The 72,089-nt window shown below is 38.1% G+C and overlaps 6 protein-coding genes and 1 non-coding gene across 7 annotated transcripts; 3 read left to right on the forward strand and 4 right to left on the reverse strand.

Moving 5' to 3' along the window:
• Positions 1-322: 322 nt before the first annotated feature.
• Positions 323-8,287, reverse strand: LOC108989735 (protein MAK16 homolog). Its single transcript, XM_018963454.2, has 10 exons — positions 8,095-8,287; positions 7,612-7,962; positions 7,369-7,478; positions 6,755-6,873; positions 6,567-6,664; positions 2,965-3,052; positions 2,753-2,881; positions 2,511-2,619; positions 1,615-1,754; positions 323-639 (listed from the first exon to the last, which is right to left on the reverse strand). Exons 2-10 carry the CDS (start codon positions 7,671-7,673, stop codon positions 595-597), a joined length of 900 nt encoding a protein of 299 aa, XP_018818999.1. The 5' UTR covers positions 7,674-7,962; positions 8,095-8,287; the 3' UTR covers positions 323-594.
• Positions 8,288-26,347: 18,060 nt separating this feature from the next.
• On the forward strand, positions 26,348-28,038 carry LOC108989719. Its single transcript, XM_018963440.2, has 5 exons — positions 26,348-26,657; positions 26,762-26,860; positions 27,211-27,281; positions 27,438-27,500; positions 27,595-28,038. The coding sequence occupies exons 1-5, from the start codon at positions 26,594-26,596 to the stop codon at positions 27,874-27,876; spliced, it is 579 nt and encodes a 192-aa protein (XP_018818985.1). The 5' UTR covers positions 26,348-26,593; the 3' UTR covers positions 27,877-28,038.
• Positions 28,039-28,979: 941 nt separating this feature from the next.
• LOC108989727 (basic form of pathogenesis-related protein 1-like) lies at positions 28,980-29,396 on the reverse strand. Its single transcript, XM_018963447.1, has one exon. The coding sequence runs from the start codon at positions 29,394-29,396 to the stop codon at positions 28,980-28,982; it is 417 nt and encodes a 138-aa protein (XP_018818992.1).
• Positions 29,397-42,724: 13,328 nt separating this feature from the next.
• LOC108989726 lies at positions 42,725-43,455 on the forward strand. Its single transcript, XM_018963446.1, has 2 exons — positions 42,725-43,111; positions 43,198-43,455. Exons 1-2 carry the CDS (start codon positions 42,725-42,727, stop codon positions 43,453-43,455), a joined length of 645 nt encoding a protein of 214 aa, XP_018818991.1.
• Positions 43,456-43,726: 271 nt separating this feature from the next.
• Positions 43,727-45,560, reverse strand: LOC108989745 (pentatricopeptide repeat-containing protein At2g15690, mitochondrial-like). The gene has a single exon (XM_018963467.2). The coding sequence runs from the start codon at positions 45,442-45,444 to the stop codon at positions 43,933-43,935; it is 1,512 nt and encodes a 503-aa protein (XP_018819012.1). The 5' UTR covers positions 45,445-45,560; the 3' UTR covers positions 43,727-43,932.
• A 960-nt stretch (positions 45,561-46,520) lies between these two features.
• LOC118344352 lies at positions 46,521-46,654 on the forward strand. Its single transcript, XR_004798125.1, has one exon. It is a non-coding gene; the product is annotated as a small nucleolar RNA snoR111 (small nucleolar RNA).
• Positions 46,655-69,610: 22,956 nt separating this feature from the next.
• On the reverse strand, positions 69,611-70,468 carry LOC108989725. The gene has a single exon (XM_018963445.1). It carries the CDS (start codon positions 70,466-70,468, stop codon positions 69,611-69,613), a length of 858 nt encoding a protein of 285 aa, XP_018818990.1.
• Positions 70,469-72,089: the final 1,621 nt, after the last annotated feature.

Below are 72,089 nucleotides of genomic sequence, written 5' to 3' on the forward strand. Positions count from 1 at the left end.
GCAGATTACTTAGAGCGTCAGTGCTTTGTAGACCATTCTGGGCTGTCCTCGAATCTTACAAATTAGACTACATTTGATTTATTTATTCTATTTGTTTGAACAAATTACACCCCGTTTATCACACGATACTCGTAACCTGCACTCCGCAGACGTGCCACTCGCTCATTTTAAGGCTCATCTGCAAGTTTGCATTTGTTATCACCCAATCTTCCATTCAGACATTATTAGAAATACTGGAGCCAGCTTTCACATAACCTCATGTGCGAGAAGTGAACTCATTTCATTTCTGAGCAGCACTAAGACAGAAAATAGAGTCTTGAGGTCGTAGAGACCAGAAAAGGCCATGAAATTCACTCTAGTACCAGCCCCTTCTCCCAAAAAAGAGGGAGAAGAAATCAAGAGAAACTATTATCTATCTACTAAATAAAATATTTCAATCGTGATCAAGAGATAGCTACCAAAATTTCATCTGCTTTAGTAACTTTCCCTCTTTTCCCAGTGAGGTTTTAAACAAACTCTACAACCGAACAAAGGTATCTCTGACATTTGCCGGTTTATTAGCATAACAAGTGAAGCGATATATGCTTTAAGCACTCAGTGGGCAGCCTTTTGTCTTTCATCAACATCTTCGTGCTCAACCTAACAAACAGAAACACAGTTGAAATATTTAGGATCCTGATAGTATATAGCTACAAACAGAAATACGAAACAAGTAGCATATATTTGAGAGAGAGAGAGAGAGAGTATTCTCATCTGTGCATTGTCTAAAAAAGGTGTTAGAAAATTCGATAGTTCAGATAATTATGAAGAGAAAATGCAGTAGGATACTATAATCTTACCCCACTGCATCCAATCTTGATCTATTCTCCCACCCCACCCAACTTTTCCCCCTTTTTTTTTTCCTTTTGATCAGAAAGTTTAGTAATATGCCAGGGGACAATAACAAGATACAAAAGAGGACCACATCCACTTTTGATCAGGTAGAGTATCAACTAAAGCAAGAAATAGAGAAGGAACCTAAGTGCCTCTTTGAGGATTGCGCATGTATGAGGGATGGTGGACTGCTGGGTGGGGACCCAAGTTCCAACTATGTACTCTTTGATGTTCAGAGCAACAAAATACTTAAGACATACCAAATCAGATGGGATTAGTAACAGACATTAAACTCCAATGTTGTAGTGTTTTACAAAATTAATTCTAAAATTCACACAGAGACATGCTCCTTTTTATGATGAAAGACCTGTTTGCCCATTGTTTGGAAGATAAAAATCCTCCATAAAATTACAGCAAAGAAACATGATGTAGCTAACCCCAACTATAGGAGAATCTGTTTACCAGAGCAACATCATGTATGCTAACATTCTTATAAAAATCAGTTGCATATGACTATTAAGTGCCAGCACAATCACCATAGTATTAAGTGATGGTGCATGCTATCAGTTTACAGTGAAATTTAGCCATCCACACCAACCAAATTATGTACACTATACTAGCATTAGCTAAACAACAACAGGCTGTAAGTCTATACTGATAGAGAATTATTCGTACCATACAAACAGTTTGAAATTTGAATGTAGCACAATGTAAAAACACCAAAATTTCATTGGACTTTACCTCAACAAGCACCCTCGCTCTCTTCTTCAATTTTGTACCAGGTTCATCTTTCTCAAACTTTCTTAAGCTTGAGGTTGCTTCCTTCCTCACTCTCTTGCCAGCAGTTGGTTCAACCTCTTCATCATCTCCATCCGTTTCACCTGCATCATTAAACTTCTTTTTCTTACTCCATTTGAAATAGATAGACAAACAGACACCAAATAATTCTCTCAAGCACTCCCATTACTATATGCACCAGCACATCTGAGAATTATCTGACACGTGCTTTTTTCCAATGTTACACAATCACACTAAGAATTCTCTCGAGCACTTTTCTCCCATTATTTAATTTTGTTTATGACAACAAACCTTGGAGACCGTACACAACATGTTTTTTACCTGGTTAAATCCCGAACCCGTACAACAAGCCCGGCATCACCCCGAATCCAAGGGTTCAAACCTTAGATCTAAGCGGAGCTCAAGACCAAGACCCTTACCCTTGAGCCAATCCCTAGGAGTTTCTCTCATTATTATATACACCAATAAACACAAAGCCCTGGAACTTATGCTTTACTCGTAATGCTAAAAAAGGACAGCCTACTTAGCACAAGTAATTACTCCATCTAGTCTAATTTAAATGCTTGATTTGAAATGACATGATTATTAATATCAACAACAATAATATAGCGATCTTCCTAATACGTCTTTTCCCACTCAAATGCATTGCTTTCCTTTTTAGGACAACCAATAACATATGTTTACCTTATAAAAGTGGATAGTAGGGAGCATATGAACTACATGTGCATGCAAAGACAAGAACAATGTAAACTTAATAAGTGATATTTAAGGAGATCTAGCCCATACAAAGTATCTAGTGACAGCTTCTTTTTTTGGTTAGTATCTAGTGACAGCTTTACCATTATCATAATCCACATGAGACTGGGAAATTGCAAGACCATCAAAATCTTCTACATCCTCTCCCTCTTCAAGTTCATCATAACCCTCAACATATTCTATCTCTGGTTCCTGCCATTCCAAGAAAAAATAAAAGGGCACTTAATTATCTAGGAGTAATATCTTCAGTGACCACAATAGTAATCATTAATATTCAAAATTACAGTTATAAGAAGCTCAACAAAAAAGGATTTTACAAATATACCATCTCATCTTCGCTAGCAGCCTGCCCCTCTTCTATATCAAGAACTTTGTTGTATTCCTTAACAGGATAATTGTATATGTCACCATAAACTCCTTGCTGAAGGCGTTCTAATAGTTCTTTTTCAATGCTCTGCGGAAACACTATAGTCTAAATGAGAGCTGTAAAGACAATAAATAGTCAATGTACACCAGTAGCAAGAGCTCATATATAACCTTATCCAATGCTGCTGCCCTTTCGGCCTTTTCCTCTCTTCTAGCCTCTCTTTTCTTTTCCTTCCTTGGTGTTGTCATAATTTTCTCCCTGTTTAGAAACAGAAACAATTTTCAATATTACAAAGCCAGTAAAGGAATGACTATTTGACCAACAAATATTACAACTGGACCCCTTTCAGTATCAGAACACCTAGTCCAAGGGTTGCCAATTCTTAGCACAAGACTTTTAATGTAACACCCGAGTCTAGCGCCAAGCCGCATTCTAAAATTTTTTGGGTTTATACGTATGAAAAACCTACTTGAGATTAACGAGTAATTTTAGAATAGACTACAGGCGCAATTTTTATTTTGGCGGATATCAAATTTTTATTGGGCTTGCTAAATAAGTTAAAATCATTAAATATTTTTGGATTAGGTGGAATCTTTTTATAAGCCGAGAAATTTATGGGACCAATTTTATTATTTTTAGAGGTCGAGGCCCATAACTCACGGAAAGAGCCCAAACCTTGTACACCCAAAACCCAACCCCATGAGAACCAACGATCAGACTCCACAACATGCACATGCTCCACACCTGTCTTTGCGCCATGCCTATCTCCTTCCCTAGGGTTTTCCAATTATCTATATATATACACACACTTAAATACACAAACCCACTCACGACAGACCCTTGCACGTAAATCATCTTCAACCTAGGACTAGGCTTGCTGCATTCTAGACCTCTTCTCTTTTACGCTCAAGAGCTTCACTGCCTAGCCGTAGCTTCCTCCCCTCCGCCAGCCACCTATCCAGCAATCCACTGCGCACCCCACACCTAGGTTGTTTCTCTATCACCAATGGAAGCCATCTCAGCCATAGTCACATCATGACGTCCAAACCAAGAGCCATGACAGAGCACAGCCGCGTATGACCACCACCCAACGTTGCTAAGTTTTCTCTTGCACAACGGAAGCCGCCAAGCCCATTGCTTCAAACCTCCAACCCACGCCATCGTAGTCCGCCCTGAACCATGTGTAGGATTCTAGGAACCACAACGCAAGCCTCCACCATCCTCTGTTTCAGGCACCCAAAACAGAGCAAGAAAACCCCTCCCCACGTCCCTTAGTTTTCAACCCCGTAACACGACGGAAGCCACCGCACGTCGCACGCCTCCTCGTTGTCTCACGGTGAGCTCTCTCTCTTCCTCACGCCGTACTCTCTCTCTCTCTCCGTTTCTCCCTCTCACATCTTGCTCTCCCATCATTTCTCTCTCTCTCTCTCATTTCGTGTTCTGCTTCCTTGGAAAGAAGCTGACACTTCTAGCCGGAAACAGCAGCAACAAACCACGTCACATGGCCAACACGACCAACATCGCATAGCTACTCCCTAGTAAGTCTCGGCCGCCCCTCTGCTACCCACCATCAAGGTTTGCCTTGTTTTAAAAGAAAATAAATAAATAAATAAAGTGATTTACATAAAGTTTGTTAAGCATAGAAAGTGATTACATAGAAAGTGATTTACGTTTATGTAGAAAGTCATTTACGTTTACGTTGGTTTCAATTAGGAAGTGATTTACGTTGGTTGATCCCTCGCAAAGCTTGTTAAGCATAAAGTAGAGTAACAGGGTGAGACTTGAGAGGATATTATATTTATGCCCTTTGAGTTATAAGCCTGAGCAAATGTGTTATAAACTTAAATTTTTGTTGGGCCTATTTTTACGATGGGCTATTTTAAGTGGGCTTAGTCTCACTTTATGTTAGCCCAAAAAGATTTTCTTTTAACAACAATAATTTAGAGTTTAATGTATTAGTCAAAGTTATTAATTAGATATAGTTTAATGTGGGAAGTGATGATATTTTAGAGTTACAAGAATTTTAGATTTTTAGGAAAAAATAGGTTATTTTAGTATTTCAGGTTTAAGTATCGAAATATGTGTTTGATTGAAAATTTTCGAAAATTACATAACTATTTTATAGTGATGATTAATATTCGTTCGACACTATTGTGTACAAATTTAGAGAAAATAAAAAGTCCAGGTAAGCAGGATTCCTATACTAGACTTTGCATAAAAAAAAAATGAACTGGAGTTGAATTTATGAAAAGTGTGAATGATATGTGTCAAAAAGAAATGTGAAAACAACTTCAATTATGTGTTTTGCATTACTCATGAAATCTGTATAAAAGAGAAAGTGTTTTCTGACATGACTGGTGTAGACATGAGCAATATTTTGACATGCTGTTTTTTAACTGTGCAAAAAGAGCGAATATGAAACCTAAAAATTTGTGCATAATTATATGATGATGATTTGATTCTGTTGTGTTTCTGAATATGTTCTGTACTCTGATATAATATGATGTGTTCTCTGAAAACCTCTGGCATGACATTCTGTTTTTGTTCTATTCCGACCTTACCACAGGTGTAAAATTGTGACCTCTGTTCAGGTTGGTACCAACTTTTATGTTTCCGGTGTACCCACTTTGAAAGCAAAGTGATTTTCTGAGTAATATTTCTTGTGTGCATACTCGGGGCTCCGAAAATAATAAGGGGAAGATTTCACATTCTGTTTCAATCCGGTTGGCCGCCGAGGTTTGCACAACCCTACCACGAGAGTTAAACATAGAATTCTATTTTGATGTGATGTTTTAGTTATGCCATACCAAAGGACTTTGAATAAGAATATTTTCGAATTTTCGTTCTGATATTTTTGATAACATGTTCTGATTCTCTATTCTGAAAATAAAAATGTTTTGTACTGCATTTTGAACTCTGTAAATGCCTATGTTTACATAGTAGTATATGTTCTCTACTTACTAAATTGCTGATAACTCACCCTTTATCTCTACAATATTTTTTAGATAATTTGATAGTTCAGCTGGAAATCAAGAGTAAAAAGTATTAGCAAGATTTGATTATTGTAGAGAAATAAGTGCCAACGGGTACAAATTATTTTTGGAGAGTCATTTTTAGTAGATTTATTATTTTCTGTTATTTTGGGTATCATAAGACATGGATATTTCTAAATCTTTATGGAGAGTTTAATTTGTTATGTTGAGATATTTCTTTGATGTCTCTGTAGAGGAACATATATATTTATGTTGAACGGATAAATTTATATTTTATGGAGTCTTTGGAGTGTATATAATTGTGTTATGGAAGATGATTTATGTAACAAGAGCTAACTCTCCAGACCTCCGAGACTAAGGCATTCACCTGAAGCGTTCACTTTTTATTCTATTCCCTGTTTTTCTTATTGTAAATAATATATATCAGTGATAAACTTTCTCACTCATAAAATCCAACCCATGCACCAATGTCACTCGTCTTAAAACCATTCTTGCATTTCCTCCTAACTTCAGGCACATACTTATATATATTCCAATCCTGATTTGTCTATGAAACTAGCTTATTAGAAGAAAGAAGTTGGCTTTGATTAGATTAGCAAATATTTAGATATTAGGTCAGTAAGTCATTGTCATCATAACAGTATAACTTCAAAAATGTCTTAGAACTGAACAAGCAGGCTATAAAAGACAACTTTATACCTTACAAAATGTTATTGTAACATGAGTAAGCATTTCTTGCAGCAAAATGAAAAAAATTGCAATCACGAGAAGAAATAAACCTTGTTTTCAAAGCAAGCTTCCTCATGCGTATCCGCATTTGAGTCATCTTGGTCAACCGCTGTTTTGTTTTGTGTACAAGGAACTTAGGCCAATACATCTGTCGAGTTGAAAAGGTAGGGGAAATTAACCTACATCAAAATCACATTAAATAACAGAAAATTTTCAAAAACAATCTAATTTCCAATACCATATGTTTGTCTATTATCTCAAGTGCCTTCTCATAATTTCTGGGCAATTTCACTCTCTCCCACAATTTGTTTGGCATATGAGCTCTTTCTATAGTTTTCATATAAAGATAGAACACTCCTGCAGCAGACCAAGCCAGCCATATATATATATAAACAATACTCGTTGTCATTCGTTAATATACAAACACGTTAATTGACATACAACATCAAGTTAATCACAGCCACGTATGAACAACAAAGGTAAACTGCCTAATATCCACTAAAATTAACTAAAATACCATATTGTAGCATATTTTTCCAACGTCCTCAGCTTACACAAAGAAGCTACATGGCTGAACCTTACCAAAACAAACAAACGTATTCTGCCCAACTGGGTCGATATTTCTGCTTTTCCGAGTCCCATGACAAATATACGACTCAATATGTCAGTTGCTTTCTCTACCTGCTTATTCTCATAGACCATATTTTTTCTGATAAGTATTCTCGTAGAGTCATAGACCATACAGAGCAACATTGCAATGATTAAAATACATATCTGTGCACAAAAAAAAAAAATGGCAGGTCCAATCCACAGAAAAAGGTAGAAGGGTGAGAAGAAAAGAGTAAAAATTACCATCATGGTCGCGAATGGTGGCATAGCGACTATTGGCGAGCGGGCAGGAGCTCCGGTTACAAATCCCAGTCACGTTATAGGGGTTTCTACAGAAATTCCCAGTGGCAATTCTACAAAATCACAAGCCGAACAAGATTGAAAACTCACGGCGATATTAACAGCCACAAGAAACAAAAGTGAAGGAAAAACATTGGCATATCATTATAGAAGATGATAGATTATTTGAGCATAAGAAAGACTTACTTGGCCATAAAACTGCAGTGGTTGTGCCTGATTACCTGCCATATCACCTCGTCGTGCTGCATCTTTAACCAGACTATTCAATTTTACTTTACAGCCAATTGGTGTTCTTCGGATGGAAAGGTCAGAGTTTTCGGGTTTTAGGACACAAGAGGAGAAGTGGCTGATAGGGTTTATGTTTCAGGGATCAAAGACTTGGGACTTGGGGCTTCAAAGAACCACAAAATAGGGTTAAATCACTGTTCCTCAGTTAGAGTGGGTCCCGCCGCCCAAGAGCAGCTTGTATTTCTTGGATTTCAAATTGGTCGTTTATTTACACGCGGCGCGGCTGTGCGTGTGGTGCAGCGGCCTCCACTGGTCACGACGGCAGTACCGGCAGAGGGAACAAACAGAGGGTTAGAGAGAGAGACACACACGAGTTTGGGAGAGAAATACGGACGGAGAGAGTAAACAGAGAGATGAAAGGAGAAGTGGACGGAGACTTACAGGCGCTGGGGTACGACGTGCTAACAGAGACGACGTGTTCTGGCTGGACGGAGTGGGAGGCGGGAAAGGAGGTCGTGGAGCGGAGGACAGCGGTGGCTTGTTGCCGCTACGGGGTTGCGGCTTCGTGCACCGAGAAGAGAGAAAAACAGAGAGGCGTACTGTGGTGCCAAGGCGTCAATCGCTTGGTCCAAGATTCAAAATTTTCAAACGGCGCCGCTTCTCTTGAAATACCATTATACCCATGAAGTTTTTTTTTTTTTATCCTTCAATTTATATATTTAAGGCCCCGTTTGACAAAACTTCTTTAAATAATAAAAATGTTTCGTTTCATTTTATTATTATAATTTTTTTAAAATTTTTATATAAAATATAATAAATAATTTAATTTTTTAAATATTAAAATAATAATATTTAAAAATAATATTTTATTTAACTTTCAATTTTATCCTAAATTTCATCTCAATTCACTTTCCAAACGGTATCTTAATTTGTTTTTTTCCCTCCCGACCGTATCCTTTAAGTGTCTCACTCCTATTTCGAAAAGAGCTCGTAAGAATTAAGAGCTCTCAAAAAAATTATCTTGAGAATCATCAACAAACCCACAAACTCTGAAACGTTAAACCCTTTCTCCTTCGCTAATGAACTCAGACCCAGAGTGGAGAGGACATTCATCTCGCCCACACAGTACAGGCCTAGGCCTTCACCTTATTCATGATTTAAGTCTCAATACCAAAGGGGCCCGTTAAAGCCAAGAAGGACTCAACCCACTTCCCATTGCCGTCTAAGTAACCACCCAGCAACGATAAAGGAAGGACAATTATTATAACAATACATTAGAGCAAGAACTCTCATCCCCAAGTTTGAATTTGAATAATCGATATATCTATTATCACTTAAGCAATAGAATGGTTCAGAAGCTCTATATAAGAGAAAAACTCATGTACGTAAAAGGGATCGAATTCATTAATATTATAATTATTATATTCAATTACTGACTTAGGCATCAGAGGCGTTCCCTCGAATCTCCAAACCCTTTACTCTTTGATTGCAGGTAATCATGAGGTGGTTGTAGTGAAACATGTCCATAACAATTGACTCTGTCTATGGGATTTCCTAAGTCTTACACTTAACGTGCTTTTCACATGCTCATCACTACTCGGTCTTAGACAACTAGAGATCAGGGAGAAACTTCACGAAACATGGAAGAGAAATTTGCAGAAATGGAGGACATGATAAATAAGTTTTCCATAGAGGTGAACTCACTGTGTAAGGAAAATGAGACTCTCAAGTCACGAAAATGTCAAGAGAGGATGCAACGTCCAGTCAGGCCGACAGGATAGAGATGGAGGCAAACAGTGCGGGAAAAGACCATAAAAAAGAACGAGGAAGTGAAAAAGCTACACCACGACGTACGTAGTTTGATGGATAAATATGAGGAGATGACCAAGAAGATACGAACGTCCTCTTCGGTCGATCAGTTGCTGTCCAGCACAAATCTATCATTTTCTACGAAATCCTGACCATGCCTCTGCCTGCAAAATTTAAAGTCTCATCGATGGACTTGTACGATAGCTCGAAAGATCCTGTGGAGCACCTTGAGGCTTTCAAAGCCCATATGACGATTCACAGATTTTCGAAGGAAATTGCGAGTTGTACTTTTCCTTTGACTCTAAAGGGATTGATGAGAGGGTGGTTTGGTGCACTACAACCAAATTCCATAGAAAATTTTGAAAAATTGGGCCGACAGTTCTTGACCTAGTTCATGGCGAGTAGAAAGCGCAGGAGACCCGTCGCATACTTATTGACTGTCAAGCAGCAAGAGGATGAAAGTTTGAAAGCATATTTGACACACTTCAATAAAGAAAAGATGATGATCGATGATCAAGATGAGAAAATCATGCTAGTAGCGTTGCTAGGAGGTGTTTGGCCAAAGAGTCCTTTTATGGCCGAGCTGGCCAGAAAAACCCCTTCCACTTTACGAGAGTTCATGGACAGGGTTGATGATTTTGTTAATGTTGAAGACACCCTGATCGTTTTGACCACCCAACCAAAAATGAGTGAACGGGAACAAAAAGGAGGACGGAAAAAAGACCGAGATGGAGGTCAAAAGGCGAAAAGAGACTAACAAAAGTTAAAGAGGGATACTAATTTAAGAAGACACAATGGTGGTTATGTGCACTACTCAAACAAAACAAAGAAAGAAGAACCAATCAACAATAACAAGTGACAAACCTAAAAGTACTACTTTTATCACAAAACAAGGGGACACAGAACCGATGATTGCTACAACTTGAAACAAAAAGTAGAAGAGATGAGGGGCAGTGGCAAGTTGGAACGCTTGATCGCCCAGAACATCACCCCCCCACTGCGAACGAACGAACGAAAGAATAAGCACAAAAAATGAAGAAGTAAGAGCTCTAGGCGACGGAAATGACCAAGAAGGGAGAGGAGGTCAAATGAACCTTGTGATCGAAGAACAAGAGCAGATGAAAACCGTAAAAACCCACCTTTGAGTGAGATACACATGATTGCCGACGGATATGCAGGAGGTGGCCGAACTTCCTCAGGAAGAAAGGCATATACAAGATGGGTAAGATATGAAGAAGTTTATAACGTAGAGAGGCTCGTCAAACAGCCCCGAGTACAAATGTTCCCCACAATATCTTTTGGCAAGGAAGATTGTCGAAGGGTTATATATTCTCATGATGATGCTTTGGTGAAAACAATGCTAATGGTAAATTTTACCACCAGGAGGATATTATTGTCAATGGAAGTTTGATAGATATCTTATTCTGGGATGCTTTCAGCAAAATGGGAATCAACGAAGATTAGTTGAAACTAGTACCGACTACATTGAAAGGATTCACTGGAGATGCGGTACAACCAATTGGGTCCATTACATTGCCAATATCTGTAGGCACAGACCCTTATGTCGCCATAGCGATGACAGAGTTCTTAGTAGTGAGAACTCAGTCAGCATATAATGTGATCATTGGGTGAACCACGTTGAATGCTTTAAAGACTATCACCTTGACCTATAATCTAACAATGAAGTTCCCAACAGACGAGATACACGGCCCAAGAGGACTAGGTGAGGTGGGCGATGAGCAGACCTTTGTTAGAGAATGTTATGTGCAAGAACTCAGACAAGGGCAATGAGAGGTCAGTATTATGGATACTAAAGAGCACACGGTCCTCCCGCTAGGATCTCAGGTAATGACGACGAAGTTAGAGACTAGAGATGAAGATGCTCTGAAGCATGGGGAGGCAGATGAGCCCTTGGAGTTGGTCACTCTTGAGCAAAATCATCCTGAGAGCCATGTGAAGATCATAACCAAATTGGCACAGGAAGAGAGATAGCAACTAATAGATTTCCTTTTAGACCATAAAGAAGTATTCGCATGTAGTCATAAAGATATGCCCAGAATAGGCGAGGAAGTCATCGAACACAAGCTGAATATAGACCCAAAGGTACGTTCAGTAAAACAAAAGAAGAGAAGTTTCAGCATCGAGAAGTACGAAGCAATCACAGATAAGGTGGGTCGATTATTAGCAGCTAGATTCATAAAAGAAGTATTGTATCTAGAGTGGTTGTCCAATGTGGTATTGGTGAAAAAGTCCAACGGGAAGTGGCGAATGTGCGTGGATTTTATTGACCTCAACAAGTCTTACCCAAAAAGACAGTTTCCCATTACTGAGGATAAATCTGATAGTAGACGCAACAACAAGGCATAAAATGTTAAGTTTTATGAATGCCTATTCAGGATACAATCAAATCAGGATGAATGAGGCTGATTAGGAGAAAACGCTTTTATAACCGATCGATGATTATACTACTATAAGGTGATGTCTTTCAGTTTGAAGAACGCTGGGGTAACTTACTAGAGGTTGGTGAACAAAATGTTTAAAGGCCAGATCGGAAGAAACATGGAAGTGTATGTCGACGATCTCCTAGTGAATAGTATGGAGTTTGAAGCTAAGCCCAACGAAGTGTGCATTCGGACTATAATCGGGAAAATTCCTCAGTTTTATGGTGTCAGAGAAAGGAATCGAAACAAATTTTGAGAAGATCAAAGCAATAATAGAGATAAAGTCGCCCACAAACTTGAACAAGGTATAGAAGTATGCCCTTCTTTCAAGTGCTTAAGAAAGCACAAGACTGAGATGCCAAGCAAGAAAGCATTTACCCAGCTAAATGAATATTTGTTTAAGCCACCATTGCTCAGCCACACCAAAGCAGGGGAGCTATTATCGTTATACCTAGCAGTGACCCAGAATGCCGTGTTAGCTGCATTGGTATGAGAGGAGGGGAAGGAATAAAAACTAGTGTATTATGTAAACAGGGCCCTAAGAGGAGCCGATGCCAGATATTCAAAGGTGGAGTTAGTCGCCTTTGCCATGGTGGTAGCAGCAAGGCGATTACGGCCTTATTTCCAAACCCATATGATAAATGTGATCACCTCAACGCCTCTACAGAAGGTGTTGCAGAAACTAGACATCTCAAGACGGTTGGTCAAATGGTCAATTGAGCCGAGTGAATATGACATCAGTTACATACCAAAAAAAGTCGTGAAGGGACAAATCTTGGCCAATTTTGTAGTAGAATTTTCTAATTTCAACGAAGAGGTCCATAAACCACCTGAGAAGAATCTATGACATGTATATGTGGATGGATCAACCAGCTGAGCAGGGGAGGAGTTGGTGCGCATGTAGTAACGAGTGAGGGGGAAGAATCGAACCATTCAGTACGATTACAGTTCAAAGTAACAAACAACGAAGCTGAATATGAAGTAGTACTCGCTGATATAGCAATATCGAGGGTATTAGGAAGGAAAAAAGTCGAGATGAAAGCTTATTCATAGGTAGTAGTCGGGCAAATCATTGGGGAGTACTTGGTGAGGGGAACCAAGTTAATAAAATACCTTCATCAAGTCCGGTAGTAATGTAAAGGTCTCAAATACTTTCGAACCAATAAGATACCTCGAGGAGACAATTTCAAGGCTAACCAATTGGTGCGCGACCTCAACAAAGTAAGAAGAAACACTGCTATGGAAGGTTGATTTACGAATGATGGCTAGACCAGCGGTAGGAGAGGAAAGTTTGCAGATCGGGGAGAGTGCTCCAAGATGAGCTAATAATATAAAAAAGTATTTAGAGACATGTAATATTCCCCCATCTTGGGAAGAGGTGAGAAAGCTAAAAAGCAAAGTGACCAGGTTTACTATAATTGAAGGAGTGCTTTACATGAGGAGTTTTTCAAACCCATTATTGCGATGTGTAACAAAGGAGGAAGCAAAGTACGTGATGAAGGAAGTACCACAAGGGGATTTGCGGGAGTCTCTCAGGAGGACGATCACTCGCTGCAACGATTGTAAGGGCATAGTACTATTGGGCAAACGCACTCAAAGACATGAAAGAGTTCACGAAAAAGTGTGTCCAGTGCCCGATTCATGCACCAATCCCAGGTGCACCTCCTGAAGAGTTGCGGTCCATAACGTCCTGATGGAGAAGCAAAAAGGGCTATCTGCAATGCCACTAGGAGGGCTAAATGGGTTGAGGCAAGAAGCGAAGCTCTGGGCACGTAAGCAAGGGCGAGAAGGGAGGCTTTGGGCGTTCAAGGCAAAGCGACCAAGGACCAACTGCTTGCCACTGAGGGGACTAATCGGGACGAGAAGAGGAACGCACAAACAGAGGCGAGAAGAGAGGATCTGAGCACACAAGGCAAGGCGACTGAGGAGCTAAATGGTCCAAGATGAGGAGCTAAATGGTCCAAGATGAGGAGGGAGGCTCTCGGCGCACAAGGCAAGGCGACTGAGGAGCGACTGCTCGCCACCTAGAGGACGACCAAGTTGTTAGAAAATCCTGAGAATCCAGGGGATGAGGCAAATCCCGTGATTTCAGGGGATTGAGCGATTTGGAGGATATGACCGATTTAAATTAGGAAGTTTATCTATTTTTTATTTAGTTAGTTTGTTTCCTTTATTTTAGGAGTTGTTAGGATTGTTTCCTTAATTTTAGAAGTTTGAATTATTTTGGATTGTGATTTCAAAAGAAGTCATTGGAGGGAATAATTGGGGGAGAGCTAGCCGAACCCTAGTACTATTTATTTTGATTTTGCATTGTAATTGATTATTATGCAATTTCCAATAAAAGTGAAGCTTATGTTTTGGCACCCTAATCTTCGAGAATTGAGTGCTAGGCCATGTTAGTTTTGATTTCTTTCTTCCAATAATTCGGATCTTGGTGTTGCCTTGAGGTAGCCCTTGATTCATTCATCCAACACGACTGTAAACACTTAAGCGCGTGTGAGGCTTCCATCATTGGTGCTTTAGTTGAGAGGCATCCAACCTGTAGAGAGGAAGCCAAGGAGGAAGATCATGGCCAATCGACAACCAATGTATAGGGAGCGGATTGAGAACCTTAAAGCCACTTTTTAGGCACAACACATCGCCACCAATGAATGGCTTGGAAGGGTAGAGGAGGTGCTCCACCAATTGGTGGATCAAAGAAGGAATGGAGATGGAAGGCGCCATAGGAGAAGAGCCGAGAGGCATCATAGTCCCGAGGCCTCCGTGGGGTCTAGAAGAAGTCAACACCGTGAGGGGTGGACGATTCGATTTCATCTAATCAAGATTCCTCAAGCATCGAGGAGGAATCAACGGAGGAAAGTGAAAGGGAAGAAGGGAACTGAGGTGAGAGGTGAGGCGAACGTGGGGTGGAAGTTCTCAAACCAAAAATGAATTTTTCCAAGTTCAATGGTGATGACCCGAGCACTTGGGTTAGTAGAGCTGAGCAATACTTCGAGTACAAGCACATGGAGGGCCATGCTAAATGTCATATGCCTCCTACTTCCTTGAGGATGAGAATTTACTTATATACCTCATTTACTGCTTAGTTATGCTATGAAGTTCCTAATGAAAATGGAGTCTTAAAATTTGATTATTTAGATTAGAACCTAAAGTTAGAGGGTTAGACATTGCTGATGATGAATCTGAAAGCACAGTGAAGGAAGAGCTTTTTGCACAACAAAGGGTATACAAAATGAGAGAGCTTACTAATCTTTATGGAACAAAGAAGTCAATAAAGGAGGTAAGTGAAGCCCCAACCCCCTCTAATGACGCATTATTGGTTCCTTTTAATCTTACTTCAATTCTCCATAAGTATGTAATGATATGTGAGATTTGTCCATCCTTGAGTTATTGAAGAAATGGTCTGTAATATGTGTGCATCATTGAATACGATTCATTTCATTGACCTTGAGTGTGAGGTATTTCTCCATACGTCTTGACTTGTTCTTTTTATTTTAGTAACATGTAGTTTCCATTGGCAAACTACATATGAAAGTATTGGGTGTTCAACCCATGATCTCACCCTGCATGTTATATGAGGAGAGGTAGTGCTTCTTGAGATATAGATATTGGGAGATGAATTACATAGAGACCAATTGAATTCTAATGATAAAGTGTAAATTTTGTATTCATATTGCTATTTATGTTCTTTTAGGTTGAATAATTTTAACTTTATACTATCAACATAAGTTTTGCATTTAACTTTATAGAAGTCTCAATGTCTCGGAGTGGATGGGAATACTACTGCATGTGCACCTTACTACTAGATTGAAACTAGCAAAAACATAAAATTGCGAATAGAGGACATTATACTTGGATATAATTGGTATTTCTAAATTTGTTCGCCCATCTCTTTCTTTAGTAGTATGTATTGCAAATCTTTATATTTTTCTTTTTGAAGTTTTATGCCTGGTAATCATTTTGGAGGTTGGGATCATGTCTATTTGATCTTAATTTGTACAGGTGGGGCTGTAAAGTGCTTATTTACAAGACAATGATTGACAAACATAAATACATGACATTGTTGTTATATCTTTTCCTACTTATTGTTAGGTTGACAGAACACGAACTTAATAAAGCACTCAAAAGGATTTAGTATAGAAGTAATACATATTAAGGGTTTTAATTTGTGAACACATGGAATTTGATGGTTTTACCAGTCCCCTTCCTCTATAATTTGAAAGAGAAAAAGGGTAATAAGGGTGACCTCTCTCAGAGGGACTCCCGAGATCCTTGATTCCGCAGATGAATCCTTGTGACATCCTTAACAGAGAGATTAGGGCCTCTTCGGATCCTGTTTTGCCAGATGAATTCTCATGCTTTTCTGTCTTTTCTATAATTAAGTGGCTTCCCAGGTTCTTTTTAACTTTGGATGAATTATCCCTTTTAAGTTTTCTTAATAAAATGATTATTTTATATCCAAAAAAAATTTGGAATGAATTATCGTCCTCTTTGATTGACATCAAATCAATAGTATAGAGAGATTTTATGGGCATGAATGTGTAGTAATTTTAATAAACCTTGGTATCTTTACTTATAAAAAAGGATGTGTAGAAAGATTAGGCCTACTGGTACTTGGAATCTTCGTTGGTAGGGCCTGTTGAAGAAATAGGTCATTTAAACATGCTTTTTCATTCATCAATAAAAATCATCTTTACCGATTAAACATAAAAAAAACATGCTCTTTCATTCTTCATTCAAAGTACAAAGAATTTATAAATTACACGAGATTCAGGTATGGTATATAAGAAAGCTTTTTAGTGTTTTTCTCTTCTCTAATAACTCAATGGGTGAAGGTCCACTTCTTTGGCCTTGAAATTGTTATTGCGTGGACTTAATAATATTTTTATTTTGAGTGTTGAGTTTTCAAACCAAGGTCATTTTATTTTTTTATTCGGTTTCAGAGAATGCCAATCGTTTCCACTTGGTATTTGATATTCTATCAGAATTCACAACTTTCACGTTGAAAGATCCAAACAAATGAATTTAAGCCAAAAAATTGTGGTGTTGGACAGCAGGACATCCAAAGATAAGACCTTTTCCATCAAATGAGTCCAACATCTAGCCATCTAGGTGATTTGGTTTCTCTAACTCTGTTTTGCAGCTTAAAATATTTAAATACTAATCACATTTTCTTGTGAAAATCCAGGTGGGTGGAATATGTTAATATATTTTGTCTCTCTATCATTCATGATATTTGGAAAATTCTTTTTTGCAATCTGCTTTTACTTTGCATGTTTCCTAGCTTTAGATTCATTTGTCAAAATTTAGCAATTACATATGCCAGATGTCGTAGGCTCTAGTATACTTCAGGGCCAAATGTCGCAGGCTCTAATCTACTTCATGGTGGTGAACAAGGTGGATAATTACAAAGCATGGGTTTATTTATGCTTACAACTCGTTATTCTCTAAGCCGAACCGTGATATGGCACATCCTCCTGAGTGGAATGGAAGATGAAGCCTTGGGCTCAAGATATGTTGAATGAGCTTTCAACTTACCAATCAAAATAGAAAAAAAAGAAATACCACCCGTTGTTCTCTAATCTGATGCCTTTTCGATTTGAGTTGTGATGTACACCTGTTGTATAATTTTTGTCCTCTTTTCTTTTAAATTCTTTTTGGGTTCAAAAGCTACAATCCTTAATAATCTCGTGATGTCTTGATTGTGTTGTTTACAGGATGAGGTAGAGAAGAGAACTCTTTCTTGCATATTCTCATACCTTACTCATCTAATTAAGTTCAAAGATCAGCATTCCATGGATGGTGTTTCCTCAGCAAAGGGCCACAAAATTCCTAGTATTCTATTCTAGAAGTTCTCAACCATGTTCTTTCCAGCGCCAAAAAGGCTGTCAGCTGAGAAAAATGATATTCTCATCAGTTATGTCTTGGTACTCACTCTATATGCTGATGAATTTCGAATCGACCCATTTGATATAGCAAAGGATCTAAGAACAAGTTCAATAAAATTAAGGGTGCATTATGAGCATTTGGGTTGCAAGTTTCACTCTAGAACAACTTGATTTTGTTCACCCTTCCTTTACCTCTCCAATTTCCAATGGTTAGGCAAAAGCAGAGACGGTAACTAGATAATTTGTCATACTTTTTGTTCTTGTGATTGTCATACAGCAATTGGAAGAATGATTTTAGTGCAATTCTGAAATTAGAAACTGGCATGGGAAAGATATTGATTGTTTATTATAAAATTAGATTCAATTTTCAATCCTCTCTTGTTGTAGTTTTCTTGCATATTGAAGCATGGTATGCTACTCTGCTTACATGAATGGAAGCATAATGCAATCCTTTTGTTTTTTTGTTCTTTTCATCGTTACCTCATAAGAAGCTTGCAATGACTGGATGTGGTAGGGGGAGAGTCCCAACAAAACCATAAACACAACTAGAGAAACGTGTACAAGCTAATATTTGATGCACTGCTATGATCTGTGTACAATCTGTAGCACTCAACTGGGTATATACACATTTCCAACAGTTTCTCATCATGTATTACCTGCCCAAAACAGAGGACTCTTCATATAATTATGGTTGTTATGGAATAACTTCGGGGCTCAGAGCAATATGAGTCTAGTCCAAAATTTGTAGCTTTTTTCCCCTTGATAAATGATAAATGATGAGTAGTATATTGATAAAAACAAAATGAGTCAAGATACAAGATAAAAAACAAAAGACAAATTGATATTAGAAGTGTGTATCTATAATGACGGGAGACCAAAGGTTTAAATTGCAAGATGCGTGTTTTGCCGAACGATGAATCTTCTTTTGTGTGCCATTCTTGGAAGAAAATAGATATGGAGGATGACGATGACATCAATGATGATTCATCGGATTCTTCACTTCGATTGATTGGGGGTAGGATGAAAAAATATGTCTAGATTTGTAGTCAACCACTATTGAGTTTCGAGTTAGGACACTTTTGTTATGTCCAAATTTGTAATCTATCACTATTGAGTTTCGAGTCAGTACGCTTTTGTTATATCTAGATTTGTAAAATATGTAAGGCAGATTTGAAGCTATTATGCGTAGCAGATCACTATTTTAGGGGAAAGGGGTGGTCATAGGAGGCGACCACTATTTAGTTTCGTATTGCTTGTTAGGGGTGGGCAGCGGGCCCCGTCCCGTAGGGCAAGAAATGAGCATGGGCAGGGAGGGGGGGGACGGCCCCAGCAGCCTCATTTGCCTTAACAATACAAGCCTAACACATAAGAAATGTGAGACTCTTGTATTACACTACAACTTACGCAAAATATGCACTAACAAATTTAAAAACTATATAATTTTAAATTATAGTCATATTTACAAATTTAAAGTTACAATTTGAGTCAAAAAATGTCTTTTTGATCACTTTTGGACCCATACATAATTTTTGGGCTTAGTGGACTATAGTCCATCATTGAAGTGGGCAAAGGGTGGGGGTGATTGGGAGTTTGCCCCCACCCGTGGGATGTGAGGTCAAGGGTGGGGTTGAAAACCCTACACCCCGGCCCATGTAGGGGGCTTCGACTCCAAGGGAGTCAAAATGCCCAACTTCGACTTCTGACCAAAGTCAGAGACAAAGTTGAGCTCTGACTCTGACTCCGAATACGAGCAGATTCCAACTCCGATTGGAGGGTCTGGAGTCAAAGTCGGAGCCTCGGAGCCCAACTATGATCCAAAGATTCCAAACAACACACGGTATACGAAGAAAATAAACAAATTAAAAAACAACATCCAAATAACATCAAAGACGAAATCAAGATTCAAGGGTTGGATCGAAAAGGCTTTCCCAGCATCCAAGCGACATCAAGGGACGGATCTAAAGGAAGCTTTGTGGCAGAGATGAGATCTAGAGTGGGTGGAGACGAGATCCAAAAGCTTGTAAAAGAAAGAAAACAAAGGCTTCATTACGAATTTGTTGTCGAAATGAGAAAAAAAAAATTCCTTTGTCTTGATCAAGGCTTTTTCTTGATCTCGTGTCTTCATTTCTCTTGCTTTTCCTTGAGGTCAGACGATTTATAGAAGAAGAAGAAGAAAGAAGAGGAAGAGAGAAGACTCCAACTATTTTTCACCTCCGACTCCGACTCCGACTCCAAACTTTGAATTTTTCGAAGTCAGAGTCAGAGCGAATGCCAGCCGGAATCGGAGCGGCTGGAGGTTTTGCCCACCCCTATTGCTTGTTTGGGGCGATAACTGTTGTTCCTCATGTTGCTCGTCTGGGGGCAAGAGCTTATGTTTCTCGAGTTGCTCATCTGGGTGCAAGAATTGTTCCTTCCTTTTGGTGCTTGCTAGAGTGGCGACGAGTTTTGCTTGATGCTCACGTCAGTAGAGGTGACAAATCATATTAATAGGTCGTGTCCGTGTCGTGTCAAGGTTTAACATTTATGGGTCAATAAGAATACGACCTATTAACATTAATGTGTCAGAATTTCAAACCCTAACATGACCTATTAATATAACGAGTTGACACAACACCACTCGTTATTAATTAATCATAAAATGGGTCGACACAATCATTTCAACCCATTTTATGTAAATAGGTTTAACTGAACCGAATAATCCATTTGACCTAATTCACATAAAATTTAAAATCACAATATCTCCCAAAAATATAAAACTAACTACTAATATTACAATTCAAACAATAAAAACACTGAAATTAAAGTCTCAACAATCTAAAATTAGCATAAGTCTAAAATTACAATCTAAATAATACAAACATAAGCATATTGTAATAATATTATTAAAGTTCCAATAATAATAAACACAAATCTAAACATTTGATTGATTTATAGAAGGAAGTAAAGTGTCCTCCTCTTGTTGTTGATATCCAACTCCATAACATCTTCAATTAGCTACTTATAAAAAAAACATCTTCAATTAGCTTTTCCGATTTCATTTCTTGTGTTTCTATTTAAAAAATTTAATCAATAAAGTAAATAAAATTATTGTATGGAAAGCACTAGAATCAATTATTTAATAAAATTAAAAATAACGATACCTGACTCACCATATAACAAATCTCTTGTGCAAACCAATGCTTCAATAATATATGGTTTTAGTGCACTCCTAAAATGATCAATGATACGACAACCAATACTAAATGTTGATTCATATGCAACTGTAGAAACAAAAATACTTAAAATGTCACTAGTCATATGAGCAAGATCAGGATAACAAAATTTATTTCCTTTCCGAAAGGAAATAATATCAAGGGGAGCATTTCTATCTGCCATAGGTTATCCAAATAGAGTTTCAATTGACTTTTTCGTATGTGAGGAGTAAGATCATTAGCTTGAAATGAATCAAATTCCTATACAAAATAAAATAATAAAAAAAAAAAAACTCAAGCCAATATGATGTTAAACAACAATATAATATAAATGGTTAAACAAAAAATATTATTTGTATTTACCTTCATTAGTTGTCTAGTCCATTCACTAAAAGATTCGAATATTTGAGTTTCCACACTATAGACATTTCTTTTAGAAGTTGTGGTTAAAATTGTGGGAGCACCATAACTATATTCCACGAAAATGGCAAAATGCTTAATCTTCTCCACTTTATTTTACTGGATAGACAATGTTTAAAATTTGAATCAATCAACTCCAAATGGAAAAAAACACGATGATAGAAAAGAGCATTCTAAAGCATAAGAAAAGTAGAATTCTATCTAGTAGGGACATATTGTCTCAACCCTCTCTTACTATCCAAATAGATTTGATTGGTTGATTCTAAAAATATCTATTTTCTTGTTTGTGGTCTTTTGACATACTTGATAATTTCTCAAACTTTGGATAGCACGATCAATCTCTTTTAACCCATCTTGTACTACCAAATTTATGAGCGTAACAATGAAGATAGAAGAACTCACCATCACAAACAAGGGCTTTATTAATGTTCAATTGAGTTCTTAACATCTCCACTGAAACATCATTTGAAGAAGTATTGTCTAAAGTCAGAGTAAAAACATTGTTTTCAGTTCCCCACTTACATAGCAAATTATAAATTTTTTCAGACAATGATATGTCATTATGTGGTAATGGCATAAAAGAATAGTTCAACACCCTTTTCTATAAAACTCAATTCTTATTAAGAAAATATGATGTAATGCGCATATAATCATCAGTAGTTATAGAAATCCACAAGTTAGAGGTCAAACCAATTCTATCAGGAGCATCATTCAACATGCATTTAACATTTTTTTTCCTGCTGATATATCTTAATCAAATAAGCCTTAGCAATATTTCTATATATAAATTGAACATCTGGACACAAATATTGTAATAAAAATCTTACTCCAAAATATTCAACAAATCGAAATGAAAATTCATACTTCACAATACATCCTACCAATATGTCTCTATATTTTTCAGCATGAAATTTAGAAGCGCTTACCAACACAGATTCACTATTTTGTACTAACATCAATTGACCAATATTTCGTGAACTTCTAGGGCATGAGTTTATGTGACGCTTAAAATTTTTGGTTCCATATTTGCTCGTTGCCAAATATGTAGTTCCACACATCTTTCACTTGGCACATGACTTACTGAAGTTACCATCACCTTTGTGAATCAGGAACCATCTCAAAAAAAAAAAAAAAAAAAAAAGGAAAAGAACTACACACATTTGATATTTTCTTCGTTTCGCTTTCCTTTCCTCATCTTGACAACTTTATGAGACATCTTCCAGCAAACCCAAGTCAATCAAATCATCGATTTTGCCTATTGCCTCAGACATCTGACATTAAAAAAATCCATGAAAACTAGTCTAGTAGCAACTATAACACAATACATATAATGTCTACATAACAACTATAATGTTTACAAAGCAACTATAAGATAAACACAACATGTATAAGATAAACACATAAACTATAACACAACAACTAAATGATCGTTCTTAATTTTTGTCAGAGTTAATAATCGGGAACTATAATGTCCTCAATTCATTGAACTCATAATTATACAGTGAAAATTGTAAGTCAAACAAACAAAACAATGCCCGATTCTGTAAAATTGAACTTTAGGACCTAGATAGACAAGAAGTGGAATATATTCTCTGTCAATACAAGGAATTCAAAAGACAAATACCTTAGCCAAGATACCCACAAGATTATTCAATTTTACAAAATTTGAATATATCTATTGTTATAGGTCTCAACAACTTACTACAAAAAACAAATAGTAAGTAATAGCCCATGGGTCGAAGCATTCAAGATGAACACTACCATAGTCCATAACAAACAAGCATGATTTTACAAGTGTATAACAAAAAAATCAGCATCCAGAACTTAAAAGGCAAGCTTAAGGCTATCAATGGTGTATTAAAGAAGACCCATGTTAGAGATTTAGATAAAAACCAACGAGTATTCACTATTCAGCAATTATTCATACCTTAGAGGTGGGAGTGGGGGATGCATGAGGCACGATGTGAGATGGCACGACATGAGGCAGAAGATGCGATTTGAGAGAGAAAGACACCGAGAGAGGTGAGAGTGGGGGTAGCATGAGGCAGAGGATGCGATTTGAGATTTGAGAGAGAATGAGACCGAGAGAGGTCACAGGTGGGAATAGGGGTGGCGTGAGGTGGGAGTGGGGGCTGTCGGATGTGTGAGAGAGGACGGCATAAGGCAAAGGAAGTAAGGGTCCAAGAAGGCAGCCATGACTCGTGAGAGTTTGAGAGAGAGTTAGGAAATTAGGATTAGAGCATTTTGGTTTTTAGGTTAAAAAGGATGTAATTGTAGTTTTGAGTAAAAACTTAACGGGTCACTAACAGGTTAAGTGGGTGACCCATTAATAAATCGTGTCTTAACGAGTCAACCCATTTGACCTGAACTAGTTAACATCAAACTCAAATCCACTAATTTCATATCGTGTTCGTGTTGGGTTAACATGTCGTGTCACATATTGCCACCTCTACTCACGTGAAAGATGAGCATTCTTACTGTCCATGGGGTTCAGGGGTGACCGCTATTTCTTTTGCATTAAGTCATTTTGGGGCGAGAATTGTTGTCTATCATGTTTCTTGCCCCGGTGAAATCCATTGCCCTTTGGTACTCGCCCAGGCTAGCACTTTGCTCAGATTGGGGTGAGCACATTTGCTCACTTTCGTATGAGCATAAAATCTAATTTGGCATGTGAGCATGAGAGTTTGTCCAGCACACAAACAACTATACTCGCCCAAGTGCTTGGGTAAGCTAAGTATTCACATACTGGTTGCTCGAGGGTTATCTTAATGCTTCCAAGCATGCTTTATTGCTTGCTCGTGGGGGTGCCTTATTGCTTGAGGGAAGCTTTGTTGCTTCTGTGATGGGACAGGGACATAGCCTGCCATGCTAGTTACTCAATGATAAATGCACTGCTTGAGAGGTAATTGCTTGACATGCTTTTTGTTCGAGGCAAGCTTCGTTGCACACCTTTTGGGGTTGTTGCTTGGAGAGCTTTGTAGCTTCTCGTGATGTGCGGGCTCATAGCCTACCTTGCTAGTCACTCAGAAGCAAGCTTCATTTCTTGCCCACCATGCTTTTTCCTATGGGTGAGCTTCATTGATCGCTCATGGTATTCTTAGTGCAGTTAGGCTGAGGCTCGGTTTGATTACTGAGTTGAAACACAAACCATCTAAGTATTTGGTATGGACATACATGCTTTGGCATCCAAACGCACATGACAGTGTATCTCATATCATCCCACTCGATCTTTCATGACCTTAATACTATTCGTCAAAGTGACTAGCACTGACACAAACATAGAGCCCTATGCCCAACATTTTTGGCAACACACTAGTTACTTACTGACCTTTGCTCCAAAGATATGATGACCTTCTCTTTCCTGTAGCCCCCTATTTCCCCTTTTATTGGATATGTACATTTTCGGTCAAATTTTCCCCTTCACTCCTCCATTAATTATAAATATTAAATAAATAATTTTTAGATAGTTGTTGTCAATATTTTTATTTTATTCTCATACAATTACTATTCAAAAATGATAAATAAATAAATAATACTCAATTATTAAGAACACTTTCTAATAATTGGTAGGACCAACCATTTTATCAAATTTTCATAAAAAGTCAAAATCACCTCATTTCACTTCTACATCGAAAGACACATTTTACAAACCAACTATCTTATCTTAACTCAAACCATCTCACTTTTATTTACAGATTTATCATATCATCTAACTATCCAAACGAGGCTTGAGTGCTCATTGTGCTTGTGCTTGGGGGCGAGCTTTGGTGCTTGCCCTTGCACTCCATTTGCAAGGGCATGCAATACCTGAGTGTGCAACGTAGCTTTGACGCTTACTACTTTAAATTTTAAATAAAAAATAACAGTGATAAGGGACTTATCTTTATTTTTTTTTGGCATGATTTTGCTAGACGCCTCCTTCATATAGAATAAATCTTTATTGAGTCATTCGACCTTTTATTTGGAGAGCGATAAATCGATTCCACATATGGTTCCAAACTCTTTGTGAGTTTTCCAATCAAGGGAGGATGCCAACTAAAATAAGAAAATTGTCACTGGACTCCACCGAATCTTGAAGGATCGGGGACACTTCAATGATTAAATTAGTCATTTTGTCATCTCAAGAGATATTCAAGAGAGAGAAAGAATGAGAGTATTTTCTTCCATTTTTTTATCATATAAGGTGGCCTTTTATAGAGTTTTTAAGCTCATGGATGCTTGTCATGTGGATGGATTAGATAGTTGGGAATCGTGGATCCATTAGGATTCGTTTGGTTTCTCAACTCCTTTCAACTCATCATTATAATTTTTTCAAATTTCAATATAAAATATAATAAACAATTCAATTTTTTCAAATTCTAAAATAATAATAATATTAAAAAATAATAATAATATTTTATCAACTCAACTCAACTCAACTCAACCCAACATCCAAATGAAGCCTAACTATTCTTGTCCCCAACACCAACATAATAATTCATGCATCCGATTCCTCCATCACAGTTTGGTTCTCTGCGAGCAGCTTGAAAACTAATGTTAGTGCCAAAGAAAGTGAATCAAAACTAACAAAAAACAGCCCAAACATTAGCTGAACCACAAAATCTTCTGTTACGAAGCTCTCAACTTTCATGTCTTGGATGAGATGTTCCAGCACGTCCCCATGATGCATCTCTTCAGGCGAAGCGCGCCTCTTGTTTGGTACATCCAGCAGGATGTTCAGTGCCTTCCCTCCACAATTGTTTTTTTAAATACATCTATGACATGAAGATTGCCACGATGTTGGATGGCAGGAGGATGGACGTTAATGGGTTATTCTGTAAGACTCTTTTTGAATTTCGGGCCGAACGACCTATCCAAGCAGGCCCAGCTTCAACCCAGCAGTGACGAGCACTTGGGCTGGTCCAGCTTTATACTTTATAATAACAGTTAGTAGGGTTTCACGCCCAAACTTGAACTTCTTCTACGCCCGTCTCCGTAAACAAACTTACAAAAGAACCATTCAGGTATCTTCTGCCGGAAAACGTCTCGCCGGTCGAAGTTTATAGTATTGTAGAGTGCAAACCTTTTCCCGACGACCCGTTTCTCCAAACTTCTCAGAGCGGATTTCTTGTTCTTGTTTTTCCTTCGTAAGAGAGACTCTCTCTCTCTCTCTCTCTCTCTCTCTCCTCTTGTCTCCAACTGTAAGAAAGAGATGGGGCGGACAAGCAAAGACCTTCTGCACTTGGAGCGCAAGAATCCCTCCGCCTCACCACTGGGTATCTCCCTCGCTCTCTCTAGTGTTTTTTGCGACTTGCATGATATTTGTCTATGTGATTCAGAATTCCTCATCTAAGACTCTGGGCGTTGGTATTTTGTGCAGAGTCCACACTTCTTGTTTGCAGAAAAAATTCGCTCGCTCAAACCCAGAAAATCCTCTCTGATGGAAAGCCCATCACCGCCCCTCCTCCCAAAAGCCAAGGTACCCATCTTTCCCATCTAAACTCTGCTCTGTTTGGTTTATTACATTTTGTTTTTCGAGTTTCGGAGTCGCTTATGAACCTGAATTATGTGTCATTCTGTTATTGTTCGAGTCTTTTACCTGTCTTTGAGAGAGGGAAGGTAGGAAGATCTCAGGTCTCTCTAATTGGAAGTCTTAGATCTTAGTTCTGTAATAGGCGGCTAAAAGACAGCTTCCAATGTTAACCTTTTTTTAAGGAGTAATTTGGAAATTTCCAAGGACTATCCTGTAATGGGACTTTTTTTGTTCAAAAGAAATTGACAGAAATAAGACTTACAAATTTGTGCTTACTTTATTTGCCTCTGCTGCAGTGTTGGGAAAACTTCAAGACTTCCTAGGAGTGATATCAGAAGCAAATGAGAGGCTTCAACTTGGTGCAAAGGTTTTGTTTTGATCTCTTACTGGCCTCTATTATTTAGTTGATTTCCGATGATTATCCTTTAATCCTAAGCCTTGCTTTCTTCTTCTTCTTCTTTTATTTTAATTTTTTTGGGCGGGGGGCTTCTAACTTGCGTTTAACGTTTTTACTAAAATGTAGGAAAATTCTGAGAACTATGATATTGAAGTGCTCACTGGAAATGAATCTGCAGTCATTGAAATGGTAACTGGGTCTCCCTCCCCCACCCCTCCCTTCTCCACTATTCCTGCTATTACGGAATGCATTACTGATTTTTTTAAGTGCATCTCTATTACAGGATTTGATGCTTGGTGTTGCTGATCTCCACACCTCTGAGGCTGTTGCTGCTGCTGAATCTGCAATTGCTGGTTTTCAGCCTTTGATTCCATTGGCTTGTAGCAGTAGTGGAACAGATTCAGAGGATAGCAGTGATGATGATAGTGATGACAATGGTGACGAAAATGGTGAAACGTGCTCTCCGGTGAAACTCAAAAAATCAAAGCCTAGCCAAGATAATTGTTCAAGTGAGGATGATTTCATTCGATCAAAAAAAAGACCAAAGATTGTTGTGCTTCCTTGAGAACTTTCTGATGAAAGAGGTTCCAATCCAGAGTAATTGTTGTGAGACTTGGTTTGTATGAAATATATAATAAACTGTCAAATTATTACAACGGTTGCAACAAGAATCCAAGAGTTTTAAGACAATGCATCTGGTAAAGAAAAGGGCACCATGGATTATGTATGGTTGTTGTCATTGATTATGTATGGTTGCTTTGCATAATTTGCTCCTGTATATAGTTATGTTTCTAGGTGCTGCATTTTGTATGTTCTCGTATGTTTCTGTCACTTCCCTACTATCCATATACTCATGCTATATGCAACTTCAGCTACCTTCTTAAGATTCTATCTAGCCAATTCTTCGAACCATTCAAGTCGAGCCATATACTCGTGCTATAGCCGTTTCTTCGAACCATTCAAGGAGTGCACCATTTCCATCTTTTCATGAAATAAGAGTAATATATTCTTTATTTATGCTTATTGAAATGGATAAAATAACGGGTCCATATTGTTTTCTCGGCCTAGCCCAAAGTAGGGGGATTCATTAGGAGGGAAGAAAGAGAGAGGAGGGGGCAAAAGACTGAGCGAAGACAATGTGTCAGGAGGAAAATGGGAGATGTGACATAAAGGAGAAGAGGGCAGAAGATAGGTGGGGACCAGATGACTTGGGGGACTTTTGGCCAAGCTTCTCCTAGGAGACTTTGACTTCCACAAGAGCTTCTTCAATCTAGCGATAGGAGCTCTAGTGACGAGGTCTCTACCAGAAGATAGACCTTTGATATCCATTATACAGTGATGATGAGAGATCATGAAAGACTATAAAATAATTATTTCTCCTCCCTAAGCTCTCGTGGACATAGGCTCAATGTTGAACCACGTAAATCTATCTCCCTCTCTTTATTTTTCATGTACTTATTTTCCTTTCATTACTATGGATGTACGCACCGACACAGTATAGTCGCACCAGACTACTGTCGGGGGCTCCACGCCACACTGATCGAGACCCAAATCGTCATAGCGGGCCGAGAATGACTCTTTCTCCCTTTTCAGCATGTTGTGCTGATTTTAGGCATTAACATTTATATTCGTAGTAGTCACAGATTAGAGATGATTTCCAAGCTTTGACTAACAGGGATGTTGTCCAACATAATTGTCTAAGGGATAGTAGTTGCAAGTGACAAACCACCACCCGATAGTGCATTTAACCCTCGCACACCGGTATAATGCAGCTTGAGTATAATGCACGCATTGTCCCCCAACACAAGAATTGTTGCAGTAGTAATAGTAAGGCTTCTTTGCCACCCACAAATTCATTGTAGCTGTCCCCGTAAAGGAACCAGTGTCTTTGGCAATATTCTCCCCATAATCACCACTTGAATGCACCAGATTGTAGTCCCCAATCCTTGAGTTTGCATAGTTTTGAGCGTAGGCTGCAACCGTGTTGTCCCACATCATATTTTGGACACCAATTTGTTTTCGAGCAGCATTGTGAGCATTGATGTAGTCTTGTGGTGAGTCATGGGCATGAGAAGGGCAAACCATTGCTAAGCCCACAAGATAGATAGAACAAAAGAAAATTTAGATAAGAAAAATACTAGACACAAAGGGATCCTACAAAGAAATTCCACAAATCGACGTGGCAATGCAATTAATTTTTTTTTCTTTTATCTTTCCTTTCCCTGAGACTCCATCCCCTTGCCCCCTGCCCCCCACTCCACCCTTTCCTTTCCCAAAGCCCCCAGACAACGTTCACCAGTTCTCCCACACCATAATTCTGTCAACTCTCTTACAGCCGCCATTAGAGGCTCATCTATGATCAGACTCCTCATATACATATGGGTTTCTCCTTCTTTAGAGATAAGGGAGACAAGCTCGTCATCGTCCCATGCCTTGTCATTCTTTACTAGAACCAAACGGAAAAGTGGGTGCTTTTTCATTTTTTCAATCAATGTTCTCACTCCCGTCTTCCTCAATACCATTCTCTTACTCAAAACTCTCCTCACGGAACAAAGCATCAAGGAGCACTTGAGGGCTTTGTGGCAGTCAGGTTTCTTATTCTTACATAGCCATCTTTTTTTGAGAAGAAGAGATTGAGACTTCTGCTTGTTATACAATTAAAAGTTCAAAACTTGGACTCAGACCCATATTAATGTGCATCCTCTGCATATGTTAGAGAGAGAAAGAGAGCCAAAAGTCTTTCACGCGTGACCTTTCTCTCCTAATTTTCCTTTATTTTTTACTATTCTTATTTTTCTTTTATTTTCCCTCCCTATTCACCACTTAATCTATATTTCATTGTCACAAATAAATTAAATGGTAATAAAAGAGAAAAACCTAGTCCTCTCTCTATTATCTGGAATAGAGTAAAGGTTTTCCTTCCTGCCTTCGTGTAAGGGCTTTTGGTTTTCTTTGCGTAGTCAGCTGGGTGGTGACATTGGTGATGGTTGAGGACTTGAGTCAGTTATATGAGAAGATGTCTCGTATTGCGGAAGAGACTATGGAAGTGTTAGTAGAGATGGAGTTGTTAAAAGTGGTGATCGTCAGAGGGGAGCAGTGTTTAATTATCAAGCTTTTTACTAAGAGACATTTTAATAGAAAGGTGTTCAAACAGACTATGAGACGTATCTGGATACCTGTGAAGAGCACCAAATTTCGTGATTTAACATCAGTATTGATGCTGGTTGAACTTGAGGAGAGTCACGATAAAGCACGGGTACAACGCGATGGACCCTGGTCTTTCGATAAACAGTTGGTGTTGACTAAAGAGTTTGAGGGCCAGTTGTAGGTGCACAAAATTAAAATGACAGAGGCTGCTTTCTGGGTTTGAATACACAATTTACCTCTGATGGCTTGTAATGAGTATGTGGGGAGACTAATTGGGGAGTCGATGGGAAGGGTCATTGAGGTTGATCTAGAGTAGGATGATCTAGCTTGGGGAGAATGTATGCGAGTCAGGATTAGCTTGGATATTACGAAACCTTTGCTGCGGTGTAAGAAGGTTGCTTTGGGTTCTCAATGGGACTACTGGGATATTACGAAACCTTTGCTGCGGTGTAAGAAGGTTGCTTTGGGTTCTCAATGGGACTACTGGGTTTCGTTCACCTATGAGAGTCTGTCAGATTTCTGTTACCTGCCTGGGCCATGGCCATCGAGATTGTGCAGCATGGAAGTTGTGATCTACGTCTTAGTCTTAAGAGAATTTCCCTTATGGGAAATGGTTGAGAGCTATGCCGGCTACTGGATGGGGTGGTGGTAAATGATCAACAATGCAAAGGGATTATGTGGTGGGAGTGGCATCAGATTCAACAGAATCGGCGAGAAAAGAGGATCATGCAACAGGATTGTAGGGGATGCCAATGAGGATAACTAACTTGACTGAAAAGATGGATGATGGGAATTAGTTTCTTAACTAACCTAGCTCTTTTGAATCTCCGATAGTTAGGGGTATGGATAAGGTTATCCCAAAGGTGATGGTTCCAAAAGATGTGGGAACTGTCGAGGAATCAGGGGGATTGAATAAAAGAGATGAAATGGGGGAAATGGGGACTAACAGTCAAGTCCCTGGCGATGTCGTTTTGGTTGACATTGGGCCAAATACGGGCCAGGGTGATGGCCCAAGTTCCTCATCTCTAATTCAGTCTCGTGGGCTGAACATTAAGAAAAGAATCAGAAAACCAAAGTCCACTTCAGTGACCAATGGGGGAACAAGAGAAGCAACGGTCAAGAACCTGAGGAAGAGGGAAGCACCAGTGTTAGGGAAGGAGGATCAAAGGGCTGTGAAGAAGGTCTCCTTGCACTTACTCGAGGGTTTGTTCGAGGGAAGTGATAAGAATGTATCGGCGGTGGCTATAAGTCTGCCCTGCCCGGAACCATGAAGCTTTTAAGCTGGAATTCTCGAGAGCTTGGAAACCCACGAGGAATTCATACCCTTCATGACATGATCAGGAAGGAAGATCCCCGAAGTTGTCTTCTTATAGGAGACAAAGGTGACATCTAGAATAATGGACAGGTAAATTTTCGTTTGGGTTTTGTTAATTTCTTAACAGTGGATTGCAGGGGTATAAGTGGTGGTTTAGTGCCAATGTGGAAAGAGGAAATTGATTTGCATGTTCATAGTTACTTTAGTCACCACATTCATGCTGTGATTAAGCATGATTTTGGTAGAAACAAGGATTGGTTCCTAACAGGCATATATGGCCACCCTAAGACATCATGTGGAAATGAAACCTGGGATTTAAATCGGTTTCTTTCCATTACAGTTGATAAACCATGGCTAGTTTATAGGGATTTTAATGAGGTATTGGATCCAAACGAAAAGTAGGGTGGAAGGGTGAGACCAGAGAGTCAAATGGAGGCTTTTAGATCCATTTTAAATGACTGTGAGCTAAAGGATATGGGATTTGCTGGCTCTTGTCATACCTGGTGCAATAGAAGAGAGGCTGATGACAGAATTTGTAAGAGGTTGGATAGGTGTTTAGCAAATGTTAAGTGGGTTGATTTGTTTTCTGCTGCTAATGTTCAACATGGGTCTGGTTCTTACTCAGATCATGTGCCTGTTTGGTTGGACGCAAATGGTGCTTTCCAAATAGAAGAGGAAAAATGATGTTCAGGGTTGAGGCTATGTGGGTGGGTAATACAAATTGTGAGCATATTATAGAGAACACTTGGCAAGGAGAGTCTAGTAGCAGTTACATGGTTGATGCAATGCATAGGATCATAAATTTCAGGGGTAGGTTAGCTTCTTGGAATCAAAATACTTTTGGTGTGGTCCATAAGAAGTTAACACAAGCACATTCGAAGTTGCAGAGGATCCAGGCAGAGGGTCCTACTTGTGAGAAGATTGGGGAGCATAATGTTGTAAAAGAAAAGGTCCAGTTATGGTTGGAAAGGGAAGAACTCATGTGGAAGCAAATGTCAAAAGTGTTGTGGCTGTTGTTCCTTTTTTTGGTAATTATCTGCAAGTGCACATAATCGTAACAAGTAATAAAATATTTTCAAGAAAACGGATATCGAACCCATATGAATTAATTATACTATTGAGTACTGAAATTGACTAAATTAATTACTATTTGAAAAACTGAAATTTGGAGAATAGATGATGTAACTTAAACTAAATAAAAGAGCATTAAAATCTGCATTTTTAAAAGATAATAAGAACATATCTATAGCATTTGATTTCACCTAGCGAATCCCACACAATTTATTCTTTCTTGTTATAGAATTCCAGTTATCCCATATTGATGATAAAAATCCTTTAACTATTCAATATTTTCGCTCAAATAATTCCAAAAATATCTCCAATTAATAACTCAATATCTCTATGTGAATTTAATCAATTGGAAACTCATTAATTTTTTAGATTTTTCTTGAAAATCACACTAATCGCGATAAAGTATCTATACTTTCGCTCAATTAATGGTTTTTAATCCTAGAACTCTAATCACAAATCACCTCTCGATCTCATTACAATCCAATAGATCGAACAATAGTTAGTTAGAAAATTGCAAGCATTAAGAATAATGAATAAACACTCAATCATGAAAATATTGAAGATAAAATAACTTAGAATGTAAATAATTGTGTGTTCAACGCTAGACAACATCAAAACTCTAGAAAATAAATTAGTTCATAATAAAATTTAAAGGAAAAATAATAGAACAACAAAATTTTAAGATAAAAACTCTAAAACTCAGACTACAAACTTAGACTCAAACTCTGAATTTAAACTCTCGACTTTTTTCAACCTTTTTTTCTTTCTCCTTTGCCTCCCGGTTACAAGCCTTTATATAGACTTCAAAAAGTTCCTCCAAGTCCCAAGGTGTCCCAGCATGTCAATTCCACAAAGTCCCAAGGCTTCCCGGCATGTCAACTCCACCAAGTCCCAAGGTGTCAGGCTCCACCAAGTCCCAAGGCATCCGAGCATGCATGTTCTTTTTTTGTTTCACAGTCAATTATTTCTTCCATCGACTTTGCTGGGTGCCATGTGTGTGTATTTACGTTCTAAGCGGTAAAGCTGCTCGCCTTTGCTAGTCGTTACACACGATATCGTTTAGGTTGATCTTTTAAATTGATCGTTGGACTGGTTGCCCAATCTAACATCACAGAGCATTGTTACCAAGTCTTCTTGTCCACTGAGAGGTAAAATATCTCATTCCTCGCCTAACTCTTATCTCCAATTTTGTTCGTCATTGGATCTCCTCGCCTACAGAGAGGAACACATTCTCTTTGCTTCCCACGGTACAAGGCTCCTCACCCAAATATCATCGGCTCTCTTTGGATCTCGTCGCCTCTCTTCAGTCTGGATCCTTGGTTTCTTCTTTTGTACCAAAATGCTCTCATTTTGCACTATATCTTCTCATTCCTTCAGGCTGCATAGTGGTGATCAGAACAGTACGTATTTTCACTCCAAAACTTCTCAAAGAAAGAAGAAAAAATTTGTTCAAAAGTTGCAAGATGAAGAAGGTGAATGGAAAGAAGGTTCACAAAGGGATAGACTAATTAGAGATTACTTTAAATCTCTATTTACTTCCTCTCCTGATAGGGGCTCAATGGAGGTATTGGATGGGGTGGAGCAAAGGGTAACTAGTGAGATAAATGCATAATTGGAAAGGGTTTTTACAGTTGAGGAAGTGACTATAGCTTTGAAACAAATGCATCCAAACCAAGCCCTTGGTCTAGATGATTTGTTCCCAATATTTTTTTCAAAAATATTGACATATTATTGGAGGCACTGTGACTGCTGCTGTGTTAGAGGTCCTTAATACAGGAGTGTTCTCCATTGATTTAAATCATACTCTTTTAGTTTTGATTCCCAAGAAAAAAATCCCCTATATTTGTTTATGACTTTTGGCCTATTAACTTGTGTAATGTCATTTATAAGATAATCTCTAAAGTTACTACTAATAGACTAAAAGTAGTACTGACATCTATTGTTTTTGCCATTGAAAGTGCTTTGTGCCTGGAAGGTTAATTACTAATAATGTACTAGTGGCATATGAGTTAGTGCACTATCTAAAGTAGAGGAGAAAGGGGAAGAATGGGTTTATGTCACTGAAATTAGATATGTCTAAGGCCTGTGACAGGGTGGAGTAGGATTTTTTGGAAAGCATTTTGTTGAAGCTGGGTTTTGCTAATGGTTTGGTTGGACTAATAATGAAGTGTGTTACTTCTGTGTCTTTATTTGTGATGGTTAATGGTGAACCTACTGACCCAATATTTCCTTCTAGAGGAATAAGGCAAGGGGTTCCACTGTTCCCTTACCTTTTCCTCTTGTGCACTGAAGTTTTGATTGGATTATTGAAGGAAGCTGAGTTGAGAAAATTTGTTCCTAGTGTAAGAATCTGCAGGGGCACCTCGAGGGAATCATCAGTTGTTTGCAAATGATTCTGTTATATTTTGTAATGCGGATGTGAATACTTGTGCTAATATTCATGTGCTATGAAGCAAATATGAGCTAGCATTTGGTCAGAAGATTAACAAGGAGAAGACAACCTTGGTGTTTAGTACTAATGTCACAGCATCAGTTAAGCAGTATATTATGTCTATGTGGGGTGGTAGCTTAATTCAACAGTTTGAGAAGTATTTGGGGTTACCTCTTAGTGTGGAAAAGGCTAAGTCTGTTGCTTTTGCAGAAGTCAAATGTAAGGTATGGAGAAAGTTACAATATTGGAAGGAGAAACTCGTCTCAAGGAGGCAGAGAAATTTTGTAAAAAGCTGTGGCTTTATCCATACTAGCTTATACTATGAGTTGTTTTAATTTGCCTGTAAACTTATGCAAGGTCTTGGAAAGAATGATGACTCAAGTTTGATGGGGACATAAATCAGAAGAGAGAAAGATCCACTGGGTAAAATGGGAGCATATGTGTGAGTCAAAATATAGGGGTTGTAAGGGGATTGATTTTTTCCCGGCCCATAGAATGTCATAGGCTTAACCATTGGGGGGGACTCACTAAAAGAAACAATATGAGAGAAGGAGTAGAGGACAAGAAGAGACTAAGGCATGAAAGTGTCAAGAGGAATGAGAAAGTAATGTCAGAAGAGGAAAATATGAGAAGTGAAGTAAAGTAAGGTGTAAGGTGTCAAGAGAGAAAATGTAGGGAAGTGACTTAAAGCAAGTGAGGGGCTAGAGTTAAAAGACAAGGAAAATCTACAGATTCGGGACTCTTGATCTAATCTTTTACACTCTGGGGGTTAAGAGACACTTTTTGGGGGGACGACTTCAACTTCTTTGGACTTGGAGACTTCTTCTTTAGCCAGAGAGCTCCAGGGAAAACTAATTCTCCATAAATTAGCTCTACAGCTTCCATTGTATAGTGACAAAAGAGAGACCATGAGAGACTATAAATAAGCTTATTATAGTGAAATCTCTCATCCCACGACTCCCGTGGACATAGGCCTAGTGCTGAACCAAGTAAAATCTGTATGTTCATCTCTTTATTTTCTGCATTTAAATCTTGTTCATTGCCAAGGATGTATGAATCGACACCATACAGATGCAGCGGACCACTGTAGGAGCTCACATGCAGCATCTATCGAGGCCCAGCTCTAAAGACCCGAGTTGTTGGGGCTTGGCCCAAGGGCGTGCGAAACATGACGTTAATAGTGGCGCCTTCTGTGGGATCGTAATAGATCTTGTGTCTCCTTTGTATGCTTGTGACAACCCGTTCCAGGCGACTCGGAAGTCAAGAACGAGATTTTTTTCGTGTACGCCTTTGAAGATTTGTCTGTGGAACCGGAAGCGAAAGGAGGACAATTTTTTGGCAAGCTAAGTTATCTCCAAAGGAGCATAAGAAATTCTCCCAGATAAGTGTCTCAACCTTCGACTTTTATTTTTATAAAAGATACTGTTTCAAAAAAGGGGCGAGTGAACTTTTCCTCGGCCAAGCAATTAAGTGCAGTGCACTTAAGTGCTTTCCATGCACACAATGTATAGGGTCGGGAACCCCAACTCCCTAGCCCCTCGGACTGCAAATACTTACCCATGACATCACGGTTTGTAAGGAAAGAAAGAAAGGCTGGGATATATAGAACAATCATGTGAACTGCAGGGAGGAAGAGTGCACTGTGCACGTGAACAATGCACTGGAACAAGTGGCTGTGCATGGCACTTTCATGCCATGCACGTACCACTCGAGTGCACGTTGTCGTGCACCCAGAGCCCAGCCCACCCATTGGTGGCCTCCACTCGGACCACCGACGGTTTCTGAAGGCAACCTCGCCAGCATACATCGGGGAGAAGCCGTGTGCGGTGCTCCTGTCATGCACCTCCATTTGCACACGGGATTGGAACCCGGTTAAGCTACGACATGGCCAAGGAAGGACGCCGGTGGCCATTGGGTGGCTTGCCGGTGATGTCTGTCTCCTATCGAGGGCCCCCCGACCAACACAATGGGCCCGCAGACGCCAGAGGCCTCACACCTTGACTCATAGCAACGAAAAAAATAAAAGGCCATGGCCCCGCCATGGTGCTGCAGCTAGGGCGGCACCAGAAGCCACCAGTCCTCGGCCCATAGTAGTGCGCGACACGACCCCTCTACTTGGCCAATTTTCTCCTCGACCACGACCACTCCTCTCCACAACAATGATCTACTTCGCGCCCAGTACATTCAGCAGCCATGGCTCATCGCCCAACCTCTCCACAATGCCCTACCACGACCCTTCTCAGCGGCCGGAGGATGCATTCTGCGACCCTTCTACATGGGCTTAATAGACACTACACAGGCACTCTATGGCCTCTCTACACGGACGCCTCACAGACTTAACAAACTTTTCGTGACCACAAGTCCCCCACAAGCATGGACTCCACTGCGGCCTCACCTCTAAATAGCCACTCCACAGACACAAGTTCCCACGGGCAGGGACTACAAGGCTCCTTTCCACGGCCATATAGAAGTGGGCAGAACCGCTCCTCGGACAGCTCCTCCTTGGTCTCCTCTAGCCACACGGCCACTACATGTGCACCATGCACTACGGCCACCAATAGTGGGCAAGACAGCAGCCTACAACAAAGGCAAAGTGGCCACTACATGTGTGCCGTGCACTGCGGCCACTATATGTGCACCATGCACCACGGCTAGCAACAACAAGCAAGGCAGTACCCTACGGTAAGGACAAAGCGGCCACTACATGTGCGCCATACACTAGGGCCATCTACTTATCTGCTTAGACTCGTACGGGTTTTAAAAAAAAAAAGGAAAAAATGGAAGCCGAAATAAAAGGAGGAGCAAGGAAGAGAAGAAATGACAAAACAATTGCGGACAATTTCGATCAAACGACAGCGGGAAAAAATCAGTCATGGCAGCTACACGCTCCGGTTTGCCTTTTTCAAAACTTATGTGAATTATGTTTTACTAACGTGATTATTTCCTGTAGTCTGAATTATGTTCTGTATGACCCGACATTGCAACGACAAAATCAACCAAGTTCTATCAGTAAAGTCAACTCCACTAAACGGGAACTCCATCAACAACTTAACTCCCTGCGCGGCAAAAAGGGAAAGGTAGGAAAATGTTGCATTGTCCCTCTCACGAAAGAGTGCAGGTCAGTCCTTGGCCACCAGAAGACAAATTTTACCTTCCTCATAAGTGTCAACAAGTGGAAGCGGGTTCAATAACAGACTGCCCAAACAACTTACCTCCCCACGAAGGATGATAGGCGAGCAGGTGGCTCAGCCTCCTCTCCATGAGAGCGGGACCAGCCGCAAGGCGGCCCGAATAACTTACCCCAACCTCCGCTACGACAAAGTGTAGGATCAGCGCTAGCCTGACCCAAATTTACCCTTTCTTGTGATGTCAATGGGTGGGAGCGGGTCCAGTAACAGACTGCCCGAACAACTTACCTCCCCATAAAGGATGATAGGCGAGCATGTGGCTCGGCCTCTTTGTCTGGGAGAGCGGGACTAGTCTCGAGGTGGCTCGAATAACTCACCCCAACCCCCCTCATGGTGAAAGAGCGGTCAACCAATTGATGTCCGAACTTACCTCCCCGCATGGTAGGATAGGGAAAGGTAAGCTTTAAGGTTACATTGTCCGTCTTGCGATGGAGTGCGAGTTAGTCCTTAGCTACCCGAAGGAAAATGATTACCTTCCTCGTCAGCATCAACGGGTGGGAGCAATTTCAGAAATAGACTGTCCGAACAACTTACCTCCTTGTGAGATATCATAGGGAAATGTAGGCCTTAAGGTTGCCTTATCCCTCCCACAGTGGAGAGCGGGATAACCCTCACGGCTACCCAAACTTACCCCGGCCCCTTGCTACGACGAAGTGTGGGATTAGCTTCAGCCTGACCTAAATTTACCCTTTCCTGCAGTGTCAACGGGTGGGAGCGGGTCCAGTAACAGACTGCTCGTAATACTTATCTCACTACGGGATACTATAAGGAAAGGTAGGCCTAAAGGTTGTCTTGTCCCTCCTGCAGCGAAGAGCGAGACTAGCCGCACGACTGCTTGAATACTTACTCCGACGCCCATCGTAGTGAATGAGCGGACCAGCCACATCGCTGTTCGAATTACCTCCCCGGAGGACAAAAAGGCAGAATGACATGAGGCATTCCAACCTCTCCCTGACGGAGAGCAGGACGAGTATATAGACCACTCGATCAATGAAGAGAAAGACACGAACATCATCAACAGAATCTGTATCAACGAGATTGCCATTAGCAACTTACTTCCCCATGGGGCAAAAGGGAAAGGTAGGCCTTAAAAGTTGCCTTATCCCTCTTGCGGAGGAGTGATGGTCAACTGTTGGCCACCCGAAGATAAAATCTCCAACAACATAATCACCACCAAAGGAAACTCCACCAGTTCCAACTTACCTCCCCACGAGGCAAAAGGGACGAGTCACGCCAGAGGAGGCTTTATCCCTCTCGTGGAGGAGTGCGGGTTGGCCTTCGATCACCTGACATATTTATCAACGGAACGACATCTCCAGCAATAAAGTGTCAAACGGACAACACCTTAGACCTTCACTGCATCCTGACAAAACAGCTTAGGTTTGTGAATTCACTACAGGTTTGACTTGTGCAGCATCTCCTATTTACCTTCCCGTGAGGATCAACAAGCGGGACCAGCCTTAGGGCCTGCCTCAAAGTGAAGTGCAGGTTTAGTCTTTCAATTGCTCAACATTACTTTCAAGGCTGCATAGTGCAGCCAGACATCTCTTACTTACCTTCCCGTGAGGACCAACAGACGGGACCAACCTTAGGGCGGCCCCGCCTGCCTCATGGCGAAGTGCGGATTCAATTTTTCGACTGCCCGACATTACTTATTGGGGCATCATCTCCAACTTACCTTCCCGTGAGGATCAACAGGCGGGACCAGCCTTAGGGTAGCCCGACCTGCCTCATGGCGAAGTGTGGGTTCAGTCTTTCGACTGCTTGACATTACTTTCAAGACGACATAGTGCGGCCGAACATCTCTTACTTACCATCCCGTTAGGACCAACATGCGGGACCAGCCTGCCTCACGGCGAAGTGCGGGTTCAGTCTTTTGACAGCTCGACATTTGTTATTGGGGTAGCATCTCCTACGTACCTTCCCGTGAGGATCAACAGGCGGGACTAGCCTTAAGGCGGCCTGGCCTTCCTCACAGCAAAGTGCAAGTTCAGTCTTTCGATTGCCCGACATTACTTTACGGCATAGTACGACCAGACGTCTCCTACTTACCTTCTTGTGAGGATCAACAGACAGGTCCAGCCTTAAGGCGGCCCAGCCTGCCTTACGACGAAGTGCGGGTTCAGTTTTTCGACTGCCTGACATTACTCATTGAAGCAGCATCTCCACCCGACATATTTATCAGCGAGATCTTTATCTACAAAATATTTATCGGCGAAATCTCCATCTACAAAATATATATCAGTAGGATCTTCATTTGCGAAATATTTATCAGCGAGATCTCCATTTACTAAATATTTTATCAGCAAGATCTTCATCTACTAAATATTTATCAGTAGGATCTTCATCTACGAAATATTTATTAGTGAGATCTCCATCTACAAAATCTTTATCAGCATCTATAAAATATTTATCGGCGGAATCTCCATCAAAGGAATTTTCACAAACAGAAGCTAACATTTTTACAATGCAAGAATGAGCAAATGGAAAGAAATCTAAGGAAAAGTAGCGGGACAAAGTGAAAGGAAAGAAAAAAGGCCCGGCAGGGTAAAGAAAATAGGAATGAAAGGAAAATGCGACTAAAGAAAAATGGCAAAATGAATGCAGCTAAAGGAAATAGGAGCGAAAGGAAAAAGGCGGTGAAAGGAAAGGCATAAGTAGATGGGAAAGGCGACCAAATGAAATAGAAAAGGAAAAGAAGATTAAAGAAAATTGGAATGACAAAGCGACGACATAAAGGCTTGGCGGGGTAATGTAAGAGGATTTTTCCCCGGCCCATAGAATGTCATAGGCCCAGCCATTGGGGGGGACTCACTAGAAGAAACAATATGAGAAAAGGAGTAAGGGATAAGAAGAGACTAAGGCATGGAAGTGTCAGGAGGAATGATAAAGTAATGTCAAAAGAGGAAAAGTTGAGAAGTGACATAAAGTAAGGTGTAAGGTGTCAGGAGAGAAAATGTAGAGAAGTGACTTAAAGCAAGCGAGGGGCAGGAGATAAAAGGCAAGGAAAACCTACAGATTCAGGACTCTTGAACTGATCTTTTACACTCTAGGGTTTACAGACACTCTTTTAAGGGGACGACTTCGACTTCTTTGGACTTGGAGACTTCTTCTTCAGCCAGAGAGTTCCAGGGAGAACTTATTCTCCATAAATTAGCTATACAACTTCCATTGTACAGTGAGAAAAGAGAAGTCATAGAGATTGTAAACAAGCTTATTATAGTGGAATCTCCCCTCTCCAGACCCCCCTGGACGTAGGCCTAGTGCCGAATCAAGTAAAATCTGTGTGTTCATCTCTTTATTTTCTGCATTTAAATATTGCTCATCACCAAGGATGTATGAACCGACACCTTATAGCCGCACCAGACCACTGCCGGGGGCTCACATGCAACATCGATCGAGGATCAGCTCTAAAGACCCGAGTTGTTGGGGCCTAGCCCAAGGGCGTGTGGAACACTACGTTAACTGGGGTGGTTTTTGATTTAGGGACTTAAGAGTGTTTAATACTGCCTTGTTAGCTAAGCAGGCCTGGAGGGTACTAAATAATGAGGACACTCTACTTCACAAACTGTATAAGGCAAGATATTTCCCACAGAATTCTTTCTTTGACTCAAAGTTGGGGCACAACCTATCTTATGCTTGGAAGGGAATTTAGGAAGGTAGATGTTTTTTTATAAGAGGTTGTTAATGGAGGATTGGTGATGGGGCTACAACTAAAATTCGGGAGGATATTTGGGTTCCTGGGCATCAAGCCTTGAAGTTGGAAATGACTGTTAGGGAAGATAGTGATTATACAACAAGGGTGGCTTGACTTATTGACCATGATTTGCGATGATGGGATGTTGAAAGAGTTAGAGCCCTCTTCAATCCAAGAATAGCTTCTGATATTTTGAAGATTCTTTTGAGCCCTGGGCAGCATGCTAATGTGTGGATATGGAGGCATGAAATGAATGACAATTTTAGTGTTAGAAGTGCTTACAAGTATTTTTGATCACTTGCTTTACAAGAGAATGCAGAGAGTTCAACTGCTAGGGAGGATCAGCAGCTGTGGAAACTTATATGGAAAAATGAGGGTCCCTAATAAAGTCAGAGTCTTTACATGGAGAGGTTGTAGAGAGGGTTTCCTTCAAAACAGAATTTGTATAGAAGGAAAATAGTGGACAATACATGTGATTTTTACAACTATCATATTGAGGATAGAGCTCATGTAGTTCTACATTGCCCTGATGTAAATGATACTTGGTTGAGTTTTATGGCTGCTATGAGGGAGTTAGCTGAAGTCATGACTGTAAAATGTGTAGCAAAGTTTCTGTCGAGGAGAGGGGATCAAGATTTGCTTGATAGGTTTTTCCTTATGGCATGGGCTTTCTGGTATAGGCACAATAAGATGGTCATTGAGCATATTAAGTTGGAACCTTTGCAAGTTGTTAACCATGCTTTAAATTTGCAATGTTCTCTTAATGTCCCTAGAGTTGATCCATCTCTTAAGGTGAATAAGATGTGTTGTTGGAATGCTCCTCCTTGTGGTTTTTTCTATCTAAATGTAGATGGTGCAATATTTTTTTACATTCACAAAGCTGGTGTTGGTGCTGTTGTAAGGGATGAAAAGGGGAATGTGGTTTTGGTAGTCAACAAGATAGAGCATGAAGTACTGAAACTTGAATCTGTGGAGTTGTTGACTAGGTTTCGTGGTTTGCAGTTTAGTACTAAGTTGCTATAAAGCTTATATTGAAGAGTGATAGTCTGCTTATGGTTGAAGCTTTACAAGCAAGGGAGGACTCTTTATCACCTCAGGGTAATCTGCTGCAGGATGTAAAGAGAATACTGAAGAATTTTGATGATTTTCAGGTCCAGCATGTGTTGAGGATGGGAAATCAAGTTGCTCATCAATTGGCAAGATATGCTTGGAAAGTTACATATGTGGAGATGTGCATAGGCTCTGTCGCAATGTGTGCTTCTCAATCTGTTTGGTTGGATCAATTTTATTTGTAATCTGGTTTTTCTCTATTAATGAAAATTTCCTATTATATAAAAAAATGGTAATAACGGAGTGTTCGCCATAAAGAATTTCCGTTCATATTTTCTACCTCAAAAATTGAGTCTCTATGCCCTGCAGATTGCAGTCTATGTCCTAAAGCAAAATAGAACATCCCGACTAAAAGATTAACAATATAATCTCGAAAGCTTTTGTTAATACCCTTGAAGCCCATCTTGAACATAAACATATACGTTTCGTTCAAAAAAAAAAAAAAGTTGCAAGACATATTTTAACAAATACTTGATTGAACGTCAAAATAAACAGAAGGCACATTACATAGCAATTGATGGTTCACCTCCCACAGATAGTATCACTGGATTTTCTGTCCACACTACTACATAGCTTGGCAATTTTATCACTGCACAACAAATAGAAACTGGAAAGAAAATCTCGGAAGATGTCTGTCGTAAAAGTTCAATGTTTCACGGACATCACCAGTAATCCCCACAAGAACATTTGCCATCTTTGAAATGATGAAACCGTTTATTGTCCCTAACAATTAGTTCCCTCCCAACGATCTTGGACATGATCTTGATGGCATTATGACAGTCACCGCAGATACGGAGGTTCTTGATGATCCTAAGAGGCGTCCTTGCTGGAGTACTGATCAGACCATATGCAATTGCCAAACGCTCACTATGATACAGCAAGGCCTGCTCCTTGGCCTCTTGATCGATGTCATGAAGAACATATCTCGTGTCCGGCACATAACCGGCTTCTTTCATCCCAATGGATGCCTTCAGCTTTTCATCATCCTTGTAGAGAGCTGGGTTTCGAAATTCACTGATTCTATTCTTCCCATCAAGCATGCTGATTGCAGTGCGCTTTTTGGGTGGAGGGGTAGGGATCTTGTTAGCAACAGCCTTTGATGGATCAAGAGCAACCATCAACTCCTCAGTCCGGTCTTCAAGATCAACATCTCCATGAATCCGAGCATAATTCCTCAAAGTCTCCCAAACCTCTGCCATGGGCTCAAATGGAAGTCCCTCTATCAGCTCCTCTGCTTCATTAAGATGCCCACACTTCCCAAGTACACCTAGAAGCCCCATATAATGCTCAAACCCTGGATCGATTCCACACTCATCCTTCATTGACTTAAAATGTATAAACGCTTCCTCCACGGCATCCGCACTAGCACAAGCTGAAAAGACTGCAAGAAAAGTCTCCCTCGTGGGTTTCAAACCAAGCTGCCTCATCTGCTCAAACAAATGCAACCCATCATCACCCAACGCATTATCCGCATACCCATTGATCATCAAATGCCAAGACTGCATATCCCGATCAGGCATATGATCAAACACTCTCCGCGCATCCGTCATGCCTCCACATTTCCCATACATTTCGATCACCTTATTGTTCAACTGAACATCACCCCGACAAGTCGACTGTAACAATAAATCATGAACCTTTTTGGCATACTCGTAAGATTTTGATTCGGCACAATGGTCAAACAACCTATGGAAGCAGTTCCAATCAGCTTTAACCCCTTGCTCCATCAGTTCAATAGCTTCCTTAACCTTCCCCGTTTCGCAAAACCGAATGAGGTCTTCAATCGAAGGTGGGGGGGGAGAAGAAACCGGGGTTTGGTCCTCAACAACCTGGTCTCGGTTAGGGCTTTGGACCCGTTGGGTCCACTGATTAGGATTTTGGACCGGTGGATAACCTTGGTTTAGATTGTTCCATTGTTTTGGGGTCCTGGGTTGCTGAAAACTTGGTTTAAACTGTCCCTGGTTCTGAAAGCCCCTAAACGGTGCTTTCTGCTGCTGCTGTTGCGGTGGTGGGGAGGGCCTATGATAGTCATCTGGGATTGCTGAGGTGCTTAGGGTTTGATTGTTGTTGCTGCTGCGATTGAAGGTGAAATGAGAAGGGTTTGCTAGGCGTACCTTAAAGAAAGAGGATTCTATTCGGCCTCGGGCCCGCCGGATGGCCATGAGCAACGCCATTATTCGGAGCTGAATGAGGTAAAACGTACAAAACCCTAAACCCAGTCAGTGAGAAAAACCCCAAGCAAGATGGTGTGAGCGAAATTCGTGTTTTTTTGTGGGGGACATTTATTAATGATACTGTCACCATTTTTAAGGTTAAGGCTTCTTGTAATATTTTATTATTATTTATTAATTATTATTTACAGAATATTAAAAAATATTTCATTATTCAAATGCAACTTAAAAAGTTTGATTATGATATTGTTATTAGAGTAATTCTGATCTACTCTACAACACTACACAGTAATGATGTGGCAAATCCGATTTCTTAAAAACGGCTCAAGCTCTCTCTCTCTCACATTTGCTCTCCCCCTTCCCTGCCGAATCCTTCTTCTCCCCGCTCCTCTCCTCTCCCCTCCCTCTGTGAATCTCTCTCCCCCTCCCAAAACCACTACTTGTTGACTTTGCTCTCCCCCCTCCCTCATTTCTTTGCTCTTCCCTTCTGCCTCCCTTTGCCGAATCCTTCTCCCTCTCCCAAAATTGGAGTTCAATCACTTGAGAGAGAGAGAGAAAACGAGCCCCAAGTACATTGTTTGAAGTTCTTATTCTTTTGGTGCCTGATTTCTCCTTTGTGCAATTTTTTTTTTTTTTTTTTGTTCAAGCTGTAACTACTAGTGAGATTTTATATGGGTGGTTTTTGTAGTTTTGATCTTTTGTGACCTTTTTTTCACCTAAATCATGGGCAGTGAAGGGGCGAATCTCTCAAAACCGGAGTCAACATCAACAAAAATTCCTCCTTATAAAGTTGTGCGAGAAAGATGAGCGTTTTTAAACCCAATAAATTAATAGTAATTCATTAGCTCTTCTTTCTTTTATCTTTCACGGCATTTGGTTTCACAAACCCATATATTTGAAGATAAGTTATTGACAAAAAATTTAATGAATAGATATAACAGGGATATTTGCACTTCTGTTCTTCTCTACAACCGATTGAAATGTAAGGGGCTTAGGTATCTCTCAACCTTGTTTGATAATCACTCATATTTGGGATTTTCCTTCATTTTTCTTTTCAAATCAAAGCCTATGTTTGGTTTAACAGAAAAGGGGAGACAACTATGTGTCTCCTGCGTTCAGAAGAACATTGAGGTATAGCAAAAATCAATGGTCAAGATATCGTTTCGATCGTCATCTTTTTTTTATTGGTGATTCGATTGTTGCTCGTCCACATTTGTTACTTTCATTGTTTTGTTTACTAATAAAAATAAATAAATAAAAGAGGAATAGAGTAACGTGTTTACTCAAAATTCGAATGGTTAGGCTTCGGCAGAGAGGGGAGAGAGCAAAGAAGGAAGGGGAGGGGGAGAGCAAAGAGAGAAATTCGAATGGAAGATTTAGGAAGTAGTCTAACAAATCTTTTTTAAAAAAAAAAAAAAAAAAAGGTCCGCTCAATTAGCGTGTGGTGTTGGAGACTTAAGTGGCCTAAAAGTAGAATTACTCTTGTTATTATTCAACAATCTCATATTAAAATGCATTAGTATTAAATATGGGGCCAGTATTAAAGTTATTAGATATTGATAGATGAGTAAAGCTACTAAAATGAAAAGGGATAGCACTTCTCTTTTTTATTTTCTTTTTATAAACAACGTTGCTTTATTCATAAACTCTATAATAGAGAAAGAATACATTGAGGAATTTTCTCCATTAACAATGATAGTATTCAGTATATTAAGGGCATCTTTTCCTAGAGCATGAGCAGCTTTGTTCTTATTTCTCCCAATGTGTTGCATTGACTAGGAATCAAAATTAGCCAACATTGATATTGTATTTGCCATAATCATGCATGTGCTAGTCCCAACCTCAGCAGAATTTTGGATCCCCTGGACTACCTGTAATGCATCCCCTTCTAGGATTACATTTTTGAAGCCCACGTCTTGGCAAAACAATGTGGCATGTAGAGCAGCAACAACTTCTGCTAGGAAAGGATTTGGGAAAAGATCCCTCGTCATCCTCAATGTTGCCCTGACTTTGCCCTCCCAATCACAGATAATAACACCAATACCAACCTTGCAGTGAACCTTACTCAGAGCAGCATCCAAGTTAAGTTTGAAACATCCCTGGGGAGAGGCCTCACATTCCTCATTTAGATCAGATTCTGTTCTAGTGCTTGTAGTAGATGCTTTGATTTGTCTGAGTTCAGCTAGTAAGATCCTAGATTGCTGCACTAAAGTGGAAGCATGTGTGAAAGTATCCTTAAAGATGGAGTCATTCCTCCCTCTTCTATATTTTCCAATAAACAATAGCAAATTCCTCCATGTATTCCTTGTTTAACACATCATACATTTTCTCCAATAAATCCTTATAGGCCTGGCTCTGAGTCCCACACTTTTGAATTCTAGTCATACACTGCCCCCATACATCACGAGCTAAGGTGCATTACCACAATGCATGCTCTACTGTTTTAGAGCCTTGCTTGCAGAATGGACATTTTGGATTGTCTACTACATTTCTTTTGAACATATTAGCTCTTCTGGGAAGGGCATCTAGACATGCTCTCCATAAGAATGTTTTGTTAGCATTAGAAATTTTCAGGTGCCATATTTTTGTCCATTTTGCATTCTTTGTCTGCATGTCTGAGGATTGGCCTTTTGCATGATCCTATAATTCTCCACTAAGATGATTAACACTCTTCACAGTAAATAGACGAGTGTTTGTACATCTCCAAATCAGCTTGTTAGGCTTGTCGTAGGTGCTTAAAGGAATCGTTTTGATGAGGTCAACTTCATCTTTTGAAAAAATGAAATCCACCAGAGACTTATTCCACTTATTTGTATCCGTGTCTATCAGAGTTGAGACCTTATTATTAGCTTGAAGAAATCTGATTGAACTTTAGAGTTTAAAAGTGATTTCCTGAGGAAGTCACTTATTAGTCCATATACTTATTGCTTCTCCATTGCCAATTATCCACAAAAGACCTTCTTCAAGAAAAGGTCTTGCAGCTGAGAAGGTTTGCCATATGTAGGAAGGATTACTGCCCATTTTTGCTTTTAAGAAAGTAGTTGCTAGGAAGTATTTTGTTTTGAGCACCTGTGTAGCAAGGGAATGAGGATATTATTTTCTAAAATAATAATAATAATAATAATAATAATAATAATTAAAATGATGATGATAAAAATAGTATGATTTGATGAATAAAAAGCATATGATTGATTATAATTTTTAGGAAAAATTCTCATTGCTTAAGTCTAGTTGTTAATTCTTTACTTGATCTTACTTAATTTGATATTTTCTATTTTCAATGAATGCTTCTTATGATATTTAATTGTTTTGAGTACCTAGAGAAATTTTATGTGAATTTATATGATCTTAGCTTACTCTAGAACTTGTTTGATTACACTCGAGGCAAAATCCTAGACAAAATATTACTGGAGAAATAATTCAGGCATTCTTTGGACCGATTGAACCTTTCAAGCTTACCTATTTATTATATTTATCTCTAGTCGCCCCTTTGAGTTTTATTGAAATATATTTTGGCCTTATATTTTTCTTTATTGTAAACCTCATATTCTCTACCTTATTTGAGCTTAAACATTGATTTTTTTACCTTTCAAAAGAACTAAGTTTACACAAAGTCACAGATTCACGAGAGCATGAAAGTAAGAGAGGTTGAAGGTTTACATGTAAAGTTAAGTATAGCAATATTATCAAAATTATAAGTTTGGGAGGTGTAAAGAGTCAACTCGTTTACTGTGTAGCCAACAAAAAAAGACGACAAGAGTCATCCACAAAGTCAGTCGAAAAAGTATGGAATATATCCACACAAAAAAAAAAAGTGTCTGACCTATCGAATAGAGGGGTAAATAGTGAGATACTTGAAAGTGCAATAAAGAGAGATATGTTGAGAGATTTACAATGATTGAGGAGAGATATTTGTGTTAGAAGTGAGAATGCTCTATTTATTTTGTTGATGTTCAAACTTACATTCTCTTATTTTGTTTGAATCCTACCTTTTCTTTGTAGCCTTCACCCTAGCCTTACATTACAAGCTTGATAAAAACCTATTGATCCTTAGTGATAATTTCTATTCTACATTAGTAGCTATTGATTTGAAAAGCAAGCCTATAGAGTTTTTAGAGATCCATTATTTATTTACTTATTTGCATAAAACTATCCGAGGAGCTAATGATGAAGTGAGAATGATGGGTATCCATAAATGTGGGGATGGATAATGTGGTGGAATTGAGTTTTGAATTAACTTTTGGACTTGATTGATCTTGAATGATTCTTTTGAATTATAGACTTTAGACAATCTTTGAGACAATAAATTTTGTGAATCAAATTAGTGCTTGTTTTAATTGTCTTTTCTTTTCTTCTTTGCTCGAGGGCGAGCAAAGCTTAAATTTGGGAGTATTTTATGAGTGTTATTTTTATGTGATTTTATCACTCTTTTATTTATGAAAAGTGTCATTTTCCCTTCAATACTATTGACTTTATTTTATTTCTACATATTTTTATTTATTTTCTTAGAGTTAAAGGAATGAGAAGATTTAGTGCAAAAGGAGAGTATTTTGGTACAAAAGAAGAGACTACGGATCCAGACCGATGAGATGTAGAGAGATCTGAAGAGAGCCAATGAGATTTGGGCGATGAGCCTTGTCCCGTGGGTAACAACTACAAAAGGCGAGAAGACTTACTTCTCGGTAGGTGAGAAAGCTCGCGACCAGAAGGCTTAAAGACTTGGCGACAAGGTTCCAGGCGGTTAGATTGAGCGACTAGTCTAGCGACCAACTTAAACGACATCGTGGGCAACAACTAGAAAAGACGAGATGAGTCTTTCACCCAATGTTTTGAATACCGTACCGGACGTCGTACTGGTCAAGGCACTAGAACGAAATATTTCGATACCGGTACCGTTTCGGGATAACGTTTTGGGATAGTCGATATATAAATAAATTATATATAAATACATATATATAAAAATTATAAATAGTCTAGTCTGAATTAGGGGTTAAAAAATAAGTTTGTAGTTTGAAAAAAAAAAAACACACAAGCCGAAATATAGGCCGGTACAGGCCGAAATTTAGTCCGGTATGGCCGGTACCGGCCAGTATTTTAGCCGGTACGGAACAGATATAGTACCTGTACCGACCGGAAGGCCGAAAGGAAAAATTTCGACCGTACCAGCTGATACGGTACGAAATTTAAAACACTACTTTCACCCCAGTCGGGAGTCTTTCCACTTGGTAGGCGAGGAGAGGGCAGTCTGGTCTTTGTGACCTCCACGCCCATTCATTTGTGATTTCCACGTCAGTTATATTCAATGCATACGGCATCTACCTGGTGGATAATTCCTCCCAAACATGATCAATCTACTGCTGACCACCAAATTCGAGTTCCAAAATCAATCGATTGGCGACCAAATCCTCCCGAACTCTGCAATTCAAGCCGCATATCACTGAATCTTCCATTTTAGATAATTTCGTTATTCTTGGAATAATTTCCATTTATATTAACATCTATTTTTAGAAATTATTTTCCATATTTTTAGGCTAGATTGTAGCGCAATTATCTTGTTTCTAGAAATTTTGACATCTATTTAATCTCGACTTGTGGGATGAATAGAGATATGGAGTTATTAGTTGGAGATATTTTTGGTATTGTTCGAGATAAAATATTGAATAGTTGAGGGATTTTTTTCATCAACTTGGGATAATTAGGATTCTATAACAAGGAAGAATAAATTGTGTGAGATTTGGTAGGTGAAGTCAAATGCTCTAGATCTATTCTTATTATTTAAAAATCTTAATTATAATGTTCTTTTCCTCAATTTAATTTAAATAATCCACTCTTCAAAATTCGATTTTCTACATAGTAATTAATTTAATCAATTTCAATACTCAATCACATAATTATTCCATGTGGATTCGATATCTATTTTCTTTAAAACATTTTACTACTTGTTATGATTTTGTACACTTGCAGATATATTTTTATGCGAACACATGGATTCAAAGGCTACAACTACATTATCAGTTATGAGTCTACCTGGCACAAATGCACTCTAGGTAGGTGAGATGATGTCAGGGAGAATAGCCTTTAACTTGTTATTTAGTGTTTTTGCAATGATTTTATTAAAAAAAAAAATACAAAGGCTAATAGGTCTGAATTCAGTAACCTTTAAGGGAGATTTGGACTTCGGAATACGAGCGATAGAAGTGTCATTTAGGCTATCAGACCATTTCCCTTTATTTAGAACCTTTAAAACAACAACACTCACTCCAGGTCCTACTATCTCCAAGTGGTTTTGATAGAAAGATGCACGAAAGCCATAAGGACCAGTAGATCCTAGTGGATTCATATGGAAAATAGCTTCTTTAGCCTCTGCCACAGTGAACTCTTTGGTAAGACCATCATTCATTTCTTATGTTATTGAAGGCTTCAATGATTCCAAACAAGTATCTATTTCTGTTGGATTGGAAGTTGAGAAAAGATCAATGAAATACCTCTGAAACATGCTATTGACCTTTCAAGACATTGTTGTTACCTGACCATCTTCAATTGTAATCTTGTGAATAGTGTTGGTCTTTCTCCTCTTACTAGCACATTTGTGGAAAAATTTATGGTTTCTATCTCCATCATTTAGCTAAGCTTGTTTGGCTCTTTGCTTCTACTTAGTATCCTTCTCTTCAAGTAAACAGTCAATTTCTTTCTGCAAGCTTTTGACATCAACATTTCAATCTTTGATTTGATAAGCTTGCTCTTGTTTCTATGCATGTCTTTACTCCACTGTTTAGGCCTTATCTGATAACTTTTTAAACTTGTTGTAGCTGTAAAAAATTTCTCGAGGAGCTTGTAGCAGCATACCAAGAATCCTGAACAACTGTATAGCAATCTTCTATATTAAACTAGCTAGCCTCATATCTAAAAATTCTCTCTTTATGCTTGTTGAAGGAATGACTTTGTAGTAAGATAAGGATTTGACTGTGATTTGAGCAGTTGACAGCTAGATTGTACATAGAGTGATCTTTAAAAATATTAATCCATGCTGAGTTACCAAAGGTTCAATCACGTCCCTCCTTTGTAAAGGCATCACCATCTCTATTGTTCTTCCATGTGAATGTATCCCTCAGATAACCGAGATGATTTAGCTAACAAATCTCTAAAACTGTTCTAAAGTTGTCAATCTATTTATAAGGCCTCTTGGCAGCACCAAAGTTCACCAAAATTCTCATTTTGTTTGAGGATTTCATTAAAATCCCATGCACATAACCAAGGTATACTCACTTGAGGCTTTAGCGCTTGAAGTAGATTCCAACTGTCCTTTCTTTTTGTGGTAGTAGGGTTTCCATAGAATCCTATAAAAAGTCATCCCCTCTCTACTGGATAGGTGATCCATGCTAAAATGTGCCAATTAGTGAAAGAATCCAAATCCACAGCCAAATTAGAATTCCATAGAAGAGCTAATTCCCCACACCATCCTCTACTATTGACAACCAAACAACTATCAAAACCAAGTTTATTTCTTATATGTTCCATTTTTTCTCTGCAACATTTAGTCTCAATGAGAAAAACCAAATGTGGGCTCTTAAATTTTACTAGCAGATGAAGTTCATGAATTGGCCGAGGGTTCCCAAGCTCCCAACAGTTCCAACTAAGGCAATTCATTGTTAATGGTGAGGCTGCAAAGCAACCTCCACCAAATCAACCTAAGTAAGGCTCCTTGTAGGAGCTGGGTTTTTGTTTCTTGCAAATTGGCTTGTTCAATAAGTTCTCAGAATTAGAAGCCACTGATCTCTTCTTACGCTTCTCAATTGGGGCATCATTAGACAGATTAATCATTACATCATGAGTATTAGAACTGCCTATTGCTTTCCTTTTCCAAGTGGATACTCTAATGAGCTTAGCAGGAGAGGAAATATGTTTTAATGGGGATAAGGAATTGATCTTTTCAGCATGGATATATAAGGAAGGTATTCTAGGAAAGGAGTTAGAATTAGAATCTCTGATTTTTAGGTCCATAAGGAAAGGAATATCCTCCACAACTTCCTTATCAACAATAGCGTGCAAATTAAAAGTGGGAGATAGTTGACTTACTTGAGTTTGGGCATTGTCAGCTATGTAAGGCAAGTTTGCCCTCTCTATTACCAGGGATCTGTCATTTAGGGAATCAGTTATAGGAAATGCCATATTAACTCCACCATTATCCTTTGATTGCACATGATCTTTTTCAATCTAAGTATACTTTCCTTTCTCGGTGCTTTTACTATCTTCCTCATCGGATCTTCCCTACCCGCGGAAAGCTTGACTTGTAAAGTCTGATGTACCACCATAGTTTTTAGCCAAAGTGCTCAAAAGGATCACTTGCACAACACACATCCATTGGCCATATTGTGCTTGAGCCTAGGTTCCCAAATTCTGCTTAAGGTACTTTCTATCCTTGTGGTTCAAATTCCCACATTGAAACAGAAGTTTGGAAACCTTTTATACTTAAAGTTGATCCATATATACTTACCACCAATATTTAATAGGCATCCACGAATTAGAGGCCCTAAGATATCAATTTTTACTCTAATTCTAAAACCTTGCCCCACTTAAGTCCTTCCTAATCAACCTCCATCGTAAGAAATTTATCCATGCCTGATCCAATAAGCTTGCCCATCTCCTCTAGTCTGCCATTTAGCAAATGAGAGATTGTGTAATTGTACCCAAAAAGGTTCCAACTTGAATTGAACTTCATTAGGTGACAAACTACCTTCAAAACCCTAGAGACTAACCAAGTGTCCATCAAAAGACCAAGGTCTACCATGCATGACTTTCTCTTTGTTAAAGAAATTTTGAAACTCCACTAGGAATCTATTGTCGCCATCTGTCTAAGTTCCAAACCTTTGTCAGAGTTGATCTGAATGCCTCCTTATTAACATTATTATCATCGATGATCAAAGCAAGTAGACAATGTTGACCTTTAATATTTGAGATGTTGACAGCCTCCTCTGGGAGAATGATCTCTTTTTTTTCTTCTTTAGTCAATGATAATCCCTCCCACAATCTTGTAATTTCCTCTACCATGTTACTAAACTCTTAAGACTAATGTCTAAGAGATAGATGCTTTGTCAAAGCAAAGCGTCTACAACCCCACCCCTTCAATGAATGAGAGGACCCAGGATACCGCTTCTCTTAAAATACCATTATACTTGTGAATAAATCTTTTTTTCCTTAAATTCATATATTTTCCCATTGATGTGGCACCATGTGGTGCCAATGCCGCTAGGTTTATTATATATATATATATATATATATATGAACAAAATGGCGTTCGATAATACAAAAAGATGATATTGAAATCCTAAATTTCTTTTATTCCTTTCATGTTTTATTTTTTCAATAAATCATGTTGCAATGTGGCATCACATGATAGCACCACGTAAATGAAACAAAATGAGCAATATAACTGGAGCGGCATAGTATCATTTCTCTTTTCTTATTAATGTTTTTATTTTGAATTATTCTATTCATCATTCTTATACCACAAAAGAAAAAAAAAACAAAAGATAAAAAATAAAACAAATGTATAGTATATGGATGATGATTAATATTTTTTCTTTTATTTTAATGTTAGTTTTTTTTTTCTTGATCAAAACCGTATCCTTTTAGCGTCACGCTCCTACAAAACAAACTCATAAGAACCAAGTGCCCCAAAAAATAGTTTTGCTAGGGAGTAGTCACTTTTTTAACACACTAGCCATCTTGTAGATGAGGTGGATGTACGGGACTTTAGAAATAAGTTTTAAATGGGAATCCCACTATCGTTTTAATAATAAAACGAAGAGTTGAACTCTTCCTCTCTAGTCTGTTCTTCAAGGGAGTTCCATCGAGCCATTCCGGCCCACACTTGCCGGCAGCTTCAAGGGAGGCAGGCTTGAAGGACGAAGTATATTGGAACATTACGAACAGAGAAATGATATTTACAGTTATAGAGTGTATAAGTGTTGTATGAATAAATACGATATTCATATAAAATAATAATAATAATAATAAATTTTTATTAGTAAACTTTAATCTTTTTTAAAAACATTATGTGGTTCTTGCAGTATCTAATACTATTCTTTTAAAGATTTACGTGCTGACATAGGGTTGTTATTTAGAAAAAGTTATACACGGCTAAGACACAGGGAAAGGGAACTCAACTTCCGAGCTGATGGTCACACTGATCAAATCTGTCAAATCACGTGGGAGATCGGTTCTTGAGAGCTATTATTCCATAGACATAGATGCATTAATATTTTGTAATGAATGTGAATATTTTTTACAGGTAAGAAGTTGCATCTCACTGCAATAAGATCAGAATATGTATCAATGAGGTGTGTATTTATTTTTTTTAATGAATTATTTTATATATTTTTTTATGAATTGAACAAAATAAGATCAAGATCATTGTAAAACCAAAGCATCTCGCAACAGGACTAGCAAAGAGTACTCCAGCGCACTGAAGTATAACAGTACTCATCAATTGGGTGAGCACAAGGAAGAGTATTAGTGCCCGCCAGCTTAGAAAATACGAAAAATAACAGAGTACATGGAAAACAAACATGTCGACCCAACCAAGTGCTGCCATTTATGCCCAACCATTTCCAACCATGATGTAGAATTACAATACGATCGATGGGTTTCATCATGAACAAAACTGAACATAAAACTTTCTCCAACAGTCGGTCAGGATTGGGATGGCCTGAACCTCATTTCCTACAACAAAAGAAAAACAAATTAAAGTTGCGCTAAATTTGAAATAAACATTATATAATTGACCGTGTAGTCTTCAATACCTCGGTGGAGACACTATGTTGAGTGCCAATCACTTGACTCGATCGGTATATTATCAGTCACCTTGCAGTAGTGGGCCTTCATTCATGTCTGAACTTATATCTTCTAAAATCGCACGACACGTCTGCAAAATTCATTGAAAATGTGCTGTTAGTTATGTTGAGAAATATTATCAATGCAACAGTTGTATATTATCAAGCCTTGTTTTTTCTTCTGGTCTTTCTAACCTCACTTGGGCACTTCATCTCGTGTCTTTTTTTTTTTTTTTTTGACTTTCCTCCATACGTGTTAGTGGCCTCCCTTTACGACGAACTGGTAAGAGCACTCCCAATGGTTTATGTATTTTATCTTTTAAAATACATCACTAAAATCTACTTTTTCTATTTTACATACTGACTTTTACAATATAGCATACATTAATTTATCTATTTTTTCTTTATATTATATTATTTAATAATTTGTTGAAAAAAAAATACAAGGAGAGAGAAATTATTGTGGGAGATAAAGTACATGAAAAGAGAATAAATAAATAAAATATTTTTACATTTGTGAATAGTTCATGCTAAATGTAGCTGAACACTGTCGCAAAATATAAAATAGATTTAAAAATAAATGATCCATTGGAGGCACTTTTGAGCTACTTTTTCTTCAAATTTTACATAAAAATGAGTTTTACAAAACCTATTGGGGGTGCTCTTAGGTTGAAAAATTTTCACGACGCCACCTTTACGTGGTGGGGTTTATCTTGAAACAACACTGCTATAGGCAACCGTTGAAGGTAACAATGGGGGAATCGGCTAACACGGCATTATATTTATTAAAACAAAAAAAGGAAGACGAAATGAAACGAAAGGAGGGAAAAGTTCAAATTTCTCATTTTCTCATTCAGACGAAACCAGAACTGGGGTCTGCGATGCTACGTCTCATGTGGTTGTCTCCGTCTGGGCATTGTTGGGTCTGCGACACTGCGTCTTGTGTGGCTGTCTCTATGGATGTCGTCCCTCTCTGTGGGTGTCTCTGAATAAGTAGCTTCGTGTGGGTGTTTCTTTCATCTCTGTGGGTGTCTTCGTGGCTAACTTCAGGTAAGATCTCGACTATTAATAATACATTCTGGGTTGTGGTGGTGCATGTGGCTGCTTGGGATCTTGGATTTTTACGTTTGTCTGTTTTGGGGCTCTGTCAAATACCAAATTTCTACAACTAACAGTTATTACAGACCGCATTAAAATGGTGGAAATATGGGGTTTTATAAGATTGTAATATTAATCTTAGACAAGCTAAGAGGGAGCAGCTATCTTGATTTGGAGGTTTTGATACAATGGATTGCAATGTCATTATAAACAGAAGCGAGCCATGGTGGGTTGAGTGAAATTTGGTAACATGAAGCTAGCTTTATTTGCCCATTTTATTTCCAAACTTAAATCTACCCAGATATCTAAGTTGGATTATGATCCCATCTCCCTATTTAGAAATATTTTCAGACCCAAAGATAGATTAATAATGATAACAAGAAAGGCTTTACTTGCTTGTTTGCATCAATAACAACAAAGTTGGTGTCTCAGCTATTAGCTTAATTCTCGATGTTATTAAAATGGGAGATGATGCCTGATGAGGACATAAAGGTATTTGATAGGAAAAACCCCTCTTGGGATTGTTCTGTTTGGATTCTAGTTTTAGTCGATGGACGAGATACACCAGTCGTGGATACTTTTAAGAATTTATTTGTCCCTTCAAAGATAGATATATCTAATGTTGCTGGCGCGGAGGTATATTAATAGTTATATATTAATATTTGAATTACAATATTAACCCGTTTCCTAACGAGTATTTATCACCAATCTGTTTCAGACAGCTCAGTTTTTTATATCAGTGGAACCAGCTTCGAGAAACAGTGATTTCGAGTCAAGTAAGTGTAAGTTCACTAAAATTTATAAAATTTGAATAGTAATATCGATATCACATTATATTTGAATATTTATTCATTACAGATACAATTTGGGTTGGATGGATCACAACCGGTGCAACTTGACTTGGATGGATCACAACCGGCACAATGAATGTAATTCATGGATTTTGTGTATTGAATGTATTTCATGGATGTAATTCATGGATTTTGTAATAGGTTTTTTGTGTATTCAATGTAATTCATGGATTTGGATTTTGTAATGGGTTTTTTGTGTATTCAATGTAATTCATGGATGTAATTTTGTAATGGGTTTTTGTGTATTAAATGTAATTCATGGATGTATTTCATAGATTTTGTAATGGTTTGTTGTGGATGGCAATAACTTAATCTGATTACTGAATAAATGAGACCCTTTTGATTGCATTTTACTGCTAGGCAGATGGTTTCCAAATTTGTATGTATGATGTGTATGGTTGGTATGTAATGAAGAACCTGAACATTCACTGTTGAGCAAGCTTACAATACTGCTAAAATATTGTGCATAGCAGAGCTGCTGGACCACGCTGATTACATGCATGTTTAATGCGTAAGATCTCCTGGACACTCTCGGTGGTGAAAAGCTAGATTTATATTCATTTCAATGGTTGCCTTTACCAAGGCGTTATATGCCAGCCACATTGTTTTGGATTTACACAAACTTAAGTTTTGGATTTATATAAGTCAGAAACACACATACTTAAGTTTTGGATTTACAAACCAAGTTCCGAAATCACTTAAGATACTACTAAGTAATATGACACAACAACTAGAAAAACCTAATACAGCTGGAGTAGTGTGCATGAACGCCTTATTTCAACTTGTTGCTCCAGAAGCACCAACTCCTTCTTCAGAACCCCATCATTTCTATTCGATAGTAAAATCTCTCTCTTCTGGATTTCATCCGCTCTCTTACAGATCTCAATCTCCCTTTTTGCGAGCTCTTTATCCTTCCTTAACAGTTCATTGTATCTTTCTCGAAGTTGGAGCTCAATCTCTTGATTACTATCTGCCCACTAGAAAAACTTGCAGTATGGTAATCCCTGATCATATTTTACATATATAAAAAATGTTAGATGTACAGTTTGCTAAACATTATATTAAGCATTTTATGCTACAAATTATGTAGTTACCTCTATATTGTACTTTGGACAACCTAAGAAGAGTCTTCCTAGATTTCTTGCAGGACTTGAATATCTCAATGTGGCTTCAACCTCACAGGAGCATAATTTCTTCAACCTCAATGATGAAGAAGTCATTGATGATGATGATGACATCCGGATGAAGAACACATAAATGTATGTGTTATGCAGTGTAACCAAACCTGACTGAGAAGTAGAGGAAAAAGTAAGCAGTGCAACATTCGGAGCAATGCATACCTTTAAGCAGTGCTAGAGCAAGGATCTCAAAAAGCAATGAAACTATTACAAAGAACAAGATAAAAACCTACAGAAGAACAAAACAAAAAAAAATAAAAAGGGCCTAAAACTGAAGTATAAAAACTTCATATGATCAATGGTACATAGGGCATGTGACAATTTGTAGAACAAAACAAATAAAAAGGGGCTAAAACTGAAGAATTATGAGCTTTTTACATTATTAATAACGAGTGTTCCAATTCTTTTCCTAATTAACACTAAAGAAAATAAACTTGTTTTTATGTGTTGTCTTCACTTTTATGAACAAAATTGCTGTGGTATCTGTATCTGAAGGTTCATTGATTACCATTGCCTCCTAACTAACTTTTAAATGATAAAATCAATAGTTAAAAAAAAGCTTCCTTAAAAAACAAACCGTATAATTGATCTACACATTCTACAAATCAAGTATAATTTATCAAGAAAAATCACAAATGTCAACATGGAATGTAAAATGCACATAAGCTGCATCAATAACCTCTTGCATCAGGATACAATAAGAGAAATAATTAAAAGCCTCTTGTACACCGCTAGTTTCTTTATTCAACTTCTCCCAATATCCTCTTACTTCCAGACAAGACCTTCACTAATCAAGAAAAGAATCATTTTGAAAACACGTTGCATAAGCTTAATTGAGTTCATGAAATTGTGGGCATGATACCATCATCTAAAAAGGCCCAAGCAAAGCTGATGCTCAATTTTTATATTGTATTAAAAGCATGTTGTTCTAGTGGTAGTGCCTGGGAGAGGAAACTTGGTGTGAACAACACCAGTTATATTTTGTTTTTCATAAGAAGATCAACATAAATGTTTAATGCGTAAATGAAAAGTCACAAATGTTTAATGCGTAAATTTGTTGGCATGGACCACATAGTCTGATACGCAACATCATATTGAGTAAGTAAAGAGAATGAAACCTAAAACTCGATGTTGTTCACCAATGTCCACTGCCCACCATGCACATTTATGTCCATCTTCCATGCAAGGCCCAAGAAAAGACATTCCCTTACATAGGGAAAAACAGATTTCAGTTATTGTTTATAGAAGAAAGAAGAAACCTGATAAGTTACCTTTTATAGAAGAAAGAAGAAAAAACAGATTTTCCATTCATTATACCTGATAAGTTCTTGAGACCAAAGAAGAAAAGATCTACCCATTCTGGTTAGGGTTACGTACAATATTTTAGGGTTAGGGTTAGGATTAAGCCGCGGGTTGGGTTAGGGTTTGTGTTTCGGGTAAGGAGACTATGTCGAAGGGAGAGGCAGAGGATTTGAGGGTTTCGGGAGCGAAGATCGAAGGGTTTCGTCGTAACATTTGTGTGGTAGATTTGAGTGGGGAAGGTGGAAGATGAAGGAGGAAAGGGGAACCGGGATCTAGGAAGGTGGAAGATGAAGACGAAGGAGGTAAGGGGAATCGTCTTCTGGGAAGGTGGAAGATGAAGACGAAGGAGGAAAGGAGGATTCAATGGAGCTCTGGAAGACGAAGGGGAAAGGGGGATTTCAGTGCGTCTCGAAAATTTCAGAAGGAAAACGGAGGGAATTTTCTCAAAGATTGAAACGAAGTCGTTTCAATTGGCCACGTGGGATGCAGTTCCTCCGCAGTTCCCTTAACCGGTTGTGTATAGAGTTTTTCATCTTGAAAGTCACATAAACTGATTGAGCCACAATACTTGACTTTCATTGCTTCTACCTCTTGCATGGCTTCCAGGAAACGACTCCCACTTGTAGCTATATATAATGGTTGCCAACTCTGTCAAAGTACTCCTCTGTCCAATGTCATACTTGCTTACTGTTACCCCATGCTCATCACTTGAACTCTTCATCAATGTATGCTTTATCTTCAAATTCTTCCTCGACTTTCGCAACGAGGATGGTGAGTCTTCCACCTGAGCAACAACGGTTGCAGATCTTCAACTGGGCATTGTGAGTGGTGGATCAACGAGGATTAAGTTAAATCACGTCAGTTTGTGAGATTATTTTTGTATAATCTTTTTGTAACTTGAATATTTTCTTTTTGTAGAATGATTCAAATGTACTAGTAATATTAGCTACAATTCTCAAATAAATAAGCTCGGCATATTTATAAAAAAAGTGAATCCCACTAAAACAGAATAGATTTTTTTTATACTTTTCATTATGAGGTCTACTTTTCTATAAATGAATTGTATAAAACTTTTCTATTTAAAGATAGTACAAATCATTCGATAAAAAATGAATTCTTCCTTCTTTAAATCCTTTGTACCAAAATATGATATGTTGAAACTTTGCGGTCCAACAATGTTTTGCAACTGGGTAACGGTAGCACACCCAACCCCAACCCAATATTTGGGCCTTATTTGTGGAGTACCTTTGTTGGGCCATAATAGAAATATGTAGTGAAGTTACCTTAAAAGGTTTGGCAAATAAACCTAGTCTTAGTAGTCTATAAGAGCATTCTTAATCATATTTCTGTAAAATTATGATTGAGGATGCGTCCAACCGGTTTGGTATTTCATCTTTATTTTCCAAGTAGCTACAGTGATCCCGCTACATTTAGTTGATATCGTTCACACCATCAAATTAATTTTAATTCATTTTTCTCTCCTCTGGTTCTTGTTTCACCGCTGCTTTTGTTTCGCCTAATTTCATTTCAGCCCATGTTTTGTTTGGCGCCATCTTCTTCCTATAGTAAAACTGAAACTGTCGCTCGTCAATGCCATCATCAAGTTTTCTCTCGTGGCAACAATGGCTACCTTGTCTTAATCAGGCAACACCGGTACTGGACGTAACAAAATCCTCTCTTTCGTCCTCTCTTCAAATACCCCAAAATCGCAGAGGATGCCTCGTATAATTTTTTTTTCCCAATTTCTTGATTTTTTCCCTCTTAGTTTCAGCGTTTGATTAGCTATTCCGAAAAGGGTAGTAAGGTTTAACTTTTGAGATCTTCACTTGAATCAATGGAGGTTTTGTTTACGAGTTTGTGTTAAAATGGCAGCAAGCGAAGCTAATTGAAACGGAAACAAACTGTTTCAGTGAGTGGTTTAGATTTAAAAATGAGTTGAGATAGTTTGTAAATAATATAATAAAAGTTAAATTAGTTAATTTTTTTGTGTAAAAATTTAGAAAATTTGTTTTGAAATTTAAAAAAGTTGAATTGTTTATTATATTTTATGTGAAAATTTGATAAAATTATAATGATAAGATGAGATGAATTAAGATGAGTTTTGAATTTAAAAAAGATTTGTGAGAGTTGAGGGAGAGTTTGAGATCTGGGGAGATAATGTGAATATTAAATATATGAAGATATTATTGGTAGTTAGAATAAATATTTGAAAAAATTAAAAATAACTTTAAATAAGAATATTTAAATGATTTAAAGAAAAAAATAGATAAATTGATGTATGATATATTGTAAAAGTTAGAATGTAAAATAGAAAAAATAGGTTTTAATAATATATTTTAAAGACTAAGATGAAAAAATCATTGTGAGTGCTCTAATAACGCTTTTCGGTAGAATAGAAAGTGATAGATTTTGCTAGACTCTATTAGACATGTATCAAAATTTTCATATCATGTATAAATAAAAAATAATACTAATAATAACTTATTGCACACGTTTTAGATACTAATAATACTAATAAAAAATAATACCAATCATGAATGTCCAATTAAATTTCTAAGAATAAGACAAACTATGGCATAAACAATTCACATATTAATAAGGTCTTAAATCATGACATTTATATTTTGTACATTTTTATTGCTCACGTTTTAGATATTCTATGTGTGTGTGTAACGAAAGTGTTTATCCAAAAGAATGGTAGTGACCAACTAACGATCAGTACAAATAAAATATGAAGGTTATAAACGATAAACATGCTTGAAATGAAATTGCCCAGTCAAAGTGTACGTATTCTTAAACATCCTAATACGTGGTTTAATCTAATCTAAACCATTTAAAATGTTTTAAAATCCCTACTCTTTGTATAGAGATCTACAATTGACATACTGTTTTTGGCGGATCCAAATATATGAAAAGAATAATACTAATACAGTCATAGATTGTGCAACTGCCGTACAACTCATAAAATGATGTTATTGAAGTTTCACTTCATAAGATTGTCCAACATATTTTAGTGTTTGTTTAGATAAAATATGCTATTTATAAGTCTAGGTAAGTTTTATGCCCCCAAATATAGATTAGGAGTGGAAATATATGACGCGATATGTGAACTCAACACAAATACGATGCAAAATTAGCAGATTTAAGTTTGGTATAAATGAGTTCATCAAAATGGGTTGACCGTTAAATATACAATTAATAAATGGGTCAACCCATAATTGTCAGTTTAAATTTTATTTTAAAATTATAATTTTATTATTGTTAAGTTATAATATTGGTATTTCTCAATATGTTTATGTTTTTATTGTTGATATTGTAATTTTAGACTTATGCTCATATTTGTTATTGTATGGTTTATAATATTGGTTTTATTATAGCTTAAAATTCAAAAAATATTTATGTTTATTGTTAGTAAGTAGTCTTATTATTATTTTTTTAGATATTGTGGCTATTAATCATTTTAAATTTTATGGGAAACTATGTTAATCAAGTTAAATGAGTTATGCGCGTTAGTTCAACTCATTTACATGAAACATATTGAAGTGAGTCGTGTCGTATTGACCTATTTCTAATAATTATTAAACGGGTTAAAATGGGTGACACTACATGATCCGTTATTTAAATGGGTCGGATTAGAGTTTAAATGTTTGATATGTTTAGCTTAACGGATTTGGTTCAAGTTAACCCATATAGTCTGTAGAAGAACAGATTAATATGGCCACCGAAAAACACTCTTCTGTTTCAGGAATTCAACTCACAACAACAAGCTCCTCACCTACAAGATTTTCAGAATCAAGATAGTTGGGTATGTAATCTACTTGAATTTTGAATCTTACGATATATATAGGTTATAAAGTATGATAGCTGTTATTTTCATACTCTATTTAAAGTCCTTGTATTACACAACTCTATAGACAGAGGAAATTCAAAGCATAGCTTATTTCTACAAGGTATCAGAGCTAGCCAAAGACCAAGGTCTGATCCCAAATGGCTTCCTCCTTCTCATCCACCTCTAATATTGTAGATGTCCCGCCCACCTTTCCATCCCTCTCAAATTTACCACTGTCTATCATTGTCAAATTAAATCATTCCAACTATCCCGTTCGGAAAGCTCAAGCCCTACCATACTTCCGTGCCCAAGCTGTTTTTGGCTATCTTGATGGCACTGTAAAGCCCCCTCCCAAATAAATTGATGCCCCTCATCCCACCTCAGGTACTATTGTTAAAATTCCAAATCCTCAATATGATCAGTGGCTTCGTCAGGATTCCTTAATACTTGCCACTATCAATGCTATTCTTACTGAGGATGTTCTCACTCAAGTCATGACATATACCACTTTTCGAATGTCTATAACTTAACACTACACGAAATAACCCACAAACATAAATTGTCACTCCTGACATAGAATCATAGATAGTATTATACTATTCTTAGGGCTGCAACCCGAGCAACCCGTTCAACATTTGGGCCCAACCCGACCCAACCCGCACTTCTTGATCGGTTGGACAGAATCGACCTGACCCGCATATTCTTGATTGGGTCAACTCGTGGGTTTTTTTTCCCGTATTCAATCCTCATTTTCCTTCAAGCATCTTCTGTTGCAAGTTCAAGAGTCATAATATTTCAAATCAAAAGCTTTGTTTTTGTTACGAGGGATTCAATGCATTTATTGTGTTTAACGAGCCATTGAAAGTAAGAAAGGAAAGTTAGAGAAGACAAGTTGATTCTTCAGATTTAGGTTTGAATGTTTTGCAAGTCTAATTCGGAGAGAAAAGTGAATGTTGGAGAGGAAATACTTACCCATTGCGAATTGGAGAAAAGAGAGAATCGATCCCATCCACCAGTTCGTACTGTGAGAAAAGTCAAATCGACAAAAGCAACATGTATATAATTAAATCAACGGCAGCTTTCAGAAGTAATTTTCGACTGGAAACTAACTCCAAAGAAAACGAAGAAGAATTTGATTTTTCCTTCAAAAATAAGAAAGAGATAGTAATCAATAAATTTCGAGACCTTTCGGTCATTGAGAAGAGGGGCTAGGGTTTCCATCTGCAGATTTTATATGCGGGTTGTACGGGTCGAACCCGATCAACACTTAAACCCGTGTTTTCGGGTCGGGTCAGGTCGGTGCTCACGGACAGGCTGGGTCTGTCGGTTTTCTGCACAGCCCAAACTATTCTATAGATAGTATTATACTCTTAGATAATGGCATGTGATGTCGCCTACTTTCTAATCTAATGAATAAAGAATGCATGACCAGATTGATAGCAGTGACGTATATTCATGATGGGCTAATTTTTCATAACTGAAGGTCCAAAACCCAGTCTATAAATGTCATGGCAGTGGGGACAATTAATAATAGGGTTTTTCATTTTCACCTGATAATTTTTTTCTTTTTCTATAAAGTATAGGATATTTTTTAAAAAATATAGGATAACAAATAATGATTGATGAAAATAATTAAGCACAATCGGCCACAGAAGTCGTGTTAAGCATAAGAGGCCTGTGCAGTGAAATGTGAGGTCCGGAGTTAGAGGAGGAGATAAGCCCAACAAGTACCCATAAAATCTCGATTTGCTAAAAACTCTGAAGGTAGTTGTAGTTGTATGAGATCTTGGCTGTTGTACTTGCTTTGATGATTTTGTTTTTTTTTTTGTTTTTTTTATTGAGTAATGCTAAGTCCACGTTTGGAAATTATATTCAAAATTTAGTTAATTTTATTTTAAAATTTCTTTAAAATTATAATAATATTTTTATTATAATAATATTTTTTTATTTAATGAAGAGCTTTCATATACAGATTCTAAATAGTAGCTACAAATAAAATTTCTTTTTTTTAATTAGTAGGTTATAAACTCATTTTGTGTCGTTAATAACTTAATCCTTTATTTAGTGCAATACTTGATTAAAAAGAAAATAAAAAATAGCATTTCTACTTAGAGAATGAACTGTAATACTTTACACCTCATATAGATTTTATTTTTCAACTGTGCTATTTTTTTTTTTTTTTTTTTTTGGGCGTATCCACTCTTTTATCAATATTTAATGATTTGACACGAGGTACGTACTTAATATCAAGATAGGGTCGGCTCTTCCACTACGCCACTTAGTAATTTCCAAGGCTCCAATTGAAGGAAGACGACACCCAAAAAAATTCCTTTTAGCATATTTTTAAATTTTAAAAAAAAAAATCTAATTAGAGAAAACTGATTAACTCAATAAAAGAACATAAAAAATATCATATAGATTTTATATAATTGGCCATCTATCTAAATGATTTATCATATTTCTCTCGTATTCTCAAAACTCGATTTTTATTGAACTTTTTTTTTCCAATGCGTTGGTTGTTTATAAAATTTTATTGCCAACAATGGCTATAATTATTTCTAAGAACCTAAAGCACATTTTGTAGAACTAAATTTGATAAACTCCTTTCTAAACTAATCATTTCCCAATAAAAATTACATTTTGTAAGAATAACAAAAGCTAAAAGAAAGAAAAGTAAAAAGAGATGAGTGAAAAGAAGTCAGAGGATGAGGAGAAGAGAAGCAGAGAGAGAATGAACGGAAAAGTGATTTTAACTTTATTCCATCATGCATAGTACATTACTCTGCATAGTGCTGCTGCTTTATACAGAAAGAGAGAAATAAATCCTAACCAACTATTCGAATATTCCATCAACCTTTGTACTGCTATACAATAAGTTTACATAAAAATACATTACACCTCAGCTAAAGGAAGAGCCTTCTAGTAAATTAAGTGAAAAAGTATTACAAGCAATGTGTTCATCTGATGATAATTGAGCCTTCATATCAGAACTCTTCATGTTTCCAAGAGCAACTGATTCTTCATCATCTGGTGATATAAAAGTGCTGATTTCATGCTGTGTATGCTCTAATATCTCTCTGCAAGATGGAGAATAGATGTTAACTATTCTCATCTTGGAAAGGTGTGGACAAAGCAAATAGGATGGAAGAGACTTGGTGAAGATATCAGCTAGTTGAGATTGTGTAGAGACATGGGCAGTTCTGATTCTACCTTCTGTAATTTGATCTCAGATCAAGTGACAATCCACTTCAATGTGTTTTGTCCTCTAATGAAAGATTGGATTTGCTGCTATGTACAAAGCAGCTTGATTGTCACAAAACAAGTCAGCAGCTTGTTGATGAGGGATGGACAAGTCATTAAACAACTGTCTGAGCCAAGTAAATTCAATTGAAATATAAGCCATGGCATGGTATTCCGTCTCAGCAGAAGATCTGGACACCACTGTCTGTTTCTTGGATCTCCAAGAGATGAGGGATTGGCCTAGGAAAATACAGTAGCCAGTGACTGATTTTCTAGTATCGGGGCAAGATGCCCAATCTGAATCACAATATCCTCTTAAATGAATGGAGAAAGAAGAGGACAAGAGGATGCCTTGGCCAGGTGAGTTTTTAAGGTATCTTAATACCTTATGAGCTGCAGCAAAATGGGAGGTGGAAGGGTGATCCATGAATTGACTAAGGACTTGTGTTGGGTAGTTGATATCTGGTCTTGTGATGGTGAGATAAAGAAGTCGACCAATGAGCTGTCTATATGGGGTAGGATCAGTTAAGGGTGTGCCACATGATTTGCTCATTTTTTGGTTTTGGTCCATTGGAAGTTTCAAAGGTTTGGGGGCCAACATACCTGAATCTGCAAGAAGGTCTAAGGTATATTTTCTTTGACAGAGGTGAATTCCAGTGGGTGATCGAGCAACCTCAATGCCTAGAAAATATCTCAAGGATTCAAGGTCTTTTATTTTGAATTTAGTGTTTAAAAAATTCTTCAGGACATAGATGGATTCAAGGGAATTACTTGCAACTACTATGTCATCTACATAGACTAGTATTGCTGTAAAAGTGGTGGTAGTGATGTAAGTGAAAAGGTTGTAATCAGCCTTAGACTGAGTGAAACCAAATTGAATTAAGGAGGCAAAACACTTGTCATACCATTGGCGTGAGGCCTATTTGGCTAGGATGACCCTTCGTGTAACCAGGTGACTTCCTCATGTAGATTTCTTCTTTGAGCTCGCCATTAAGGAAATCATTGTTGACATCAAATTGTTAAAGATACCAACCCTTAATGGCAGCTAAGGCTAGGATAGTTCTGATAGTCACCATCTTAACCACTGGTGAAAAAGTCTCATGGTAATCCACTCCTTCCTGTTTGGTAAAACCTTTAGCAACCAAACGGGCTTTCTTTCTCTCAACAGTACCATTGGAGTGGTATTTTGTTTTGAAAACATATTTGCAATCAATTGGAACCTTGCCAGGGGGTAGGTCAGTAAGGGTCCAGGTTTGGTTTAGTTTTAAAGCCTCAAGTTCAGTCTCTATTGCCTTACACCAATCTGGGTCCTTGGCAACTTGTTTATATGTGTGTGGATCAGGATTTGATGAGATGGTTGTAGAAAATAAAGAGAGGGCAGGAGATAAATGATTATAAGAAATGAAAGAAGACAAAGACAATGATATACCTGATGTAGAAGTTGCCATGTCCACTGATTGAGAGGGTGAGATAGAGCTAGCCTGCTGACAGTGAAAGTCTTGGAGGTATTGTGGAGCTCTTCTGGTTCGAGTGGATCTCCTAAGAATAGGTTGGGGTGGGTCTGAAATGTTTGGTATGGGGGACGTAGAAGAAGGGTCTGAAATGGTTGGTATAGAGGAAGGAGAAAAAGGGTTTGGTGGAGGAGAGATAGGTGTTGTGATGGAATTTTGTGAGTGGGTGGGCAGATTAGTAGAGACTGAAGATAAAAGAGTGTAATGAGAAGGAGAAGGAATGGAAGGATAGGGTGATGCTAGTGGTGTAGGTGTGGAGGAATGGGAGAGGTGATGAAAGGGGAAAACATATTCATAGAAGGTTACATCCCTAGAGATGAGAATTGTCTTAGAGTTGAGATCTAGCAGCTTGTAGCCTTTTACCCCAAAAGGATAACCAAGAAAGGGATTTATGCCCAGGTGGATAACCATGCACTTTGTAGCACTTGTCTGCTAGATGTCCTTTCAAATGACAGTGTTTGCAAATAGGTGCTTGAGCATTTCTTACTTTGAAGCAGTTGTCCAGAGTATGACCTTGAATTTTGTAGTGAGTGCAAAAGGGTCTGTCACGTTTGGGAGGCTGGGTTGGTCTGGAAAATGGCTTATAAGGTGGGTATGGCTGATTCACAACAAGGGCCATTGAATCAGCTGAAGGTTGGCCATGAAGGACTAGATGGTGCATTTCTTGTTGTTGAATCATAGAAAATTTTTTGTTTATGGGAGGCAAGGGATCTAGCAACATGATTTGGTCACGGGTAATGTTATAAGAATCATTTAAGCCCATGAGGAATTGTATTACACAATCCCTTTTATATCTATCAAGAAGTACAACAAGTTTGCCACAAGAACAATTAGGCATAGGATCATAGATGATGAGTTCATCCCAAATGGTTTTGAGTTTTCCAAAATAAACACTAACTGAATCAGTGTCTTGTTGCAAACCTGTGAGAGCCTTTTTGAGCTGGAAAATTCGATGCCCATTTTGTTGAGTGAATCTGTCTTTGAGTTCAGTCCAGATTTGTTGTGCATTATCCACTAATGCAATACTGGATTTGAGGGTTGGGTTAATGGAATTGTGAAGCCAGGAGACTACCAAGTCATTGCATCTCTCCCAAGCATCATAGAGAGGGTCAGTAAGGTCTGTTGGTTTGGTCAAGGTTCCATTAATGAAACCAAATTTGTTCTTGGCACGAAGAGCTCTGCACATAGCTCTAGACTAGGTTGTATAATTCTCTGAGTTGAGAAGGTCAGGGACCAAGGGAATGGAAGGATTGTCCCCATGATCAAGGCGATAGGGGTTGATGATGTTTGTGAAATCTAGAAAAATAGAATTGGTGAAATCAGTAGCCATAGCAGAATATGCTCACTCTGTGGCTCTTGATACCATGTAAGAATAACAAAAGCTAAAAGGAAGAAAAGCAAAAGGAGATGAATGAAAAGAAGTCAGAGGTTGAGGAGAAGAGAAGCAGAGAGAGAATGAATGGAAAAGTGATTTTAATTTTATTCCATCGTGCATAGTACATTACTCTGCATAGTGCTGCTGCTTTATACAGAAAGAGAGAAATAAATCCTAACCAACTATTCGAATATTCCATCAACCTTTGTACTGCTATACAATAAGTTTACATAAAAATACATTACACCTCAGTTGAAGGAAGGGCCTTCTAGTAAATTAAATGAAAAAGTATTACAAGTTGTGTGTTCATCTGATGATAATTGAGCCTTCATATCAGAACTCTTCATGTTTCCAAGAGCAGCTGATTCTTCATCATCTGGTGATGTAAAAGTGTTGATTTCATGATGTGTATGCTCTAATAACCTAAAGCACATTTTGTAGAACTAAATTTGATAAACTCCTTTCTAAACTAATCATTTCCCAATAAAAATTAAGTCATTTATCAATTGAGAAGGTGGTATAAAATTTTAATTAGTAGTTATACTTTGCAAGAGGATAGGAATAACTTTAAAATAAAAATTAAGATTCAAATTAATTTATAGAATTTATTTTTTATACATAAAAAAAGATCTCACTCGCTGAAAGTTTTTGCCTCAAACTCCTACAACTGATTGAGCCGGTATCGATCCTATATCAAGACATTTTAATCCATTATGTAACCCGTCTCTATTGTGGCTTAAACTTGTGGCATGATCTCAACTATTGAGAGTACATAGTATATACAATTTACTAGTCAATTTTAATATCAATTTGAATGGAAGGGGCTTAATATCCCCAAGACCTATCGGGTCGTACCACGAGTCTGAATTACGGCTCAGCCTAATAACCTAATCAACCGAGAGTCCAATACTTCTCAAATATTTTGAAAGAATAATAGTTTGAAAGTTTCGGATAAAGAAAGTTATCGGTTTATTAGGAATAGATTAAGCCTCCAACATTTCGAGATTTGAATTTTAAATAACAGATAAGATAGTTATCAAACAACAGAAACATCGTAAGCTATTTTTATACTATCCAGATATGACAATGAAGTCTATCTGATTTTTTTTTTTTATTAGAGAGAAATTCTTTGACTAGAGATAGATTCTTTATTGTTATTACTGATTTAAACATCAGAGTCATTCTCCCGAACCTCCAAACCACACATTTCTTTGATTACATGTAATCACATGTGAGAAAGCTCTAAGACAAGTCCTTAACGTTGTCCATTCCATATTGTCCACTTTTTTTTTTTTTTTTTGAACGACTTGTGTTGCCGAACATGTGAATGCATAATGGGTTTAAACACTATACCAACAGCGTACCTTAGCTTTTTTCTTTTCGTTCTTTTCTTTTTTATCCCCAGTCTGGGGGTCCCAATCTCTTATCCCGA

Source organism: Juglans regia, chromosome 13 (assembly GCF_001411555.2).
Source record: "Juglans regia cultivar Chandler chromosome 13, Walnut 2.0, whole genome shotgun sequence".
In the NCBI taxonomy this organism is placed as follows: Eukaryota; Viridiplantae; Streptophyta; class Magnoliopsida; order Fagales; family Juglandaceae; genus Juglans; species Juglans regia.

Coding starts and splice junctions, on each gene's coding strand:
- LOC108989735 (XM_018963454.2), bottom strand. CDS start 7,673: ATGCAGCACGACGAGGTGATATGGCAGGTAATCAGGCACAACCACTGC. Junction 6,874..7,368: donor CACCATTCGCGACCATGATG/GTAATTTTTACT, acceptor GGTCTGCTGCAG/GAGTGTTCTATCTTTATATG. Junction 640..1,614: donor GAGCGAGGGTGCTTGTTGAG/GTAAAGTCCAAT, acceptor TCTGTTTGTTAG/GTTGAGCACGAAGATGTTGA.
- LOC108989719 (XM_018963440.2), top strand. CDS start 26,594: ATGGGGCGGACAAGCAAAGACCTTCTGCACTTGGAGCGCAAGAATCCC. Junction 26,658..26,761: donor TCCCTCCGCCTCACCACTGG/GTATCTCCCTCG, acceptor TATTTTGTGCAG/AGTCCACACTTCTTGTTTGC. Junction 27,501..27,594: donor AATCTGCAGTCATTGAAATG/GTAACTGGGTCT, acceptor TCTCTATTACAG/GATTTGATGCTTGGTGTTGC.
- LOC108989727 (XM_018963447.1), bottom strand. CDS start 29,396: ATGGTTTGCCCTTCTCATGCCCATGACTCACCACAAGACTACATCAAT.
- LOC108989726 (XM_018963446.1), top strand. CDS start 42,725: ATGAGGGAGTTAGCTGAAGTCATGACTGTAAAATGTGTAGCAAAGTTT. Junction 43,112..43,197: donor TCAACAAGATAGAGCATGAA/GTACTGAAACTT, acceptor CTTATATTGAAG/AGTGATAGTCTGCTTATGGT.
- LOC108989745 (XM_018963467.2), bottom strand. CDS start 45,444: ATGGCGTTGCTCATGGCCATCCGGCGGGCCCGAGGCCGAATAGAATCC.
- LOC108989725 (XM_018963445.1), bottom strand. CDS start 70,468: ATGTGCAGAGCTCTTCGTGCCAAGAACAAATTTGGTTTCATTAATGGA.